At 47.0% G+C, this 56724-nt stretch overlaps 1 protein-coding gene across 1 annotated transcript; it reads right to left on the bottom strand.

The window, feature by feature from the left end:
* Positions 1 to 9360: 9360 nt before the first annotated feature.
* Positions 9361 to 46709, bottom strand: LOC116938621 (myosin light chain kinase, smooth muscle-like). The gene is made up of 16 exons (XM_032945974.2): positions 46491 to 46709; positions 42407 to 42509; positions 34905 to 35114; positions 33169 to 33310; positions 32155 to 32348; positions 30383 to 30535; positions 24722 to 24836; positions 23677 to 23719; positions 20474 to 20585; positions 17719 to 17928; positions 16600 to 16741; positions 15389 to 15588; positions 14831 to 14983; positions 13934 to 14051; positions 12578 to 12614; positions 9361 to 11814 (listed from the first exon to the last, which is right to left on the bottom strand). Exons 1-16 carry the CDS (start codon positions 46495 to 46497, stop codon positions 11768 to 11770), a joined length of 1986 nt encoding a protein of 661 aa, XP_032801865.2. The 5' UTR covers positions 46498 to 46709; the 3' UTR covers positions 9361 to 11767.
* Between the last annotated feature and the right edge of the window lie 10015 nt (positions 46710 to 56724).

Raw genomic sequence — 56724 nt, 5'->3', positions numbered from 1 at the left:
ATAACACTCAACTCGTACTGCCATCACGTAGCTACCTCGCAGCCAGGGTGCGCTTGGGAGTTTCATAAATCTCTGCGCGATCCACCAGCCCTTGCCTCCAAAGGGCTGGATCACAGGAGGGCACCACGCTACCGGCAACTGCGCTATGAACCCGGCCACCTGAGTTCAACTACCGGCCACGGTTAAATGTCAGTGGCGGAGTGATATCTGAACCGGCCTTGCCGCCACCCCCCTTCCTCACCCCTTCACCCACCACTCATCAACTCGCACTGACCGGCGTGGCTAAGTGTGGTCAAACACGCCATATCATTGACACGGGGTGGGGAGGCCTTTGTGTGTGTTGGACTTCTTTCGCGCCGTACGTAGCCAACCGTGCCAATGGGAGGTGCGGGGAAGGGTACCAAACTAAGCAACAAAAATCAGTTCTAAAGAAATGTGTTTTCAAACCTAGATGTTAAAGTGCATAGATGGCACATCTGAAATCGCGATGCAGTGACCGTCTTTGTTCGGTGGTGAGCTAAAAGCCGCTGCGAGGATGAACGGAGTTCACGTCATGATGTATGTCCCTTGACGAGGTCAGCAGGGTATTGTGGTTCACTTGTGGCAAGTACTTTGGATTCGCAAAGGGCTGTGTATGGAGACAAATTAAGTTACCCAGTCTTTGTACGTACGTGTGGAATATTTCTTCGTGGGAAGACGTCAGACCGTATGGCATCGAATTTCCTGGCTTCAAGGCTCTTGTAGCTGGGTACGTCACGTTACGATTCCAAAATGCAGGCCTCGTTACTGGCGATGGTCGTGGATTCAACTTCCCCCCCCCCCCCCAGTTGAACCCAGCGCTCAATTAGTTTCTGCCAGTACAACTATATGTTACACGTTGTCATGCTGAAAAGCGATTAGCCGGTAACACACACTGTTGGCACCGAATGTGTTAAATCGCAAAACCCAACTTGTAACAGGTGCTGGCTACACCGTACAAAGCTCATTCCACTGATGATTCCAAGGACGAGGCTCAGTGAAGGGTGCCATCGCGAAATGAAGACTGTGTTGTAGTGTTTTCAAGTGTTAAATACATATGTAATATATATTATCTCAACATCTGGATGTAATATATCCCAAGAAGAGACTTGTTGAGCAAAAAGTATTGAGACTTGCTGTCATAATTCATGGGTGAATAAATAAGTATACCTTTGTCAAATACTACTTCAGTCTCTGTAATATGTTTCTAATGCCTGTATTTTAGATGACATTGTACATTTATTCTTAGAGATGTTATTCCTAATTTCACGTCTAATATTGTTTCATCTTCGTTGCTTCTTCTGCTCAGATGTACTTAGCTGTTGTTGTTGTTATGATACGTTTCCTTTCATTGTTGTTTTAAGATGTTTTCATCCCAGGTCTCCCTTGATGGAGCCTTTCAGGTTGAATGTAAGACTCATTATTTGAAGGTTACGTTTGTAGTTTTGTAACTACACAGGTTAATAAAATATACCCCCCTCTCCTAATTTATCTCTACATAAAAGTTTTACAAATTTCAGTCCATCAGAAAGTTGGCTTTCACAAATCGACATTAATTGTTAAAACCAAAAAAATCTGGACCGATTTCGATCTTCATATATAATTGGTTATTAATTTTGCTCGTTCTACCCATAATGCTCAACCACAACGCATTTTTTTTTTAAACTAGAATGAAAACCAGAATAAAGCTTTCATGACTGCAGGAATCCATACTCTCTGGTTCTTTCGGTAAAGTCACGTAGATAGAAAACATAATAAAAGAAAGCACAACGTTTCGGTCGCAACACAAGCGACCGTCTGCAGGTGAGAAAAATAATCTGCTGTTGTGGCTCTATATAGGCACGGGAGGGGTGGGGGAAGGAGTTTTGTCGAGTCGTGGTTGTAGGAGTTCACGGGGGAGAGGGGGGTTGTGTCGTGCAGGGACAGGTGGGGGCTGGCAAAGGGGGGAGAGGGGGAACCAGAGAGAATAGAATAAAACCATTCAACGGATTCACTCTTTGAAGTCACAAATAGTTGCTTGCTTCTCTGCTGCTGTGATTGTGCCGTATCCCTCTGTGTGATTGCGGCACTATAAATGTCGCTGTGTTTGTGTGCTTATTAATGTGTGATTGTGTAGTTGCGTTGGCTGTGTGGTTGTGGTTGCGAGGCCAGTCCGCAGAGCATCTACGCGTGATTTATGATGCCACTGGCAGCAGCAGCCACGCACGATTCGCGTCAGAGTCGGCTGAGCGCTAAGAATATCCTGCCCTGGCTTAATTGTAGCAAGCTCTGCCTGGAGCTTTCCATTACAGCATCACTGAATGTAAACAGCTCCTGGCAGCCGAGTTAAACCGTAGTTACACGTGTTGAACACCTAGTCAGCCCTTTTGTCCATCTATTGCTAGACGAGGGCCTGACCAAAGCTCGAATGAGTCGCGGAAGGTTATTTTGACCAAACTTCAGCATAGCCGGTCAGTTGTGCTTGCTGCAGCTGAAGGCGGGAAGCATTGCTGTGGGTTACAAAACTGGACATTGCAGCGCTGCCCTCTACTGCTCAGTACGTCGCTCCGCAGCCGCCTATGGCAACCTGTGTGTGCATGATGGGTGAGCATCCATCCGTCCACCATCTAGGCTCAGCCGTGCTTAGCTTCCATGAGTTTGCGTGTCTCTCTCACCGTGGTGGCGTGGATTTTTCCCCGGGTCCTCCGGTCTTTCTCTCCGCGTTTAGAAACGAGCGTTTGGAGTATTTGGCTGCTGTACATTTCCACACAATAATCCACTTCGGTGAGCTGTCATTTGTGGCCAGGTCGTTTCTGAATAAAAGAGCTCTATAGCTCAGTGGACCTTACCTGGTAAAGTAAAAAAAGGTTTAATAGTTTAGTTTTAATTCATGGTGATATCGGTCAGATGCGTTTAATCGTTACTCAAATACAATACCCCACGTGTGCTCCCGCACTCGCACGCGTGACATAAACTACAAGCGGCAATTCGTCAACGTGCGTCCTCTTCGGAGAACTCCCTCCTAGACCGCTCGACCAATTTAAATGAATTAGATGTCAGTTGAAAGCTTCACAGCTCTTTTTTTTTGCGAATGAGGTAGTAATTGCGAAAGTAATTAATACTGCTCCGTTGCAGTAATGATAGAGAGAGATATCACATTTCCACGCCTCTAGTCAATACGGTTTTGATAAGGCATTTGTTCAATGTTGTGCATCAGTGTGTTTTGTCGCCACGACGTGGTGACGCAACATTCCCCGCGCGCGTTGTAAAATCCTCCTGCACGGTATCCATGCCGCGGCCTGCACCACCCTCCCTCAAAGGCTGTGAGAACTGTTGCATTATTGGATATCGGCGGAAAACTCCCTCGAATTTTTGGGTAATGTCATCACCCGGGAATTCCACGGGCTTCCCTTGCAGGGTGCGGTCACGCACACACAACAGTGCGACCCACGCTCAACAGCAATTGGGCCGAAACAACCCCAGATCCGACGCGAATTTCAGACATAAAATCCGGACGGTACGCGGTTGAGGAGGCTAGCAACAGAGTTAGGCGCGGGCTTCTAAATATAAAGCAGGGGGGGCGACGATGCTGCTGCTGCTTGGCGCGTTAATAGCGGACACTCCACGCACCCACGCAGGCAGTGAATGCGAGGAGCCGGTGTCATTGCGCAAGCATAGGACGCACATGCACGCACGCGGATACAAACATCCCACGACGAATATCCTTACCAGGCTGCTGGGGCAAGTACTCTTAGCGAGCACCGACCGCGCACGAGTGGGTGGGCGACCGGCGTAACGCCTTTGTCTCCCCAGTGCTGATCTTTACGCACCGCACCAGGTGCTCACTGAGGCTGAGTCGAGCGAGGGTAAGTCAAGGACTGTTCCAGATAATTGTCACCGGTGTTGGCCGTTAGCCGGTATCTAACTCGGGTCGCCGGGTTAGCAGCGCAGTGTGCTACTACGATACTACCGCTCCACACACCGCACGCGTACGCACAGCCGCGCATTCGTATGCACGTACACATATATGCGTCCGTTCGGATGCATATACTACAATCAGGGCCGTATTAAGGCACGGGGCTTTAGGGGCTGCAGTCCAGGGGCCTCCGCCAGCTGGAGGGCCTCCAGAGATTAAATGAAAAGTCATTTCATTTGTGAATGCGGACTTTTCATTTGTTGTTAGCCTTGTAAAAATAAATTAACATTTTCTTTAACTTTGTTTTCCTTTCGAAAATATTACTTGGGAGACTCACAGTACCTGTAGCCCAGGGGCCTACAAAATCTTAATCCGGCCCTGACCACAGTACATTCGAACATGAGCATACATGTACACCTACAGGCTTGTAACACACAACATACATGCACACCTACAGGCTTGTAACACACAACATACATGTACACCTACAGGCTTGTAACACACAACATACATGTACACCTACAGGCTTGTAACACAACATGCATGTACACCTACAGGCTTGTAACACAACATACATGTACACCTACAGGCTTGTAACACACAACATACATGTACACCTACAGGCTTGTAACACACAACATACATGTACACCTACAGGCTTGTAACACACAACATACATGTACACCTACAGGCTTGTAACACAACATGCATGTACACCTACAGGCTTGTAACACACAACATACATGTACACCTACAGGCTTGTAACACACAACATGCATGTACACCTACAGGCTTGTAACACACAACATACATGTACACCTACAAGCTTGTAACACACAACATACATGTACACCTACAGGCTTGTAACACACAACATACATGTACACCTACAGGCTTGTAACACACAACATACATGTACACCTACAGGCTTGTAACACACAACATACATGTACACCTACAGGCTTGTAACACAACATGCATGTACACCTACAGGCTTGTAACACAACATACATGTACACCTACAGGCTTGTAACACACAACATACATGTACACCTACAGGCTTGTAACACACAAGATACATGTACACCTACAGGCTTGTAACACACAACATACATGTACACCTACAGGCTTGTAACACACAACATACATGTACACCTACAGGCTTGTAACACAACATGCATGTACACCTACAGGCTTGTAACACACAACATACATGTACACCTACAAGCTTGTAACACACAACATACATGTACACCTACAGGCTTGTAACACTCAACATACATGTACACCTACAGGCTTGTAACACACAACATACATGTACATCTACAGGCTTGTAACACACAACATGCATGTACACCTACAGGCTTGTAACACACAACATACATGTACACCTACAGGCTTGTAACACACAACATACATGTACACCTACAGGCTTGTAACACACAACATGCATGTACACCTACAGGCTTGTAACACACAACATACATGTACACCTACAGGCTTGTAACACACAACATGCATGTACACCTACAGGCTTGTAACACACAACATACATGTACACCTACAAGCTTGTAACACACAACATACATGTACACCTACAGGCTTGTAACACACAACATACATGTACACCTACAGGCTTGTAACACACAACATACATGTACACCTACAGGCTTGTAACACACAACATACATGTACACCTACAGGCTTGTAACACTCAACATACATGTACACCTACAGGCTTGTAACACACAACATACATGTACATCTACAGGCTTGTAACACACAACATGCATGTACACCTACAGGCTTGTAACACACAACATACATGTACACCTACAGGCTTGTAACACACAACATGCATGTACACCTACAGGCTTGTAACACTCAACATACATGTACACCTACAGGCTTGTAACACTCAACATACATGTACACCTACAGGCTTGTAACACACAACATACATGTACACCTACAGGCTTGTAACACACAACAGCCGCCATTGGCCACTGAGCAGTTGTGACGTCACCACAGCGCTTGTTCCAGGCTAGGTGTACTTTGAAGCCACGTAAAATGTCGTGGGCTCGCTGATAGGTCACGGGACAGACCCAGGCGTTATGGGTCGACTGCCTGAGCAGAGTGGCATTTGACATGTACACACGCACACGTATGCAGTATAGGGGCCGTCCATAAATGACGTCACGCGATTTTTGATTATTTTTGACCCCCCCCCCTTCGTCACAGGGTGTCACAGAAAGTCAGATCCCCCTCAAATATGACGTCACAAAGCTCTACCCCCCCCCCCCCCAAAAAAATAAAACATGCATCAAATCGCTTTAAACTATTGTCATTGTAGTGCGTATTTAATGTGGCGCTGGACTCTGATGTTGTAGGAGAAAACATTAAAAAGTCTATTTAATTAAGTAGAACGTGTTGTCTATATTTATTTAAAGTTGCGCATTTTTATGTGACGTCACATTTCTCAAACTCCCCCCCTCGTCACACATCGCCACAAATGTCTGACCCCCCCCCCCTAGGTGCGTGACGTCATTTATGGACGGCTCCATACACATATACGAATAGGCATACAAAGACAAAGGATGTACGGACTACCGTATAGCCTTTAATGACGGGGCAGGTGCTGTTTAGCGAGCACCTATGAATGTTGGCCAGCACCACGCTCGGCCGCCTTTGTCTCCCTAGTTGCGATGTTTACACACTGCACCAGATACTCATTAGTGGCCGAGTCGACCTAGGGGAGGCCCAGGACCGGTTCGGATACTCGTCACCGGTGTCGACCGTGAATGGAACGTGCACAGACACGCGCGGCACACAAGACACGGGGGCTGTTCCGTCGCCGACGTTAAAACGAAACCGGTGAAAACATCACGCCTGAATACGAGCGGCCCTTCACGCAATAACCAAAGCTTTGCGGCAGCATTCGTATCACCGGCAAACACCTGCACCAGTTATCACTTTCTGACGGGGTCGACTGCAGTGCCGGATCAAGCTAATGTGGGGCCTGTAGCAGATGTTATAAAGGGGCCCTAAATTTAACAGATACATACGTACATATTAGAACACAAATTTTTTACTTGCACAGTAAAGTAATTGTATTTTTTTTTCATTTTCTATACAGCCAAATAATACCACAAATCGCTAACCTTAAATACCCAGTCCTTCATAAAAGTTGAAGCCGTTATAGTACTACAGTAATTGAGCAAGTGCAGAATCACTGAACCGTAATTGATAGCTTGAAAGCATTTAGCGCGGGGCCCTTGAAAGTGCGGGGCCCGTAGCTGCTACATAACATATCGCTACTTTTGCTACGAGGATAACGCGGCACTGGTTGGCTGGCTGGCTGGCGTGAAGGTCAAGGCGCTCTCCACGCAAATCGCGAGACCCTTGAAGCGCGGTGGCCCCCTAGCTCGGCTTCGTCCGCTTTATATCGCCTCGAGCGCCACGCTCCACTGGAGGCACATTGCTCGGTCCGCTGATGACAAGGAACGCGCATTTGGTGGTGTTCGGCACGGGACTTCGAGCGGCGTAGACCTTTAGGCTGACCGTGTCCTACATGGGTAAAACCAATCAACGTTCGGACCGTGACTTAGTTTTTTAGCGGACCCAAATTCTAAAGTTGATCTTTTTTGTTGCTCGATATCAGAATCTGAATATGTATGTTTTACTGGAGGAATCCGATGATGTCCAGTATTTTCACAGATGTTCAATGCGATATGAGTGAGCATAGACACGAATGTACAGTAATTGTCCCGAATTTCAACGCAATAATAACTCGGACCACTCAGTTACCATCGTCTGTATCGGATGAGTGTTTGGATGTTGTAGAAAGCCCTTTTGCTCATTGGCGGAGCCAGTGATCCGATCGAAATCCCTAATTCCGATCGGATCATTAGGGTTTATTAGTAATTAATCGGCATTTTACGACCCCCACTGCCACTGTGTAGCATATTATTACGTGCCAGGGAATCTATGAGATGATAGGACAATAGTCCATAATTGGCAATAAGTAACGGCAAGTAACGGCAAAGCAGTTTTAAGTGACTCACAGAATTGTGCGCAGTTGCGTATTCAGTACACGACTTCCCTGAAGGCATTCACCTTCAGCGAGCGCGATCCCAATGACACAACGCGGTTCGAATTCGACCCTCGATCGATGGCTGCGCCATTGCCTCACACGTGACGAATAAAAAGCAAGGGACAAGTCCTTACTAACTAACAACTCCTCCATCATTTTTCATTGCTGGAGGGGTTGTCCCCCTACCTGAAAATCCTGGCTCCGCCATTGCTTTTGCCAATGCACAGTGATTCCCGAGGAGGTGAATGAAGGCGGACACGATAGGCATAGAAGTACAAACAACAATAAATATTGAAAAAGTAAGAATAGGTTTTACCCTTCTTGACACTAAAACAGGCGTTAAGATATATATTCTTGGTTCTTTCGGTAAAGTCACGTAGAAGGGAAACAATATTATTATTATTTTATTGTTTCCCTTCTACGTGACTTTACCGAAAGAACCAAGAATATGAATCCCTGCAGTCACGAAAGCTTCAAAACAGTTGCGTTAAGATGTTCAAACACCACATAGAAACCTTCTGCAAGGAATCATGTCTGCATCAACCATCAGCAGAGTCAGGCTTGATAGACACATTCTGCTGGATTCCTGTACCAGATCTCATTGGCGAGAGCGCAGTGGCGCTCGCTCTTAGTCTGGGTGATTCCGTCAGAGGTCCATGCACGTGTGCGCGGTAGCGCTGGCCACCCACCCCCTCGTGTACCGTGCCGGCGTACACAGGTGCTCGCTAACAACACTTGCCCCAACAGTCTGTTAAGGCTCCACGGTGGCGAGGGAGGGGGGGTCTTTGTCTTTCTAAAGTATCTGCGGGGAGCGGTTGTGCCGTGGTTAGCGCGCTGCGCGACGAACCCGGCCGCCCGAGTTCGATGCCCGCTCAGAGCCAACATTAGTGACGATTATCTGAACCGGCCCCTATATATGTCGACTCAGCCTCAAATGGGTACCTTGTGCGGTGTGTAAACATCTCGCCACCAGGGAGACGAAGGCGTTGCGGGTGTGGTACTGACCAACCAACCAACACCCCCAATGTGCCACAGCGCCGGCCTTCATAGGTGCTACTCGTGCTAACAGCACTTGCCCCAACAATCTGTTAAGGCTACACTTAGGGGGTGGGGGGTGGAGGATCTTTGTCTTTGTAACGTATCTGGGCGGCTGTTCTGTGTTAAGCTCGCCTGCCTCGTGAAAGTGACGTGTCGCGCCGTGCGAGTGCTCAGAATAGTCCCCGCTCGTCTGTGCGCGGTGTCAAACAAAATAAAATAAAACCCAGCGCGTCACCTCGCTGACCGGCCCGCAGGTCACGTCGCTCCGAGATTATGCCGTCGCCTAAAAACAAAAAAGTTGACGGCAACATTTCGGTCGAGTGTTTCATTGCGTTTTATCATTCATAACCGATTTCCACCGAAGCAAAGCGTTACATAACACGTACACATTCGGTTGCCACCTGTCCTGGGTTTTTTCAGGATCGTCCTCTTGTTGTTGTTGAGGTGGGCCGGCCTGGTAAATGTGTGTGTTCCCGGGACATTGTAAGTCTCGTATCCCGTCAGTTGCGCGACAATTGACCACTCGAGACAGTGCCTTCTCACGTAGTTCTCACCTCTTCTCGGTGCGGTGAGATATTCTTCTTCGTCCAATGAAATGTGCCGTTTTTGTGTACCTGATGGGTGGCAACCCCGGGCATACACTGAACTAAGATAGGTGTAAAACAAGCTGCAATTTGTATGTATTAATTAACATTGTGGAGTTTAGAAAGCAGCATTTTCCCTTCACAGGAATAATCGGCACAAGCAGCAAACGCCTCCGCGTCCTGTTAGGACATTACCCCGATCTCTGTTTCCCCTGGCTGTCCCACACGATGTTTGAACGCTCAGTGACGTAATCAGCACCACCAGAATATTTATTTAGACTTGAAGAATCCGATGAGCTATGAAGCTCTTTTCCACAGATGTCCAGTAGGGGGCGGGTCAGAAAGTTACAACGACAAATCAAGCTGGGTGTGACTTATCGGGGGTTTCCTGCCTTCAAGAAGCAGGCGGTAGGGACGGCAGCCATTTTAAAAGTTTCCGACTAATTGACCACTAAAAAGTAGCCCATTACAAATCTTCTTCAATTAAATCGGCTTCATTGATTAAACGTCCAGACTCTTCTTATCACTTGTTTTTACATCGAGTCTCTTCGGCAGGCTGTGTCCGGTTAAGTCAACGCAATGATGTACTCTCAATGTCACTGGCAGAAGCCATGCGTGGTTAATGTGTAACCCAGATAACAGTAAGGGTAGCAAGTTATACGTTACATTTTTGGAGACTTCAGACGTGCAATGTTAATGAACATTGCTAGGTGAGGTGGGAGGGGTTTTTTTGTTGATAATTTTTATTCCAAAAAAATCTGTTACCTAAAGGACAAACATGCTACAAATAGATTTAATACATGTGATTTGATTCTCAAGCCCTCACATGTGACCTGAGCTCCTGAAACCACGTCGCCAAGTCAGTTTAAGTGTGTTTAGAGAACTCCCCCCCCCACCCCCTGTTACATTTTGGTTTATTTCCGTAACATTTTTGGTTAAAACGTGTCGATGTCTCGATCACCAGCAAATGGGGTCAAATATCCAAGTCCGTGTGTTTCAGCTGTTCCATCAAGTCCCTTCAGCACAATGTATCTCGCGGTCACCCCCACTCCACGCCTGTCCCTCACACACGCAGGTAAAATAAAATCTTTGCAAACACAATTAATGAGTGGAGCCTGAACCGTTCTCCGTGAACCCGGGCCTGTTCTATGAAGAAAAACAAAAGTACACACACTGCATGAGCTGTAAACAAGCAGGCCTTTTTAAAACAATTTTACACTGCCCGTTAACATCTGGAATTGGCACAGAGGCTACCCTGCAGGCGTCTCAGTCCTATGAGACCATGGCCTGTGGCATTGAGGTGAGTCTATGGGGCTCTTTGAGCATATGGGTCTCTCTCTATATTAATTATTTGGACCGTCTTGCACTGCATGTGTCCGGAAGTGTCCTGGAGGCTACCGGGGAGGTGTTAGCACACTGACCTCTCAGCCTCACCATGTCGACGCCACTCTCTCAGCCCCTACAGAAGGGCTTTGGGTGGACATGAGAGCCTCTGGGTCACTATGCGAGTCTACTGGTCTGCACAAGTGTTACCACTTGTGTGTTAACGTGTTTAACCTTTGCCGGTGTGAATGTTGAGCCTGCTTCACAAGTGTGCGTGGTCTCTGGCAGACTGGCAGTGTAAATCGGCCTTTTATCAGGGCACACATGGTATTGCTGCTACACACACATGGTATTGCTGCAACACACACATGGTATTGCTGCTACACGTGTAGTATTGCTGCTACACGTGTAGTATTGCTGCTACATGCACATGATTTTGCTGCCACGCACGTGGTATTGCTGCTACGCACGTGGCATTGTTTGTACACACATGGTATTGCTGCCACCCACGTGGTATTGCTACACACGTGGTATTACTGCTACGCACGTGACATTGTTTGTACACACACGTGGTATTGCTGCCACCCACGTGGTATTGCTACACACGTGGTATTGCTGCTACTCACGTGGCATTGTTTGTACACACACGTGATATCGCTTCATGAAGATGTGTGAAGGTAAATCGGGAAAGCGGCGGCCATGGTGTTCCGCGGCATTGCGATGAGCGACAGGAATGGCAGCCCGCCACTCCATCTGAAGCTTTGTCAGGGGGTGGCGTCATGGGTTGGGTGGGAGGAGGGGGCACCTGCACTCCATCTATTTCTTAGCTGCGGATTTCTTGTCATTCTTCTGGCTGGCGCTCCCTGCACACGCGCACGTGAGTAAAACGAATACGGGTGAAATCGCGTTGTATTCACACAAATCAAATGATGGAAGTGGTGGCATTGGCGATGGTGAACAAAAGCAAATTAATACAACAGTTTAATCTCACGCCTTTTGGCGTTCTCTGGTCTAACACCGTTTGAGACGAGGCTCGAAAGAAAGCTGTATCTGGTGTGGACCAATCAGTTTAAAAGACAATGCATATATTATCAGAGTATGTTTTTTGTTTGCATTCTGACCACAAGTATTGTGGTTAATGCAAACATAATTCATTGTAAAAGGTTTCAGTTTGGTGTTTTAACATCTTAACACCTGTTTTGTTGCCAGATAAAAGCGGAAAACCTATTCTCATATTTTGGTACTGGCAAAGGAGGTCCCATGATGAAGCTCAATCTCAATTAAGATTGCTTCATTTGATATAAAAAAAAAACGTCTTGCAGTGGTTCACGCACTACTCTATGAACCTCGCCATCTGAGTGCGATACCCCATTATGGCTAACATCTAACATCGGTGAGGAGTGATATCTGAACACGTACTTGGCTCCCCCCCCCACCTTACTTCACCATGCTGCATGAAGTACGGTCAAACACACCGAACGACTGACACGGTGTGGAGTAGGCCTTCACCCGGCAGTAGAATGCCAATGGGCTGTAAGTCATTATTGCTGTTAGTAATCGCAGTCTTGTCTAGAGAGTCGCAGTGGTCGCGTGTCATCGCAAACGTGCGACGTCGGCAGCACCTACCATGCGATGCCAAGCTCGTGCTTGTGACTGCAGATTTCTGAAAGAACAAACCAGCAAAGAGAAAACTCTGCTTAGTGCCAAACCTACAATGGCAACAAGAACACAAGTCACATCGCAGTTGGTTGAGCCAAATCTGTTCAGCAAATCTTATCTGTGTTTGCTGAAAGCAACGTTCCACTAGATGGCAGTACAGGAAGCAGGTTGTTGATCTATTTGCCCCACAAATATCAAGCATACCTCTGGATGGTGAAACACTGTGTGTCGAAACCGGTCCAGAGTTTGTTTGTCTTCAAACAATGCTGCTGAAATAATGCACTCCCAGAAGGCCGTGCAGCGGATGGATTTCGTAATAAATACTTTTATTTTTTGTATGTGGAGAGATGGATATGTAATGGAGACATTGTCTGCTTATTTATTTTTTAATTTGTGGAGCAGATTTGAAAGGGTTTTTATTGCACTCTCATAAGATGTGACCATGACTGGCACCATCTTTGGTGCATCGCCAAGTCCATTTTTCACTTTCCGTTCACTTTTCACGTTTGGTTTTCGAAGTGCCATTTTACAGGAAGACGTAACAAACAGAGACAAACAGCTCTCATCTCGCAGATAAGTACTGAGGCTGCGTGTCGCAGAGTACGTGCCATAAGTTAGAAGATTCAGTAGTGAGAATAAACAATAGTTTAACACGTAGGCTTTCGCGACCTAACCCAAAAACGTTTATTATGAAGAATTAACAATTATTTAAGGCCTTCGACGTCACAAGGAAAAGTGTGATTTTTACACGTGTTAATAAAAAGTCACCATCACGAGGACACCACCACCAAGGTGTCACACCTTATTGTTACTTTAAAGTATATATATATTTTTTATCATTCACGAAGCTTCTATGGTGCAGACCGGGACATAGCCGAGGTACATATGTTGTAAATATTGCACGTGCCTCGCTGTGTTATCACTGGGCTACGCATCCTCCTATGTTGTGGACACGTACGCATTTCTTGATTCCCTAGATGACAACACCTGCTCACCAATTTGGAGCTCATGCCACAAGCAGCCTCAGGAAATCTACTTCCACGGGTATGTGACTCGTCACACGGCATTGTTGCTGCCCGAACAACTCGAAACTTTTAAATGTTGGTTCAGAGGGCAGCTGCACTCGTTCCTACCACCGCTGAAGGTTTGAAGGACTGACACAGGTTTTCTTCGTGACACGGAAACTGGCCGCGGTGTTTTTTTGTTTGTTTGACTGGATCATTCCGCTCCTCCGTCTGAAGCCGGGAATGATAAGAGCTTTTTTTTTAAAATAGACATTGCATTTTCTTCAAGACGATATATATATACACTCGCGATCGTTACCATCTGCTCCTTCCTGCGCTCCCAGAAGGCGTGGAGCCGCTCCGTGGGGAGTTTAGCGTCTCCCGCGGGGTTCGCCAGCCACGGGTGCTTCAGGGCGTCTGCCACCCCGAGCCGCTTGCTGAGAAAGACAAACGCGGGTGAGAGGTATGCAATTACGCCCGACTGCGGGGAAAGTAATGATACGTTGCTACATTACATGAAGTCCATTCTCTTGCTCGTTTCCCCTCATGTTGTGTAATTTTCAAAGGGCTTTGATGGGGCGTTATTTATTGTCCTGACTATTCTGTTAATGCTGTGTTGTTTGATTGTGCGTTTATGGGCTAGGTTTTAATCTGTGAACCAATTATCGTGTTAATTGCTACCGTTGCATATATATTTTTTTATAAATCAACCGTTAATCTCACCATACATGCACGACATTGCGCACGTAAGTATTGATTATTTACAAGGTATGCAAGTCATATGCAAAATATAAGTTAACGTGACAATCAGGTTTATTAAGCAATCACAACTGTATACATCGAATCCTATCCCCGACAAGTCGCTGACTCTGGGTGCCGGGGGTCAGGATGCAGCCGGTGTTGGCAACTTTATGATTTTGTCGTAAAATCCATCGACTTATTAGATTTTCCCTAGCGAAAAAATGCTGTCCCAGTGACCAGCAACAAATTTAGCGACAAATTTCACCGCAGGTATGTACCAAGGTTCCTGTGTGAGTTTACAATGTGCAATACCTTGTACACTGCCAGGTGATCGTTTTTTTGACGTTTGAAGGTCTATCAAGCGACATCTGGTGACTTTTTGAGCTTATCTTGGCAACTTTCCACTTTAAGGAGCTGGCAACACTGGATGCAGATCCCGGGGATGCAAGAGACGCGGGGGAGGGGGGGGTCTCACGGTGGTGCCTTGACCAGCAGCTTGGAGATGAATTCTCGCGCGGGCCGCGACACGGCCTTGAACTCTTCCTCAGGGAGGCTGTAGGTTGCCGCCACCACCTTCTTCACCGTCTCACTGTCCCACTGGTCCCAGAAGGGCGACACGCCGCTGAGCCTACGCACGTGCACAGAGTGACAGATTGACACAGTCGCAGTGACAGCCACAGTTAGCGCGAGCCAGGGAGGGTGTGTGTGTGTTAAGCCAGTGTGATCATGGCTCGGAGTAGTATTCAGTTGGCTAGTGTGGCCGTAGTTGGTGATAGAAGTAGGACCATTGTTCTCTTGTCGATGCCCCATAATAGTGTACCACCCGATATTCCAATTGTATTTTTAATTAAACTTTTGGTGGCCCATTCACATCTTGATGATACTCAAAACAGAACGCCATTGTGTATTTGGCGACGGAGACCTCGGCACAATTTACAGAAAAATTGGGATGAAAGAATGAACATTCGACAACGCCTGAACGAGGGCCCAGGTTTTTCGCAAACACATGCCGACGAGCGGTGCAGATACGCACATGACGCAGGCAAGCAGCCCCACGGGCCACGCGTCCGTGTTGAACGTCACAACCTCGTTGGCCACGACCTCGGGCGCGGCGAATTCTGGCACGGGGATCTGATGGGGTGCCTTGAGGTTGTCCTGGTAGCGCAGGGCGCAGCCGAGGCCCGCCACCTTCAGCTCGTCCGATTCTCGGCTCGCCAGCCACAGGCACTCGGGCTGCCGGGCGGGAACACAGAGCGCCCGGGGGTTTGTTCTTCAGCACATGAAATAGCTACATTTTTTACGTGAGGGCCCATTGATTTGGATAGAGCGCTTTGGCCAAGAACACCTGACAACCAAGCAGCATTTGTTCAACAAGACTGACTCTTGATTGAAAGCTTTCGTGACTGCAGTGATTCATATTCTTGGTTCTTTCGGTAAAGTCACGTCGGAGGGAAACAATAAAATAATAAAATATATATAAAACAATTAAATTCTCACGACACCTGATGATGACCGCTTGTGTTGCAGTCGAAACGTCGTGAGAATTTTATTGTTTTATATATATTTTATTTTTGTATTGTTTCCCTTCAACGTAACTTTACTCAAAGAACCAAGAATATGAATAAGACTGACTCTGCTGATGAGAATTACGAGGTCGAAACCAGCAGCAAATGCTGTTGGATTATTTTAGACTGAAAAGCCAATCGGAAGCTGGACTAAAAAAAAAAGTACTTGCATGTGGAGACACAGGACGGAGAGATACAATAGAAGCAATTTAATTTGTCTGTGAGTCCGTCAGTCGCGTAAAATATCTGAAGTACCTTTTGTCATACAGAGTTTCATGAGGGTTTCTTTTGGTCAGATGTAACCAGTGACCTATAGTCTGTGGTTAATAATGAGCTATATACGACCTTTGACCTAGGTAAAAAAAAACACTCTCACCTTGCTAATTTTATTGGTTTTCACAGAATTAAATATGATTTTAGTTGGGAGTCTTACAACCTTTTTTGTCAATACACCGCGAGATAAGGACCTCCCCCACGCCATGCGGATTGGGCACTTTATCGGCCATACTTCACCACGCTGATTAATGCAACTTGGTGAAGTGGGGGAAGGCAGGGAGCACAGACGTTTCAGCATTGAAATACAGTGCAACAATGGATTTTGCTACCACTGCCTTCTGCTAAAAACATGAAAACCCCTTGCCGTTTAAACGCAGCTCATTCCTCCGTGAGCCCACCGCACCTTGACGTCCAGGTGCAGCACGTTGAGGCTGTGCAGGTGCTGCAGCGCCAGGCACAGCTGTTTCAGGATGCCCGACACCTTGCGCTCCGTCAACGCGAAGCCCTTGCCGCTGAGGCGCTCAAACAGTTCCCCTCCCTCCACGCTGCGCACAGGTCGGACAAGGGCGGCAAAGCGGCGCTCAGGGGCGGGGGGCACGTGGGGTGGGTCTGCAGGAATACCTTCGGGAGCCCACGACGAAGGGTTTTCCGCGGTTGTGCCGTAGAGCTCCAAGGTTTGTTTTCAGGCTGTACCGTGCGCGCCATTCGGCTTGATAAGCCGTTGGGTGGAATAGTCCCGAGACGTATGGCCAAGAGACGATGTCAGCCGTAGCCGGGAATCGTACTCGGGTCAACCGCTTCATAGCGCGACGTGCTAACCACCGTGCTACTCTTCCCAACTCGACCATCTCAACAGCAACAGCCTCCATTTCACCACTGAGTGGTGGCGATGTCACCGCAGGACTTGTGCCAGGCTAGGAGCACTATGAGGCTATGTCGTGAAATGTTGAAGGTTTATCAGGTAAACAAAACGTGCCAATTCGTTACTACTTCAGCACACCGGTGTGTTGGAGAGTAAACCCACAATATTTTCAATTCGGGTATAGTACGACGTTTCGCTGGTGATTACAACCAGCTTCATCAGGCGATTTGCCAGAATTGTGAGCAAGTCTTCCTGTTTCTGGTCTTTCTAAGTTTACACAGCCACCTGCCAGCCGCACATAGCACAATATATACACAATAATACCCCGCCGTACGTTGTGGGTGTGTTCCTGACAGGTGCGACGAACTTCGAAAGGATGTAAATCAAAGCAATTTACAGGGCAGGTGGAGGCGATGGCCGAGACGACAGATACGAGAAAGGACGGATGATGCTGTCTATGACGTGCGTGTGGAACGAGGCGACGCAAATCGGGTAGTGGTAGTAATAAATAATAAAGTGACGACGCAATTGCGAAACGACTTACAATGGGAAGACGTGAATGGGGGAATTGCTGTATGCAGTGTGGAATTGTGATGCTCTGTCGAGAGGCATGTTGCGTAGCTTTGGGGGTCTAAGTTCTAAAGTTCCCCGGCCACGTACGGCTCCGTGACGAGCACCATCTGCTTGGTGTCGAGCAGGTGGTAGACGTCGAGCAGCTGCAGCACGTTGGGGTGGCTCGCCCCGTACAGCAGCTCCGCCTCGTTGAGGCACTCGGCGCGGTGGCTGTGTCGCTGCGCGTTCACGAAGCGCGCGTGAGCGGCGCGGCCGGACGCCTTCTCGACGGCGCGGAACAGCGTCCCCAGTAGCCCCCTGGGCGCACAGCGAGAGGGGCAGGCAGAGGGCAAGGGTCGGCCTCCGCCGGCGCGGCGTGGCGTGACAGTGTGGTGCGCGCAACGGCGTGCGGTGTGATGGGAAATCGTATCGTAATAAAAATCACGATGGTCATAGTGGATATCACCATCATCATCATCAAAATCATTAGCATTATCAGTCATCTTCTGGTCATCGCTGCATCCGTTGTCGTCATCAACTTAAATAAATTAGACAATAGGATTATTTTGAGGTGATTGTGCTGCGAGTCTGCTCGCTCTGTTAATTGTTTATGTCACATTGCCAACCCTGTTTTGTGCCGGCCCTTGCACAAAAAACACATTCAAAGTAAAGTCGCCTTCAGCAGGGAAAGGTCCGACGTCACTCCTGCAGCCGCTCACACTCTCATTCACGCACACCCACACCTGAAAACGCTCGCTTGCTTCTGTCAGTGGTGAAGGCCTCCCCACGCCTTGTCAATTATGGGGGTTGTTTGACTATACTGTACTTCACCATGCTGGTCAGTGTAGGTTGGTGAAGGCAGAGGGGGGGGGGGGGCGATTTCAGTATCAATCGCGACTGTTGATAGCCGTGGCCGGGAATCGAACTCAGTACGCTAACCACTGTTCCACTGCACATCCCCGTGGTTGAGTGATCCCAAAATAATGCGCCTCCTGGAGATACTCCCCCGCTGATCGACACCGTTTCTCGGGGCAGACGTTGATTAGATGTGGTGGACGACGCTAACGCCTTACAGACGCCAGAGCATGAACCTCAAAGGCGAAAGGTCATCGGGGGAAGCACGTGCAATCTCAAGCTGCCACGTTGGTGGTCAGGCTGCAATAATAATGATGCCCTTTTCTTATCTAGGTGAGCCTCACCAACCTCCAAAACTATTTTTTTAGGGAAGGCCGACACTGGGATGTTTAACCATGGCATGACCTTCATTGATGAGTATTTGTGGTATGTAGGAGAAACCCCACACATAAGAGGGGATAGCACTCAAAGCTTGGCACAGATAGATTCAAGAATCAATTGATGTCATGCCATCTATCCAGCTCACAGATGAATGCAAGAGATTTCTCAATTAAGAGAAAACATAACCCAAAGAACACAGACGACTTTCGTCTTGTCAGGGCACGGTCAAAGCAGTGTGTTCCGAGTTGTCCCACACGATTTTAAAGTTCAGTTAAGGAGAAAAAATACATACGTTAAGAGTTACTTCCTGTACATTCTAACAATATCAATATGGTATGAATGCTGTACTTTTTAAGGTAACAACCACGTTCATATATATTGCAACCGTAAATCATTACATTCTGGTTGTATTGTACTACTAAAATGTTATTCCATTGTAGTTGTATTGTTTTATGCTTGAATCGTGTTTGTTCTGGTTGGATTTTTACGCAATTTGTGAGGCCTTATAGGAAGTCCTGGAAGGAACTATCTAAATGCAATGTTGTTTTTGCCGTTGTTTTTGTTTCTGCTGCGACATAGCTAATAGCTTGCCACTCCTCCCCATTGCCAAGTACTCTTGGTATTTTACTTTTTTGTTAAACTTTCACTTTTGGCATTGCGGCGTTTCAGTACGTATGCATGTTGAACTTATACTGGTAGGAAACGTAGTGGACTGGAAGCCCAACCGGGATTAATTCACAGGAGGCAGGGGATTGTGTATGTCTGTGGATGTCTGTCCACGTGTATCCGGACACCCGGATATATAACAAATGCGCTCCTAGTGGGCATTACTGGTAGGAAACGTAGTGGACTGGAAGCCCAACCGGGATTATCACAGGAGGCAGGGGATTAATTGTGGATGTCTGTGGATGTCTGTCCACGTGTATCCGGACACCTGGATAAAATGGGAGGGGTGGGGCTGGGTGGAGAGGGGAGGGTGGGGAGGGACTGGGTGGGGAGGGGCTGGGGAGGGTGGGGAGGGGCTGGGTGGGGAGGGTGGGGCTGGGTGGGGGGTGCGGAGGGTGGGGCTGGGTGGGGGGTGGGAGGGGTGGGTGGTGGGAGGGGTGGGGCTGGGTGGGGAGGGGCTGGTCACCCCGTGGTGCCCTTATAAATCTCAACGTTTAACCTACTCACGCCGGCTTGTGCCCGCCCTCACAGTCGGGCATATTTGCGGAACACACCACGTGGTGCCGCCGTTGACCCTGGCCATTAACCGAGCAACCAACGTTCCTACCAGCTCCCTCCGCAGGAATGTGTTTTCGGACAGAACGTCGCCAACCGTGCTAATCTGAGGTGCAGGGAAGGACAACAAACTAAACACAAAAATCAGTTCTAAAGAAATGAGTTTGCAATCTAGATCTAAAAGTGCAAAGCTCCAGTGGCTTCCTAACATCGGAAGGTAGAGTGTTCCATACGGCCGCAGAAGCGCATCTGAAAGCGTGCGATGTGGTAACCATCTTTGTTCGGTGGCTTGCCAAAAGCCGCTGCGAGGATGACCGGAGTTCGTGTGATGATGGTTTAAATCTCCTTGATGAGATCAGTAGGTATTGTGGTTCATTTGTGGCTTGTCAAAGGGTAAAAATCCCACCTGCTGATCTCTTCCTTGAGCTCGAAGAAGTCCTCCAGCTTGCGTTCCCTGGGCAGCAGCTCGCCATTGTGCAGGTGGTAGGAGACGCTCACCACGGCCATCGTGGTCACGTCTGTAAACGTCAGCAAGGATCTTCACCATCGCCATTTATCACTTATACCACCGCTCCCATGCAGTACATCTCGAGGTGCCAGGACGAAGGGGCGTTCGAGATAATTGCCAGAGAATCACTCGTCAACGAATCGATTGCAGATCAAATACAATGGGGAAAACAATGGGGTACTGACAATATACGCGGACAACACAGATGTATGTGTTAAGATGTGAATAAAGTGTTGGGGTGATTTATAGATACTATCATAGGAATAATAATTATAGATACTATCATAGGAATAATAATTATAGATACTATCATAGGAATAATAATTATAGATACTATCATAGGAATAATAATTATAGATACTATCATAGGAATAATAATTATAGACGCTATCATAGGAATAATAATTATAGATGCTATCATAGGAATAATAATTATAGATACTATCATAGGAATAATAATTATAGATACTATCATAGGAATACTAATTATAGATACTATCATAGGAATACTAATTATAGATACTATCATAGGAATAATAATTATAGACACTATCATAGGAATAATAATTATAGATACTATCATAGGAATAATAATTAGAGATACTATCATAGGAATAATAATTATAGATACTATCATAGGAATAATAATTAAACAATGCTTTACAGTCCTCAATTAAGCCACTGCTTGATCGAGGCCTTCCCACGCCACGTCGGCCATGGGGGTTGCTTGACCATACTTCACCACGCTCGTCAGTGTGGGTCGGTGAAGGGGACAACCCCAGAATGGCTTTAGATTTCGCTCGCCACTCGTGTTAGCCGTGGTTGCGAATCAAACTCAGTCGGTGGCTGGGTTCAAACTAGATTCGAAGTTTTTAGTGACTGCAAGGAATTACTCTTTGATTCTTTCGGTAAAGTCACGTAGAGAGAAATTAAATTAAATAATAGAATCCGACGTTTCGATTGCAACACAAGCAACAATCGTTTCGATTGCTTGCTTGCAATCGTTTCGATTGCAAGCAATCGAAACGATTGCAAGCAAGATGATGGTTGCTTGTGTTGCAATCGAAACGTCGTATACTATTATTTAATTTAATTTATTTCTACGTGACTACCGAAAGAACCAAAGAGGTGGCTGGGTTCCTTGTCCGACCGCACCCTACCCGGTTGTAATATTTAAATTGTTAATACAGTCGGAGTAAATAACCTACCCTACGCACTTGGCGTTTCCTTCAGAGAAACACAACGTGCGTTGCAAGCCCTGTACACAAGTTTCAAGTTTCACAGCGTCGGACTTATCCCCCTCCACCATCGATCCCGGGCATCGTGACCGCTAGGAGGAGTGAAGGAAAATCGTCTAAAAATAAAGGCTAAAGGGGTCACAGCAGGGAGAGCAGGCCGGCATTGGCGATTCCACGCCCACCCCCCTCCCCCCGAATAAACAACAGTGCCCCCCGTGTGTGACCTCCCGCCCCCCTCCCTATTCAGAGGCAGCTTGAGTCCAAGTGGTGGAGGTTCATCGTGGCCAATATTACTGATGCTACCACCCTGCCATCGCTTCCTTCCTTCTGCCAGATTCCACAGAGATTTGCTCCTTTGCAGTATTCCCACTTAGGGATATCGGTGCCCCCACTCCTCCATATATTAGCTGGTGCCCCCCCCCTTAGTAGCCCCCTATTTACTGTCCTTATATTGCCCCTGTGTGCAAGGGGCAAAGTGTGTGAATACCACCACCTCGCCTGCTCAGGCAGAAACTCCAGAGCCTCGAGTGAAAAAGTGGTTCTGACAATCATAATTGATTCTTGTAGCCCAGGGGGCATGACTGATGGGTATTTTCATGGCCAAGAATGGGGAAAATGGGAGGGCGAATGATAGGATTACCACTTTCAATTGGCTGCAGACATTTTTTTCAGGGCCGCAGTATTTCACACTGCAGAACACGGCCCAAATCGTCGCTGCTGCAGGTTAGCGCGCAACGCGCCATGAAGCCAGCCTCCGATCAGTGGCAAAGTGATATCTGAAACCGTCCTGGGCCTCCCCCACTTCACCAGCCCGCACTCACGCGTGTGCCGAGGTGGGATGTTCAGCAGTGAGTGGAATTGTACCCAACTGCCACATTGCGCAACAATGCAGTCACGGCCATATTCGACGCACTGCAGTGTCAATTCAGCCCCAACTTTGGCCACTTGCATTAACGCACTCATTGCTCTCGTTTGCAAGTAGGCGAAAGGTGCTCAGGGACATGTCAAAGATGCCTTCGCATACGTACAGGACCATATTCGCGTCTTGAATAAATGGCCGAATCGCATCGCCTTGGTGAGTTGTCATCGTTGGTAAATTGGAGGCTGAGGGAATAATTACGGCCAAAAATCGTACGAAACGGAACGTGTTCGTGTTGCGTTATTCATGCATATTGTGCCAAATAAAAGCGTTTTTGACCCTTGCTGTGCTTCAGTTGCTGATAATATATCATACTCTAGATTTGATAAAGTGATGGTGCAATGGATTGCGCACTGCGGTTTGAAATTGGTATGCTGACTAAAAAAGCCCCTGTCTTTTTCCATATATGTATTTTAAATGAAAATATGTTATATAGCTGCACAGACGTATATGGAGTGGAGTAATACAAGTCATGGGCCTCCCCCTTCACCACCTCACACTGACCAGTAGCGTAGTGAAGTATGGTGTAATAACCTCCACGACTGAAACAGTGTGGGGGAAGCGTTCATCCAGCAGTAGATTGACAACGAGCTGTGAATCATCGGTGATTTCCAATGCGATTCTGACAAGGACTAAACAGGCTTCATTGCTGCGTCTTGTTATTGTGACAAACTGTGCACGAAAGTACGCTATAACGTCCTGCCGCTCTCCACGCTATAAATAACACTCATCTCCTTCATCGCCACAACCACCGCCACGGAAAACACGCGCATCTGTACCGAGAGGGGATATGTAAACTAGCCACGCGCGCCCCCCGCAACTTTCCACAGCCCGCTCACTGCACAAGAAGGCATTCCAGTGCTCTCCGGAACACCGGGCGGCTTCTGAGCCTGAGCCTGGCAGCGTGTTTCCGTGCTCCACGCGAGTGAGTTTGCAGCGCATACCGTGCGACGTCTTGCTCACGCTGTGCGTGCCCCTCGTGGTCTTCTGCAAAAGGGAAACAAGCCCACACGCACACACAAAGCTTTGGTGAACTGTGAATGTTGCATAAATGCGCTGAATTCCTCCAAGCAATATGAATGTTATATTTATCTTCAGACGGTCATTATGGAACTGATGAGACGATACTGACAAGTAATTGATCAGTTCTGTACAAGAAAAGGAGGCTTTCACCCACCCACAAAATAATTCCCATATAGCCTCAGAGACTGCGCACACAAATAAGTCTCTGAGTGTTGCTATCTTCAAGACTGAATCAGTCGGATTTAAGAATAGGTCGATTTTTTTTGCTCCATTGTCAGTTCGTGTCTGCATAGTTACGTTGTAATTTGTTGTCATTCAATAATTCCCGCTGATATTTGGCTCACATGTGTAGCGCAATATAAGAATACAGCTCGCATAATTTATTTATATTATACACATTAGGAGCAAGTATTGTTAGCACCTACCAGAGCTAGAATTGTAGACGATGAGGTGGCGTGGCCATCATTGTGCTCAGCCCCCTTTCTCCATATTCCTAAATATTTCTCGATTCTAGTTCAAGTTTATTAGTTCAATAGTTTAACCAGGTGAGAACTCAAAGAGACCAGGATTGGCTCATTTCTTAGTGACCTGGGTATGAAGAGACACCCCTACCAGGTACAGTAAAACCTTGGATTGCGAGCGTAATTCGTTCCGGAAACGTGTTTGTAATCCAAAGCACTCGTATATCGAAGCACTCGTATATCAGTTGTGATCACGTGACGCTCGGCAGTACAAAGCGTATACGCACTACTCGTATTGCAAGACCTCGCTCGTTTATCAAATGAATATTTATTTAAAAAATTTGCTCGTCTTGCAAAACACTCGCAGACCAAGTTGCTCGCAATCCAAGGTTTTACTGTACTCATTTCAGGCTGCGCCAACTAAGGGGAGGCACCACTTGCCCTAGATGCTGTCCACGACCGGGAATCGAACCCAGGTGGGCGGACAATGCTTGCAGGTCATCACCTGGGCCTTCCTGCGCTCCCAGAAGGCGTGGAGCCGCTCCGTTGAGAGTTTAGCGTCTCCCGCGGGGTTCGCCAGCCACGGGTGCTTCAAGGCATCCTCCGCTCCCAGCCGCTTGCTGAGAATAAAAAACAACCACACCCAGGTCCAGCCAATGAAGAACATAACCAAACCATTCTGTGTGTATAGCCAAGGAATAATGCCCCGTAAACAACTCATGTATTGCTAACAATACGCAATGTGACCTATGAAGTGGCCACGCGGTTGATGGGTCAGAGACACTGAGCCACAAACCACTGGGATCCTGGGTTTGAATCTGGGTTCCAGTCACCCATTGTTTAAACCCGGTTTTCAAGGGTAATTTTAGTCATGAGTTGATGGTCTCAACCATGGCTCTGTCTGGTCACCGGTGGCTGCATAGAGAGCTGCTTGGTATTTGTGGAAGTTTAATCATAATGCACAGTACGGAGGAATGTTGGGAACTCTGTGTGTCTTAGCAGACACGGGGGAGCGCTAAACGTGGATTAAATTCGATGGATTCACTCACGATACCCGCATATAATTATGCACGTGAGAATCGATTATTTATATTTTTCTAAAACTTTTCAAGCAAAAAATATGGCGTGAGACGTTGTGGCTCGAGGAGCGAACCAAACCGTATAAACGTGAAGGACCACATTCGAAAAAATACAAACGAGAGAGTAAAATGAAGAAAAAAAAACAATACATTGAAATGTGGAGGCATCAGCTTGGTCATATCCTCCTCCTCTGATGGGCAGCAGAATGAGATTCGTGAGGCATTTTGGCACGATGCACCGATTCATCGATTGCAACTATTCATTTTAAACTCACGATGCACCTATCGAACTGTGCGTGTAGGCATCTTTTTATTTTAGCACCTCCTACTAGCACGGTTGGCTAGGTATGGTGCAAAACAAGTTCAACATACATTAATTTTCAATTCGCACAACATTGTACAGTCTTCGGTTCACGGTGAATATTGCAGCCACTGGATGCACTTCCAATCACTACAATCATAATGCTATTCTTTGGGTCTTTCGGTAAAGTCACGTAGATAGGTTAAAATTAATAAACAAAAATTAAGTAAACAAAAAACTACGACGTTTCGATCACAACACAAGCGATCGTCATCAGGAGGAAAGGGGGGGTTGAACGTTGTCGAAGGCAGTCTGTTTTTAAAGTTTTATAATGGGCGTAGCCCAAGGGTCATAAACGAAGTGGGCGGGGCTAGTTATGTTAATGTGACGACGAGCGCGCGGAGGTGGCGCTCTTCGTGGAGGTCGCTCTCCGATCTCACATTAACATCGCGAGCCCCGCCCACTTCGTAGGAAAATCACACCCGTCTCTTATTTTCCCTTAGAGAGCAATGCGTTCTCTGCTAGTGTTTATTACAAATTTATTATTCCACCGAATCGTGACCCCAAAATGGGTAAATTTATCAGATTTCCGAGTGTGTACATTATGACAAGCCTGGATAGGGAACGGGGCAGGGGGGGTGGGGCTCTGTTAGACCCCTCCGCCCACCCATGCACGACCCCACCAGTACAGGGCCCCCTCCTTTCAGTCAAAGGCCCCCCAGCAGCTCCACCAACTGCTTCGTTATCACCGTGTCCTCCAGGTGCAAGTTGAGTGTGGGGTGCGTCCTATAACCCGGTAGGGGTGGGTGTGTGCCCCTGTGACCACATTTGTGTAACATTTTGTGACACCGAACAACAAGCGACTTTCCAGAGCGTCTTATAATGCGGAGAATACGGTAGATCACTCCACCTACCCACCCATGCGTGGCCCAACCAGACACGGGCTCCAACAACAACAACAACGACAGCGTTGTGAGCATTGGCCATGCAGCGTACATCACTCGCAATGCACTCGCTCCACGGCCTCACTGCAGGGGCGAGGTGGTGACAATGGAATTGGATGGGCGCTCTCCCCAGCGGGTATCGCGTTGGCTTGAAGAGGCATGCGACCTCTCTGACCGGCCTGAGTTGAGCTATTTTAGGTGAGGTATGCCACGCCAAGCTCCGGCCACCTCACATGCCGGCTTTGATTGCGATCTGCGGAGACTTTTAAAAGCCAGCGTCCCTCCTGTCCGTCACCCACCGCCGTCTCAGACCGGCGACTCAAAACGCATGGACTCCGCTCCTCGCGGATTGCGCAATTGGAAACAACGCTGGAACGCGGCCTTATTGAGTTTATGTTTTGTGCGAATGGAGTTGGGATGGGAGCGCTGAGTACATCACAGGGAACATCCTCTTTGGGTGCATCGTGGATTGCGGCGCGCGCATTTGGAGCCACTGTGCACAACACGTGTCCAGCAGAGGGCCTCTCCTGCTGCGCATCAGCTTCAGTGTCACACTCCACAAGTCTGGCATGAAAATGTTTGGTTCAATGATGATGGCGTCGTATGATAAGTAACAATCGACTTAAGTGTTTAGCGCAAGGCTTAATGCAACAGAAAACTTTAGTCATAATAAAGGTTTTTGGGTTAGATCGCGTTTATTTATAAATGTGTCGTAACCCTCCACCACCCGACACGGCCAATCAGCAAAGAAAAGTGTCACGTTGACAAAAGACAAATAATTCACTACTTCAGCCCACCGGTGTGTTGAAGAGTTAATCCACATTTACAGTTTGAGTACGACGTTTCGCTGGTAAATACTTCCAGCATCATCGGGCAATTCGCCAGAATGGTAAAGCCCTCGCTTGCTCCCGGTTTTATATAGAGCAGAAGAGTGACGTCATCACTTAACTCATCAGGTGCAGTGATTAGAGGCGGAGGGGGGGGTAATGTAATTATATAATCGATTAGTAATCAGTCATTGGTTATGATTAGTAATGAGTTGTAGATTAGTAATTCTTTAAATCAAAATGTAATGTGTATTATTTAATAATACGCTTCCAGGCCGCACTGAGCCGGTAGCTGTCAGAGCGATTAAAGTTATTCTTGTTCCTCTCAATTTCAATGGATTCTCTAATTAGTCTTTGCCAGTAATAATTAGTTTTACACACCACTGCAACATTGTCAAAATCAATTGAGTGTCCTTGTTGACAAGCATGTTCTGCCACTGCCGACAGTTGTGTTTGAGATAATTTAATATTTCTCTGATGTTCTTTTAGTCTTACGCTGATGTTACGTCCCGTCTGCCCAATGTAGCAGCTGCCACATGAACAATTAATCCGATATACACCTTCTGTTGATAGTTTAGGTAATGCGTCTTTAGTGCAAGATACTAGTTTTTGAATTTTGTGTACTGTACCAAATCTTACTGTAATGTTTTGCTTTTGCAAAACGCGGGCTAATTTGTCAGTTACTCCTGAGATATATGGAATTTTTATTGTTTTAACAATCTGGTCGCTTTCAGTAGTATTGCTTTGCGATCGTGATTTGGCATTCAGTGCTCTGTTAATTTGAGCATTATTGTAGCCATTCTGTCGTAGTGCGTCTTTAACGTGTTTAATCTCTCTCACTAGACTCTCACCATCTGACACTGTTTTCGCCCGATGCACGAGCGTCTTAATAAGAGAGGATTTTTGAGCTGGATGATGATGTGATTCTGCATTCAGATAGGCATCAGTGTGCGTTTGCTTTCTGTAAACGCTGTGTGTTATTTTACCGTTTAGGCCATGTCCAAGCAAAATATCTAGGAATGGGAGTGTATTATTCACCTCCATTTCCATGGTGAACTGGATGGCCGGGTTTTGTGCATTGAGATGATTTAGAAAATCATTAAGTGTATCTTTACCATGTGGCCAGACAACCAAAGTGTCATCCACATACCTAAACCAAAAGGATGGTTTTAATGTGCTCGAGGCAAGTGCTCTTATTTCAAAGTTTTCCATGTACAAATTTGCTATAGCAGGGGATAAAGGAGAACCCATTGCTGCTCCTTCCTTTTGTTTAAAGAAATCCCCTCTCCATAAGAAGTAAGTGTTATTTAAGCAATGGCCAGCAAGTTTCGGAATATCTTTTTGTAAACCGGTATTCTTTACTAGTGTATCAAGTAATTTAAGCGATTCGTCCACTGGAACCTTAGTGAATAGAGAAATCACATCAAAGCTTACCAGAATATCATCAGGAGTAAGTTTAATATCTTTAATCACATTCACAAGATGTTCTGAATTTTTTATGAATGAAGATGTCTTACCGATGTAGGGCTGTATTTGTTTGGTTATATATTTTGCCAATTGATATGTGGCAGAGCCAATTGTACTGACTATGGGTCGTAATGGGATGCCGATTTTATGAATCTTTGGTAGCCCATAGAGTCTAGGTGGTTTTGAGGCCCTTGGCTTAATTAGGTATTGCTCATTTTTAGGGATTAATGAATTTGCAATTATTGCAGTGGTCTTACGTTCTAAAGTATTAGTTGGATCTCGTTTAATTTTAATGTAGGTACTTTCCTCTAGTAAATTTCTAATTTTATTATCATAATCGGCTCGTGACATCAGTACAGTAGTGCGGCCTTTATCAGCTGCTAGGATTTGGATATCCTTATTTACACGCAGCTCTCTTAAGGCTTTTGCCTCGTTAGAGCTAATATTTACTTTTGGAACTTTGCTATTCTCAATTATTTTAGCAACCTCATGTCTAGTCATTATTATTAAATAATACACATTACATTTTGATTTAAAGAATTACTAATCTACAACTCATTACTAATCATAACCAATGACTGATTACTAATCGATTATATAATTACATTACCCCCCCCTCCGCCTCTAATCACTGCACCTGATGAGTTAAGTGATGACGTCACTCTTCTGCTCTATATAAAACCGGGAGCAAGCGAGGGCTTTACCATTCTGGCGAATTGCCCGATGATGCTGGAAGTATTTACCAGCGAAACGTCGTACTCAAACTGTAAATGTGGATTAACTCTTCAACACACCGGTGGGCTGAAGTAGTGAATTATTTGTCTTTTGTCAACGTGACACTTTTCTTTGCTGATTGGCCGTGTCGGGTGGTGGAGGGTTACGACACATTTATAAATAAACGCGATCTAACCCAAAAACCTTTATTATGAATAATATTGGTCGCGAAAGCCTACGTGTTAAACAGAAAACTTTAGGCTGACTTTGTTCGATAAGTAAAGCCGATCAAACTCCAGCCCGTGATTTTTGGGGATCTAAATTTGCAAAAAAAATCATTATAGACATACACTCAACTTGGTATGTGAAATTTTCATCTTCATAGCTTTTACAGCACATTATTAGCATTTACATTAGTCACTCAATCACTGACTTATCACAATCATCTGTGTCAGGTATGAATTATATTATTAACAAATTAGATGATCACAAACTAGTTACATTGTGTGCGAGTGGTGCAATGTTTAGCACACTGTGCTATGAACCAAGTGACCTGAGTTCAATTTCCAGCCACGGCTAACATCGATGGTGGGTGATACGTAAATCGGTACTGGGCCCCTACCCCTACTTCACCAATGTGTGCTGCTGAGTGTGGTGAAGTATGGTCAAATTCTCGAGACCGACACAGCGTGGGGAAAATCTTCATCCATCAACAGAATGACAAAGAGCTATACATGTGTGCACACGTGTATGTGTGTACACATACACACATACACGTGTACATCGACTACTGTGACATGCGATATAGCAGGGTCTGGAGATGCGGGGTCTCACGGTGGTGCCTTGACCAGCAGCTTGGAGATGAATTCTCGCGCGGGCTGCGACACGGCCTTGAACCCTTCCTCGGGGAAGCTGTAGGTTGCCGCCACCACCTTCTTCACCGTCACGTCATCTGACGCGGCCCAGAAGGGCGACACGCCGCTGAGCCTGCACACGCGCACGCATACACACACGGTGACAGTGAGAGTCACGGTCCAAATCACCGAGATCATCAGAATCACGCCCGGACAATATGACAGAACACATCATCACGCCGATTTGCCCTATTGTTGGTGATGGAGACGTCAGAACATTTTTGACAATGAAAATTAGCCAATCTCAATGGATCTCACAACTGACGTTCAATCTCAATTAATCGCATAAAGTGTCACCACGCCAACACGAGCAATGCACTGCTCATTTCTCGACACAATTCTGAGCCAGTGGGTGAAATGTCACACAACCGTGACAGGCCTCAGTAACTCCACGATAATTGGTGGATGAATTGCAATACCACGTGATATTGTTAAATTCCACAAATTGAGACTTGAATATAATTATTTGGTTTAATAAAGAATTAAAGCTTTCGTGACTGCATAAAATTACTCATTGTTTTTTTCGGTAAAGTCACGTATGTAGAAATACAATAAAATTATATTAAAACAATATAATTTAATTCTTTATTAACACACTTCTACGGGGAAGCTACCTTTGCAATTCTGTCCTAAATGTGCACCCCAAGCCTGCTCCTACCCCCCCTCCCCCCCGCTTCTGTTGATGTGCAGGATGTGCTTATTTCAGCTGCCGCACCCTCTCTCAAGCCTGCTCTTACCCCCCCCCCCCCCCGCTTCTGTTGATGTGCAGGATGTACTTATTTCAGCTGCCGCACCCTCTCTCAAGCCTGCTCTTACACCCCCCCGCCCCGCTTCTGTTGATGTGCAGGATGTACTGCCGCACCCTCTCTGTCCGGCCCCTCCCCCTCCCCTCAACTTTATTTCCTATTTAAGGCTTCTGTTCATCCCCCCCCTCTCTCTCCTTGCTTCTCTGTCCGTCTTTCCTCCCTCCTTGCCTCTTGGTGGGCCTGTATATGTATTTCTGCTGACTTTGTACCTCGTATTTGTTCACTCTGTCTATGCTGGTATGTGCAATCCAGAGGTTGAACACGAAATTTACACTCTTCTGAAATTCGTGGTCCGCCAGGAAGTGTCTAACTGTGTTATTGGCCTGACTGGTTGTGCTTCACATAATGTTTTTTCAGTGTTGTTGAATTCTCGTCTCTCATCTTTTTGTTGTATTTACCTCCATGATTTGTTCTTGACACCTGATGAAGATCGCTTGTGTTGTGATCGAAACGTCGTGATTGTTTTGTTTTAATATTATTGTATTTCTACATACGTGACTTTACCGAAAAAAACAATGAGTAATTATTTGGTTTGTCATCGACCAGACTAAGACTATGACGAACATGAAAAGGTGAATAAATTAACAATGCTCACAAAACAAAACTCAATGTCACAACTTCCGTTCCATCTCAATGACATTTACAACGCATGCTCAATCTAAAAAATAACGGCACATAATATCCTCAAAATGTACTCGATCTCCAAAGAACCCAACGCACACTCTACCTCAACGGATCTCACACCTGACCCCCATTGTCATCTCAAACCGAAGACGTATGCATGTCGAACTACTTTCGCACCGTACGTAGCCAATCGTGCCAATCGGAGGTGGGGGGGGAAGGACAAAGAAACTGAACGCAGCAATGTCACGTGGTGCCGTCGTACATGACGTAGGCGAGGAGCCCCACGCCCCACATGTCGGTGCTGCACGCGATGGCCTCGTTGGTGAGCATCTCGGGCGCGGCGAACTCCGCGGCACTCTGCGACACCTTCAGGTTGTCCGTGTAGCGCTGGGCGCAACCGAACTGCATCAGCTTCAGCTGCTCGGAGTCACGGCTCGCCAGCCACAGGCACTCGGGCTGCCGGGGTGGGGAGAAGCTCGCGTTAAGAAAACGTGGCCACGCACCGCTCACGCACATTCTATTGGCCAAGGTTGCAGGTTCATGTCCTCCCACGATTGCCTTACGGTTGTCACCGTGATCTCGATACAGCTGGGGCCACCGGTGTAACGGTTGCGCACCGAATTGAGGCTAACGTGGCACACAGCAGGGCCAGTCAAGGACCTCAGGCCATTGATGGCCCACGTGATAACATTATCTTCGAACACATTACTCATGTAATACAGTTTTATATATTTACGTCTCATGTAATAATAATTGGGTTGAAATAGTCCATAGGGATCCCATCTGGCCAACTGAAGGACACTTCATACATAAAAGTTAGTCTGAGTTGTGATTATGTATTTTGTATTATCTGAAACTGGATTGCAGTTTAAGGAGCGGTAACGCATTCTAAACCAAATACATATGCATAACACACAATAAACTAACTATATGTACATATAAAATCGGCGACATTTAGAACAATCTTCATTCATATGCCATTAAAAAGGGTGATTGTCCGAAACGTCGCCGATTATATTTGTTTTTCTGTTAAGGCGGTGTTGTTGAGGCTCAGACCTGCTTAGCTTTTAAGATCTGACGAGATCATACGCATTGCAGGTGATTTGGACACTGGCCGACTGGAGTATAATTGGAAGAAAAACATAATCACTGGTAAAATTTTGACGTGTCCAACAAACGTCGCCAAAACTGCTCCCGGCTCCTCAGCCACAGCGTGGGTTTGTGTCATCATCCAGCCACGTGGCCAAGTGCAATGCCGGGGTGGAGCCCACCGCACCTTGACGTCCAGGTGTAGCACGTTGAGGCTGTGCAGGTGCTGCAGGGCCAGGCACAGCTGCTTGACGAAGCCGGACACCTTGCGCTCTGTCAGCGCGTAGCCCTTGCCGCTGAGCCGCTCAAACAGCGGCCCCCCATCCACGCTGCGCACAGGGGCAACGGCGGCAATCGCGGCTCTCAGGGTCGGGCGAGGCACGGGGGGCGATGGGGGTGGGTGGGGGTTAAGGGGTTCTTAGAGAGGGGTCGCGGTGGCGAGATGGTAACTCCCTCGCCTGGTATGCAGGAGGTCGTGGGTTGGATCCCGACGCTGATGCCTGCTGTATATTTGGAGTTTGCGTGCTCTCTCTCCCCGTGGCCGTGTGGCTTTGTCTCCGGGTCCTCCGATCTTTCCCTCCACATTTAGAAACACGACTTTAAAGGCTGCTATACATTTCCGACGTGATAAGCCGCTCCGTTGACCAATCATTTGTGGCCAGGTGGCCTCCGCAAAAGAGCGAAATAGCTCAATGGGCTCGGCCTGGTAACATTAAAACAAAAAAAGTGTATTTCAGCTTTCAGCGCTCCCACTCTGTGAAACATCTCTAGGAGCCCCTTCCTCAGACTGGCGCACTAGCCTGCTCCACGACACGAAGGGAAGCCTCGCGTTGGGATTTGTCCCTCCACCGCGCGCGCACCGTTCCACGCGAGGTGCAGTGCCGCACTCTGTCCACCAGGGGACGCCCCCGCTCATTGTGAACAGCCCCCGCACCAGTCGACGATTCGATGCATGCATGGACCGTGATGCATTAGAACAAGGCCATAATTATAATATATATGGGGGGGGGGGGACACACATCCCCCCCCCAACACATCCCCCCCCCCAATATTCAAATATGCTCAAAATGTCCCCCCCCAATATATTGCTATAAAATAGATTTCTGTTTTTATGATTGTGGTTATGGTTGTACTTGATTAATCCCTAATCTCTGCCATTACATACAATTAAACAAGAAAAGGTAAAAAAGAAAAAAAAGAGAAATGTAATACAATACACTATTAAACATTATTGTAAAAAATAAAAGTCCATCCTATGTGTTATAGGCAGGAAATTCGTTTTCAAATTTAGATTTGTTTTCTTCTGGGGGAGGACCTCCAGACCCCCTGGAAGATTTGTTCCCCCCCAATATTGACTCCATGGCTACGGCCTTGCATTAGAATACTTTTGAGAGATCGGTCATCGATGCATTGCGACATGCTCAGCAATGACCTATACCTAGGATGTAATATTAGCCGGTTACGTCTGGATACGTAACCCGAATAATTAGTTCCTGGCCCGGTACACCACATCCAGTATACTGCTCGAATTATGACTGTGCCTAACTGGCTACGTGACTTTTAATCGACCAGCGTGACGGGTATTTTACAATATACAAGTCCACAGTAATATCCCGATTTACGTTGGGGGTGCGTTCCTGAAAGGTGAAAGGACCATCGACATGGCATGAATCAAATAAATGTAGAGGGCCGGTGGAGGCGAAGGCTGAGAGGCGACGGATACGAGAAAGGACGGACGACGCTGTCAGCGACGCAAGTGTGGGTTGAGGCGATGCAAATCGCGTAGCGGTGTTGCCAAAGTGACGACGTAATTGCGAAGTGATGCAAAATGTGCAGTATTGCTGTATACGGTGCGGAATTGTGGTGCCCCTGCCGAGAGGCGTGTCGCCGAGCTTTGGGGGTGTACGTTCCCCGGCCACGTACGGCTCCGTGACGAGCACCATCTGCTTGGTGTCGAGCAGGTGGTAGACGTCGAGCAGCTGCAGCACGTTGGGGTGGCTCGCCCCGTACAGCAGCTCCGCCTCGTTGAGGCACTCGGCGCGGTGGCTGTGTCGCTGCGCGTTCACGAAGCGCGCGTGAGCGGCGCGGCCGGACGCCTTCTCGACGGCGCGGAACAGCGTCCCCAGTAGCCCCCTGCAACAACAACAACAACAAAAAGACAAAGAACACGATTTGTTAATTTTACCCGGAAAGGCCCACTGAGATGTACAGGGCGCTTAAAAAAAATATGTTATCACTTCTGAGAATTTTCAACAATAACCACGAGAAATGTCCCTCCGTTCTCTGGAGACCACCTGGAAAAGATTCCAGGCCACGTGTTGACAACGATGGCAAACAAGTGGGAGACTCTTTGACTTTTTGAAGCTATTAACATTACATTTGTTATCATGTTACGATGTATTATCCGTTCTTTTTTACATTAAAAACGATAGTCCCATACAGTGAGGGAAAAAAGTATTTGATCCCCTGCTCATTTTGTACGTTTGCCCACTGACAAAGAAATGATCAGTCTATAATTTTAATGGTAGGTTTATTTGAACAGTGAGAGACAGAATAACAACAAAAAAAATCCAGAAAAACGCATGTCAAAAATGTTATAGAGTGATTTGCATTTTAATGAGGGAAATAAGTATTTGACCCCTCTGCAAAACATGACTTAGTACTTGGTGGCAAAACCCTTGTTGGCAATCACAGAGGTCAGACGTTTCTTGTAGTTGGCCACCAGGTTTGCACACATCTCAGGAGGGATTTTGTCCCACTCCTCTTTGCAGATCTTCTCCAAGTCATTAAGGTTTCGAGGCTGACGTTTGACAACTCGAACCTTCAGCTCCCTCCACAGATTTTCTATGGGATTAAGGTCTGGAGACTGGCTAGGCCACTCCAGGACCTTAATGTGCTTCTTCTTGAGCTACTCCTTTGTTGCCTTGGCCGTGTGTTTTGGGTCATTGTCATGCTGGAATACCCATCCACGACCCATTTTCAATGCCCTGGCTGAGGGAAGGAGGTTGTCACCCAAGATTTGACGGTACATGGCCCCGTCCATCGTCCCTTAGATGCGGTGAAGTTGTCCTGTCCCCTTAGCAGAAAAACACCCCCAAAGAATAATGTTTCCACCTCCATGTTTGACGGTGGGGATGGTGTTCTTGGGGTCAAAGGCAGCATTCCTCCTCCTCCAAACACGGCGAGTTGAGTTGATGCCAAATTGCTCAATTTTGGTCTCATCTGACCACAACACTTTCATCCAGTTGTCCTCTGAATCATTCAGATGTTCATTGGCAAACTTCAGACGGGCATGTATATGTGCTTTCTTGAGCAGGGGGACATTACGGGCGCTGCAGGATTTCAGTCCTTTACGGCGTAGTGTGTTACCAATTGTTTTCTTGGTGACTATGGTCCCAGCTGCCTTGAGATCATTGACAAGATCCTCCCTTGCAGTTCTGGGCTGATTCCTCACCGTTCTTATGATCATTGCAACTCCACGAGGTGAGATCTTGCACGGAGCCCCAGGCCGAGGGAGATTGACAGTTATTTTGTGTTTCTTCCATTTGCGAATAATCGCACCAACTGTTGTCACCTTCTCACCAAGCTGCTTGGCAATGGTTTTGTAGCCCATTCCAGCCTTATGTAGGTCTACAATCTTGTCCCTGACATTCTTGGAGCGCTCTTTGGTCTTGGCCATGGTGGAGAGTTTGGAATCTGATTGATTGATTGCTTCTGTGGACAGGTGTCTTTTATACAGGTAACAAGCTGAGATTAGGAGCACTCCCTTAAGAGTGTGCTCCTAATCTCAGCTCGTTACCTGTATAAAAGACACCTGTGAGACAGAAATCCTTCTGATTGAGAGGGGGTCAAATACTTATTTCCTTCATTAAAATGCAAATCAATTTATAACATTTTTGACATGCGTTTTTCTGGATTTTGTTGTTGTTATTCTGTCTCTCACTGTTCAAATAAACCTACCATTAAAATTATAGACTGATCATTTCTTTGTCAGTGGGCAAACGTATAAAATCAGCAGGGGATCAAATACTTTTTTCCTCCACTGTAGGGTAAAATCACGTAGATAGAAAACTAAAGCAAATTTTTTAAAATATATTTATTTTTTATTTATCGCAACACAAGCGGTCTTCATAATCTCTCCGTCCGATGAAGACCGCTTGTGTTGCGATCGAAACGTCGTGGGTTTTTTGCTTTTATTATATTAAATTTATTTTTAATTTTATTTTACTATTTTTTATTGTGTTTTTTTTGCTTTTATTATTTTCACTTTTTTAATATACGTGATTTTACCGAAAGAACCAAGAATATTAATTCCCATATAAGTGATGTGACCAACACCACGCCCGGCCGCCTTTGTCTCGCCAGTGCTGCTATTTGCTACGCACCGCACCAAGTTACTCGTTTAAGGCCAAGTCGACCGACCGGATGCCCAGGACCGTTTCATGAAGTCGCCACTGTTAAAGGTCGCGAGCGGGCATCGAACTGTCTGTGTATGACGATATTGCCTGCTGTGTGTGTATGACTACAATGCCTGCTGTGTGTGTATGACGATATTGCCTGCTGTGTGTGTATGACGATATTGCCTGCTGTGTGTATGACGATATTGCCTGCTGTGTGTGTATGACTATATTGCCAGCTGTGTGTGTATGACTACATTGCCTGCTGTGTGTGTATGACTATATTGCCAGCTGTGTATGACGATATTGCCTGCTGTGTGTGTATGACTACAATGCCTGCTGTGTGTGTATGACGATATTGCCTGCTGTGTGTGTATGACGATATTGCCTGCTGTGTGTGTATGACTACATTGCCAGCTGTGTGTGTATGACGATATTGCCTGCTGTGTGTGTATGACGATATTGCCTGCTGTGTGTGTATGACGATATTGCCTGCTGTGTGTGTATGACTACAATGCCTGCTGTGTGTGTATGACTACAATGCCTGCTGTGTGTGTATGACTACATTGCCTGCTGTCTGTGTATGACTACATTGCCAGCTGTGTGTGTATGCCTACATTGCCTGCTGTGTGTGTATATGACGATATTGCCAGCTGTGTGTGTATGACGATATTGCCTGCTGTCTGTGTATGACGATATTGCCAGCTGTGTGTGTATGACTACATTGCCAGCTGTCTGTGTATGACTACATTGCCAGCTGTGTGTGTATGACGATATTGCCTGCTGTGTGTATGACGATATTTCCTGCTGTGTGTGTATGACTATATTGCCAGCTGTGTGTGTATGACTACATTGCCTGCTGTGTGTGTATGACTATATTGCCAGCTGTGTATGACGATATTGCCTGCTGTGTGTGTATGACTACAATGCCTGCTGTGTGTGTATGACGATATTGCCTGCTGTGTGTGTATGACGATATTGCCTGCTGTGTGTGTATGACTACATTGCCAGCTGTGTGTGTATGACGATATTGCCTGCTGTGTGTGTATGACGATATTGCCTGCTGTGTGTGTATGACGATATTGCCTGCTGTGTGTGTATGACTACAATGCCTGCTGTGTGTGTATGACTACAATGCCTGCTGTGTGTGTATGACTACATTGCCTGCTGTCTGTGTATGACTACATTGCCAGCTGTGTGTGTATGCCTACATTGCCTGCTGTGTGTGTATATGACGATATTGCCAGCTGTGTGTGTATGACGATATTGCCTGCTGTCTGTGTATGACGATATTGCCAGCTGTGTGTGTATGACTACATTGCCAGCTGTCTGTGTATGACTACATTGCCAGCTGTGTGTGTATGACGATATTGCCTGCTGTGTGTATGACGATATTGCCTGCTGTGTGTGTATGACTATATTGCCAGCTGTGTGTGTATGACTACATTGCCTGCTGTGTGTGTATGACTATATTGCCAGCTGTGTATGATGATATTGCCTGCTGTGTGTGTATGACTACAATGCCTGCTGTGTGTGTATGACGATATTGCCTGCTGTGTGTGTATGACGATATTGCCTGCTGTGTGTGTATGACTACATTGCCAGCTGTGTGTGTATGACGATATTGCCTGCTGTGTGTGTATGACGATATTGCCTGCTGTGTGTGTATGACGATATTGCCTGCTGTGTGTGTATGACTACAATGCCTGCTGTGTGTGTATGACTACATTGCCTGCTGTCTGTGTATGACTACATTGCCAGCTGTGTGTGTATGCCTACATTGCCTGCTGTGTGTGTATATGACGATATTGCCAGCTGTGTGTGTATGACGATATTGCCTGCTGTCTGTGTATGACGATATTGCCAGCTGTGTGTGTATGACTACATTGCCAGCTGTCTGTGTATGACTACATTGCCAGCTGTGTGTGTATGACTACAATGCCTGCTGTGTGTGTATGACTACAATGCCAGCTGTCTGTGTATGACTACATTGCCAGCTGTGTGTGTATGACTACAATGCCTTCTGTGTGTGTATGACTACAATGCCAGCTGTGTGTGTATGACTACAATGCCAGCTGTGTGTGTATGACTACAATGCCTGCTGTGTGTGTATGACTACAATGCCAGCTGTGTGTGTATGACTACAATGCCAGCTGTGTGTATGACTACAATGCCTGCTGTGTGTGTATGACTACATTGGCAGCTGTGTGTGTATGACTACAATGCCTACTGTGTGTGTATGACGATATTGCCAGCTGTGTGTGTATGACGATATTGCCTGCTGTGTGTGTATGACTATATTGCCAGCTGTGTGTGTATGACGATATTGCCAGCTGTGTATGACTATATTGCCAGCTGTGTATGACTACAATGCCAGCTGTGTGTGTATGCACGCACACACCGACAACAGCAGTTCGGCGGCTGTGCAAAAAGTGTAGTCTTATGGAACAGTCGTTATGTTCACCATCACCATCATGAAGGACATCATCACCATAATCACCATCATCATATGTCCAAGCACAGACACATTGCATATATAAACTGTATGTTGAACTTTTTTTCGCACTGTACGTATCCAACCGATTTCATATGAGGTTCGAGAGAAGGACAATAAACTAAACACACACAAAACAGTTCTAAAGAAATTAGTTTTCAATTTAATAAATACGTTTTAAAATTTACATCGCCTGAAACAGGCTTCTCACACGAGCACCGTACAACAGCGCAACAGATTTAAAAGTATAAACCTGGCCGAGATCTTTCTCGCCAACAATTAACTTACCTGGAGCCAGAGGCGAACTCAATCGCGCATTCTGATCAACACTGCCCCCTGAAGGTGAGCGAGTGCCCAGCGCGGCTCTACGCGTTGGCTGCCACGTGAGACGGCGTCGCGCACTTTCAAATACTCGCTTATCCGAGTGCCATAATTACCCTACTCGTGCTCCTACGCTCTGGCACACAAACTCCCCAGCCTCCATAAAAGTGCGGTGCTATTTGCAGCCCCGTCCGCTGCAGTGTGAGGCTGGATAAGCATTCTACAAATGTCCCAAATGCAAGACCCGCTTTTACAGAGTTTTGGCATTTACCTGAGTAAAGAACACTACCTTCTTCATATATATATTTTTGATACGTGATTCTAGCTACTGATACGTTCCTTCTCGCTGGTAGATCCTGACTGGAGGACGGGTATGGACTTGAGCTGCAGAGCTCCGTGCCCCCAAGACTGGTCCGCACAGATGGAGGCTCCCAAACAATGGGGTTGAGAGTGACTGACCTACCTGGTGCCTCGGCACTCCACAACCACACCCCGTCTCACCAGCAGTCGATCTACATTCTCTCCACTTTCAGATCCTACCACTCACGCATTTACTGCCTCACTCCACCACCAAGTCACCTATCCACGCAATCACTTACTCAACCACTGACTCGTCCATTAACTCGTATCCGAGCTCACCCGTCCACCCACTCAACTAATTGTTGACTCACCCAACCTCTGACCTATCAACTCACCCATTCACCCACTAAACCATCTAATCCAGGGGTGGGGAACCTTTTTTCTGCCTAGGGCCATTTGGATATTTATAACATAATTCGCGGGCCATACAAAATGATCACCTTAAAAATTAGCCCGTTATATTTGGTCAAACATTTAATTAACTCACCCCTAATGCGATGGCTGGAACTGCTTCTCTTTGGCGAGGCGTGTGCTGGTAGCTGGTATTGATGATGTTGCTACTCGCAACTGCTTTTCCAGGTTTGCTCCTAGATTTATTGAATTTCGAGTCCCGCCTCCGGTAGCCTTGGCAGGGCCAGACCAAATAATTTTGCGGGCCTTATACGGCCCGGGGGCCGGACGTTCCCCACCCCTGATCTAATCACTCATTCACCCATGCATCACCCACTCACTAACCCGTCCGCTCATTCACTCACTCACCCACCCAATTGCCCAATTCAGCTATCAACTTACTCATTCGCCCCCACACTCACTCAGTCACCCAAACCCTCTCATTCACTCATCTACCAACTCACCCATCCATCCACCCACTCACACATCTGAACCACCCTCTCAGTCTCTCTCACTCACGTAAACCCTCGCAGTCACCACCTATCGCAATCTTGGGAGCTAATCGTGGAGTGAGAAATACAGCCCAGGAGGTGACAGGTGACAGATGATCACCGAGGGTTCCCACCTGGCACGCCATCTCTCCCTTGCACGGTCTCTTTCTCAAACAATAACGCAAAGATCCTCGCACCCCGTATAGCCTTGACAAGCTGTTGGGGCAAGTGTCGTTAGTCAGCAACTATGAAGGCTGGCAACGGAACACGAGGGGGTGGGTGGCCAACACCACGCCCGGCCGCCTTTGTCTCCCCAGTGGCGATGTTTACACACCGCACCAGGTACCCATTTGAGGCTGAGTCGACCTAGACTCGCAAAGCGGGTCTTATGCCGTCATCTGGCTTTCACGGGAACATCACCCCCGTCTTCCTCATCCTCATCAGCAGCAATAGTGGTAGCATCAATATTATTATTATCATCATCATCATCACAAACCATCTTTATCGTCGTCATCATCATATGCGTCACCTCCGTCTCCATCTTCATAACTTCTGGTCTGCAAACGGGCATTAGTCTGCCAGAAGCGGGGGGCGATGGTTGCAACGTATAATCTCAATTGAGTAAGAGTGTGTGTACGACCACGTTTTTTCTGGTCTAAATTTAGCAACATCGTCTCGAAATGGAGGCAACACACACAGAAAGAAATCCCCCTTATAGCCTTAACAGACTGTTGGGGCAAGTGCTGTTAGCGAGCAACTATGAAGGTCAGCACGGCACACGAAGGGGTGGGTGGCCCGCACCACGCCCGGCCTCACCAGGTACTATTTTGAGGCTGAGTCGACCTATGGGAGGCCCAGGACCGGTTCAGATAATCGTCACTGGTGTTGGCCGTGAGCGCAGCAAGCTAACCGCTGCACTACCGCTCTCACTCACGCACACTCACAGACAGAGGCGACCGAGTCTCATCCCACCTGCTGATCTCCTCCTTGAGTTCGAAGAAGTCCTCCAGCTTGCGCTCCCTGGGCAGCAGCTCCCCGTTGTGCAGGTGGTAGGAGATGCTCTTAACGGTCGCTTCTAGACAATAGACACACAGGGGTTGCTTTTGACCATACCAATATCTCGAAGGTCAGTGCGTGTTGGTGGAGGGGAAGGGGTGGTTGGTGGCCAGTCCCGGTTCAGTTATCACTGGCCCAGTGATGTTCGCCGTGGCCGGGAATCGAGCTCAGGTCGCCGGGTTCAAGAGAAGCGCTCGAATAGCTACTGGTGGTTTAGTGGTGATTTGATTGGTTATTTGGGTTTGATTGGAATCTGATTGGTGGATTATTTGTTTTTGATGGATGGTAATTGGTAACTGAATAAGGAACTTATCATTGATCGATTGTGAAGCAAAAGACTGACAATTGATTGGCAAATTGCTGACCGGCAACGTCTGTTCACCCAGCAGTATATATGGGTACACCAGAGTCGATCGGCAGGTCGCATTTGGTGGGGTCAAGTGTGGGTACTCCCATCTCGTCAAAAGTTTGGCCAACGCGGAAAAATAGGCCAAAATGTCATCTCGTGCGTCTCTCTAGAGCTCAGCCGAGTGGAGGCCCGTCCACCAGCAGAGGCGTGAGCAAGACATCGAAGGGCTGCACGCATCGCGTTACAAATGATTGACTGCGGTGGCGCACACCTGCGATTTAACGCGTTTGGTGGCAGGGGTTGTGCGAGGTGGCATAAGAGATGGGAATACAGCAAGGGGGTTCACGAATCCGGGCCGTCAAGTGATACCCCGAGTGTCCCTGGTGGCTTATCGCTGGAGGAATTGCCTGTCAAAATCGGTCCAGAGATTGTATTGTACTGAATAAATATTGCTGAAAATATTCACTCCCAGAAGGCCCTGGGTCCGCTGTAGATATTACTCTTATTTTTTTGTGGAGAGACGGATATTGTATATAATTTATATTCGTGGTTATTTTGTGTTTACTAATCACACCGTGATTCGAGGATCAGTTATTTTTTTCACTGAGATTTACAACGCACCTAGTGGCTACAGGGTGACGCGCACCCATATAAAACATCACAAACGACTCAAAACACATCGACTCGGAACAAGCCATTCGATGCGAGGATACTGTGCTTAACAATTGCTAAAACGCAATGCCTCGTCCCAGTCCTCTGGCGTTAACGCCGGCTCCATCTCGCCACTGTGACAGCCGTGACCACACTTAGACCATGGCCTGCTCAGGGATGGTTTTAGAATTTAGACCACCACCCATTGACCTGAGTGCGATTCCCGGCCACGGTTAACATCAGTCGCGAGTGATATCTGGACCGGTCCTGGGCACCCCCTTCACAATTCGGCAGCGTGGTGAAGTATGTTCAAACAACCCCAATTTCTCACAAGGGGTGAGGAGGCGTTCATCCAGCAGTGGATTGACAACGGGCTGTACAATGTTATGATTACATTCGCGAGCGCTTGCCGCGGCTACGACAATTGCAGGAGCTACTCGTGTGTCGCCTACACCGCGCGCGTTTACGGAAGCACCCAGAGGCGTAGCCATTGTGTGTGCAGGCGGTGCAATTGCACCGGGTCTTCACTGGCCGCAGAGACCCAGGCTCCGCGTTACGAAGAGGGGAGACCGCGGGCAGGAGGGTTCCGATTTCGCTCCTTGTCCGAGGCCCCGTGCCACCCGCGCCTGGCATGCGCGCTACAGAGGTAACGTCGCGTTCGCTCTCTCTGAATGTCGCGTGGCCGGTATCGAACTCTCTTAAGTCGCCCACGAGCCATCGTTTTCTGACGCAGTATCGGGGGTTCTGGTTAATAACGCTCAAGGGACGCATGGCTGAAACACGCATTCAAACCCAGGCCCAGGCGGTATGGGCTCATTGCTCTGACCCCTAAGCCACCCGGCCACATTTCTTATTTTTAGAAACACGTCAGTTGGTTTGCTGGACACGCAGAATTGTGTGGGTCATGTTGGCAATTGCTTTCTCGTTTGCTGATTTTTTTTCCGCTTGTTTAGCATTGTCAATACCATCGGCTTATTTCAGTACAAACGTATTTGTGTACGCTTTGAGACGCGGCTGCATAAGTGGGGTAGCTTTGTTTGGCATGAGCTGCGTGTGCAAGGAATTACATGGGACTCCCCCTGTTCAATGTATCTGCCTCCTCCACCCAATCCCCTGCCTCTTCGTTATTTGGCGCCTGGTCGCCTCCAGCCCATGGGGCCCGGTGCATTTGCAACGCCTGAACACTCCACAGCTACAACAACGCATCGCGAAGGCTGCGGGGCAAGTCAGGACTGTGCGAGCCGCGCGTCTCCCCGTTCAAATCCCCGACGCAAAATCGCCGTTTCTATTTTTGGGAATGCGCTCGCCAGCAAATGTTTATATCGAGCGGGAATGCGCAGTCGTGCAGCTGCCCTGCGTCAGATTAGCGTCGAGTGCAATAGGGTCGTAATAATAGCATGGCGAGGCGTGCGAATTTCAACTGCACTCATGCAAATGCAACGCGCTGAATGACAGCTAGATCGGTGTATTAACTAGTGCACGGAAACAGTGTATATAGGTGAGTGGGAGCGAACGGAGTCATTAACAAAAAGCCATTGCGACTGACAAAAGCCATTGCGCATGAAAGCATTGCCAATGTATCTGTCGTCGCTATGACCAGCGTGCGGCCTGTAACGATCAGCTTGGTGCCTCCTGAAACTCGCTGGGCCCTCCGGTTGCGTCGTTCACATTTGCTTGGCCTCGTTGGTCCAGGGCCGTGCCACGCGGTGGGGAGGGGGGGGGGTTGCCCCTTCCCCTGTGTGTGCCTGCACCCCCCCGCCAGCCCGCACCACTCCTTCCCGTTTTGCCATCGTTGCTCATGTTGCACATAATTTAAAGCGTTTTAAGATGCGGCAGAATTTGGAATCTCTATTCAAAATGATCGTTGAACAAGATTAGTTTGGTTTGTACGAATTCACGTTAATTGCAATATCGATGAGACCGACATAAATGCATGCGCGGTATAAAACAAACCAAAAACTCATCCTACTCACGGGCACGTTGTATTGCACGCATCGTTTATATTTTGTCTACGAAATACATTTTAGGGGTGCAGTTTTCTTCTTTCGTATGGCTGATGTAGATGCAGAGCAACCACTACATGTCACATTCAGGTGGTCAAGCCAGACAACCTCGTCAAAAGCAGCGGAGTGTATGGCTGTGATGTCTCCTTCGTATTTGTGAATCGGGAATTACGCCGTTACGTGTTGTATGGTCTGTTTGGGGGTGCAGTGAATAATCTCTAATCTGTCTGAAAGATTGCATCCAGTCACGGGCAGTTTGAAGCAGGACTGCATCCGTAACAGCAACGCGACAATCACAGCACACGACGCCATCAGTGGCTGATGCAGAGCAATAATTCCGCATTGAAAACCGGTCAAAGTTACTCAACGTAAACCAACGGAACGCGATTCTAATGATCTAAGTTATTCTTCATGGAGACCCAGTGGCTGTCTTGCCTGTTGCATGTCGTGTCCATAAAATGCTTTACGTGTCATCGCCTAAATCTGGTTAGCGTAACCAATCGAGTCCAAAAATAAACTGTCCTCGTCGAGATGAGTTAAACATTTGTAAAGTTTTGAGAAAGCAGTCTTCATAACCCGGTATAAAGTATAAGCCGGTAAACCCGGCAACCTGAGTTTGATTCCCAGCCACGGTGAACATTGGTGCCTAGTGATATCTGAACTGGCACCGAACACCCCCACCCTCTTTATCAACCCGCATTGACCAGCGTGGTGAAGTATGGTGAAACAATCCCAGTGACCAACACAGCATGTAGAATATTTAATCCGACATGTAATTATTATTAGTTGACTTCAACTCTAAACTGTTACAGTTAATGACGAAGGCAGTTTATTACTATTTTTGCAAAGTTCAATTATTTAAAGCCTCAAGTTGCAACTCATTAAGACTCAATTTCACGTCATTTTATAATTCAAGTAACTGGGATGGATGGGTTGGATGGTGTGGATGAGATGAATGGGTTATAGCGGAGAGATGGGATGGGTGAAAAACACTCACCAGCCATTGTCCCCGGCGCTCAGAGAACAATCGTGAAAGGGATGGAAATGTTCACTCGGGGCTCGCTGTTCCCCAGGGTCCAGCCGTGATCACTGCCTTTGGCCGTGATGCCCAGGCGCTCTGCTGCTGCAGCAGAGAGGCACGGCGAGAGAGAGAGGCACAGGGGGGGGAGAGAGGGGCACGGGGAGAGAGAGGCACGGGCAGAGGGAGGCTTAAAGGGCACCTCTCGAGGGCGTGTCTCTGTCGCTAAATAAATAGAGCAGCACGCCTACAAGGCTACAGTTCGCGTTGGGTCATCCGAGCCCCTTGCCGAAGGCAGGGGTGTCTGTGGAAGAGCTGTGATCGAGGGATTACGTGGGCAATGCGGTGGTGGCAAGGCCGGGTTTCCCTCGCGCCGTCTCAAGTTTTCCGGTGGCACGGTCCAGCGGTAGCGCGTTCGTCTCTTGTTGTCGAGGTTCACGGTTCGATTTCCAGCGGCCGCCCTGGTTATTACTGCGGGTGTAAAAAAAACCCCGTGGTAATGCAACGCGCTGTCTGTTTTCCAGTGGACGTTGAAAAGATCCCCTGACGTCATTTGCAAGAGTAGGCCATTTACACCGCTAAATTACGGTACTCAATTGGGATTATACACAGAGCGATAATAATCGCCCCTACTGGCAGACTAATGCCCAAGGACACCATTACAAATTAGGCTCATCCTGCTCTCCTGAATTCTCCCCCCCCCCCCCCCCCGTCTACTTAAACAAAACTAACCTGAACCTTCACTCCGTTAGATTACAAATCAAGTCGCAACGGACTGCACGCGCCTGATTATGACCCAACACGTCGCAAGCACACACAAACAAGATTTCAATGTTTTCAGAGTCCACCACGTCACACGGGGTTTCTAGACTAATTATAATCAGGGCCGTCGACGTCACATGGTACACACGCAAATCACAAACACAAAATCTCCCGTGTAGCCTCCACAGGCTGTGAGGGCAAGTGGTGTGAGAATACGCACGAACACATACAATGTTTCCAAGCCCCCCCCCCCGCCCCTCTGCATAAAACTGAACAGACTACATGTGGCAAGTGCTGTTATCGAGTAGCACCAATGAAAGCCGGCACGGTACACGAGGGGGGTGGGTGGCCAGCATCACGCCTTCCCTTTCCCAGTGGCGATGTTTACACGCCGCGCCGGGTACTCATTTGAGGCTGAGTCGACCTAGGGGAGGCCAAGGACCGTCACGGGGTGTTGGCCGTGAGCCCAACATGCACACACATAACTAATTCACAGCACGGTATGAATCCACCGCTGGATGAATGCCTTCCTTGCCGTGTTGGACACTGGGGGTGTGTTTGGCCACCCTTCATCACGCTGGTCAGTGTGGGTTTGGTGGAGGAGGCACATGGGGGGGGGTTGCACACTGCACGCACAGTTCAACCATCACTTGCGACTGATGTTAACTGTGACATAAGGGGCCGTCCATAAATGACGTCACGCACCTAGGGGAGGGGGGGGGGGTCAGACATTTGTGAAGATGTGTGACGAGGGGGAGGGGAGGGGGGTTGAGAAATGTGACGTCACGTAAAAATGCGCAACTTAAAATAAAAATAGAATTGTTATAACAACACTCCTACAACATCAAAGTGCAGCGCCACATTAAATACGCACTACAATGACAATAGTTTAAAGCGATTTGAAGCATGTTTTATTTTCAAAATGGAAATATGGTTTTGGGGGGGGGGGGCAGAGCTTTGTGACGTCATATTTGAGGGGGGGTCTGACTTTTTGTGACGCCGTGTGACGAGAAGGGTGGGGGGGGGGGGGTCAAAAATCGTCCAAAATCGCGTGACGTCATTTATGGTCGGCCCCTTGCACACTGCACGCACAGTTCACCCATCACTTGCGCCTGATGTTAGCTGTGACATCATTTGAATGAGAGCCCTCTATCTAATGAAACTCGGGATTGCCGGGTTCACAGCAGTGCGCAATAGCACCGCGCCGCCGCTCCCCCCTAAACATTTAACACAATATTAAACATCGCAATTTGAAACAGCGATATCTATGTCACGTACGGCGTAATTAGCAATCACGCGGCGCGTACAGCGTGTGTCGACTTCGCATGGCAACGGAGAAGATCGGTAACCAGGGCAAGGCAGGCAGACCGCGTTGAATCGCGAGAAGCGGAGCAACTGTTTACAAAACTGTTTACACTCCCACCATCCTCATGGTGCTCCTCAAGGTCGACTCAGCCTAAAATCAGTATTTGGTGCGGCGTGTACACATTGTCACTGGAACGATAGAGACAGCCCGGCCTTAATAGGTGCTTGCTAACAACCCCCAACAGTCTATGTCGACTATATGGGAGGGTGGAGGGTGTCTTTGTGTAGATATATATTCCTGTGGTCGAGGGCTGTCATCTGATCGCACAGATAATTCCAGTGAGAATTCTGTCTGCCACGGCTAATGTTAGACTTGCTACGCACTGCATGGGCCCAGCAGTGGATGGGATGCGAACCCACTGCTGGAGAAATTATATGGTGATATTTTTCGATTTAAAGCTTTCGTGACTGCAATGATTCATCTTCTTTGGTTCTTTCGGTAAAGTCACGTAGAATGATAATAAAATAATACATTTATTATTTTATTATCATTTTATTATCATTCTACGTGACTTTACCGAAAGAACCAAAGAAGATATATGGTGATACTTCGTTGGCAGTGGTGCACAAGCGCATGTAACAAAAAAACGTTTCGGACAACGGTTCTTTTTCAAAGCACATAAATAGAGACCAGAGAGACGATTATTCTATTATTAACGCTATCTTCTTAGCCTATCTATGTGCTATGAAGAACGGCCTTTGCCCGAAACGTTACCTATTATATATTTGTCTTTATAAGGCAGCGTTATTGAGAATGTTTTGGAGTTTTTTTTTGTACTACTAAAGGGCTGCATTGCCAATCGTCTAAAGGCATCGTCCTATTGCCTCTCCAGACCAGTAGCATCCAGCAGCGCTTGCTGAAGAAATCAACTTTCAATCGGTTTCGACCTTCTGGGTCTTAATCAAACGCTGTTGTCCAATTAGATTGGAGCGGTTGGCTACGCACTGTGCGAAAGGAGTTTATTCATACGTACGTGATGAGAGCACTCAACGTAAATAATATTGCAAAATAAACACCGTTGCCATACAGCTCCGCTTAACAAACCAGAAATAGCAATAGGATGACATCCATCAAAACCCACGAAATATGCGCGTGCGTTCTGCGTTGCTCCATTGCCTCTAATTATAATTAACCATAATAACAACGGCCATTACCAGGAACACCCCTTTATGACTCCGAGGCCACACTGGTGAAGTTCGCAATGTCCACGATGGTACACGTGAGGTGTATAATTTCATTCTAGGGGCACGCCTCGGGCTATAATAAACCGCGTTGACACGATTCCTGGCTTATCGCAACGACCCAGCGTCGCGCCTTCTATAGCACACGGGGCGGTGGCGAAAACGTGACACGGAACCATCCCGAAATCTTGAATTTACTTCAGAAAGCCAACTGCGCATTCTCGCACGAAGGCGAATCTTGAAGCGCGCCAAGTTAAATGTTCGTCGCTTTTGTACGCATGTGTGTAGAACTTCTTTTGCATCGCACATAGCCATCTGTGCTAGTCGTAGGTACGGTTTTGTGGTGAAAAAGGGATTTAATCATATATCACGGCACAAACTCGGCCGACGTTTTGATTGTGTTGTCATACCTGGCTGAGATACCAGAGTTCCTACCTCACTGTTCCTTTGTAGACTTCATCGCAGTCACGCTGATTTATGAGCTAGCGCTCACCGATTAATCCAATCAATCGCTCACTCACGGTCAATCATCGCCTTAGCAAAATTCTATCGCTGCAACCATGGTTATTGTTCCCGTAAACTGAATTAATGGATTTCCTCCGTCCATGTTGAGGACTTGGCTGTTTTGTCCCTATCCAGTCCGTGTTCAACCACCATGAAATGTGCAGGTGAAAACTCGCATTTCTCCACTTTGAAATTCACTTTCAACGTTTATTTTCCCACGTTCATATAACCTGGCTCAATTAAACAGCGTCATCAACTATTCTGTATAAGACGTTCAAACCCTGCTGTTTGTTACTGGCCATTTGGCCAGAGCCTTTGGACCTGTGGTCGGCAACAGTGATACAAAAAGACTCGTATGACTGCAATCCAACGCTTTGAAGGCAGCGGTTGCTGGGTCACTCAGAGAAGCGTGTGCTGGGTCACTCAGAGAAGCGTGTGCTGGGTCACTCAGAGAAGCGTGTGCTGGGTCACTCTGAGAAGCGTGTGCTGGGTCACTCAGAGAAGCGTGTGCTGGGTCACTCTGAGAAGCGTGTGCTGGGTCACTCACAGAAGCGTGTGCTGGGTCACTCAGAGAAGCGTGTGCTGGGTCACTCTGAGAAGCGTGTGCTGGATCACTCAGAGAAGGGTGTGCTGGGTCACTCTGAGAAGCGTGTGCTGCAAGGCTTCCAAACAAACGTGCTGAGCTGAAGTAGCTAGAGAGTGACAGTGAAGAAAGTGTGTTCGTGAACTTGTCTGTGCAGACCTATTCAAATCAAGACCAGACCTATTATTGTGTTGCCCTCACACGCGTTATGGGTTTTCTCTGGGTGTTCCGGTTCCCCTAACCACGTGCGCCTCACGGGTCAGGCTGAACGGTGGCACCGCTTAGACCAGGGGTTACAATCACAGGTTCATGGTATAATCCCAGTCACCAACGGCAGTACAACATGGAGTCATGGGAAACATATTTTTTTCCCTTAACTAGCAATGCATTTGAGAATTTAAAAAAATTAAGGTTTTCCCTCTGCCTCGTAACATGTTGGAATAAAGTAGCGAGATATTTTTATTTAAAGCTTTCGTGACTGCAGTAATTCATATTCTTAGTTTTTTCGGTAAAGTCACGTTGAAGAGAAACAACAAAATAATAAAATATATTTTTATTGTTTCTATATATTTTATTATTTTGTTGTTTCTCTTCAACGTGACTTTACCGAAAAAACTAAGAATATAGCGAGATATTGTTTTACAATTTACTGGGTGGAAATCCGAAGATTTTATCGAAAGAATTCAGCCTAGACTTGGACTTATTCATGAATTTAAGCAGAATTTGCGGCAGTGACAATGATGAAAATGACAATTGTGATGACAACGATCAAGCTGCTGCTACTGCAGTCGATGATGATGATAATGGTAACACCGTCGTAGTGGATTGCTCCTGCGGTTTCGTCGCAGCAGCAGGCACAGGAAGTGACGGATTGTACCGGCTGCTGCTGCTGTTGCTATTAGCAGAGTTTGGCACCAGGGTACGGGTCCCTCTCCCAAGCCCAGTATGGGCAGTGTTTGCCCCGTGTTGTCGCTACGGCTCAGTGCACTGGACCCTACCAGGGTGAGGCGCGTGCGACCCCTCCACACACTCCCTAACCACCACCACCCCTCCCCTACACCTTACAGAGATCATGATGTTCTTGAGATAACTCCAAACATCTCAACAGGGGACCCTCTCCGTTAAGCGTCTCGAGATGCAGTCGTATTTTCCTCCACCAATATTTCTCTTCTCTGGTGTTTATTATATGTTTTCAGTCACTTGAACTCGGCCACCCGAGTTAGAATCCAGGACACGGTGAAAACCAGTGGCGAGTGATGTTTGAACCTGCCCTGCACTACGCACCGCCCTTCACCAACTCACGCCGAATATCGTGAAGTGTGGTCAAACAACCCCCATAGGCGACGTGACGGAAGGTGGCCTTCACCCAACAGTAGATTTACAAAGTTTGTAAATCAGTTATTTTTGTTTGTTATTATCAAGTGGTTTGCCTTCTGCACGCACACACCATTACATACGCACAATGACGACACTGGCCACCAGCGTGGAGTAAGATGACGTTGTCGCTGATGGCAGTACAGGAATACCACGATTTACATCTCCCCCTTTTACGCCGTTTCGCAAATATTAGCACCGCTACCTGATTTGGGTTATCCCAACCCACGCTTACGTCGCTGACAGCATCGTCCGTCCTTTCTCGTATCCGTTGCCTCTCAGCCGTCGCCTCCACCTACTCAGTACACGAACTACTATGCATCGTGCATAAAGATACGTACTGCACTGTAGAGTACAATATATTATTCGTGTACGGTATTTTGGTGATTTGGAAAAAAAATTGATTTGATTTACGCCGTTTCTATATTCGTCGCACATTTCAGGAACGCGCCCCCGACGTAAACCGGGGTATTACGGTACTTTATCTCTTATTGCGTCACTGTAAAGTCACTTAGGGGCCGTCCATAAATGACGCCACGCACCTAGGGGGGGAGTCAGACATTTGTGACGATGTGAGACGAGGGCGGGGGGGGATTGAGAAATGTGACGTCACATCAAAATGCTAAACTTTAAATAAATGTAGACAACACGTTATACTGAATTAAATCGACTTTTAAATAAATATATTCTCCTACAACATCAGAGTGCAGCGCCACATTAAATACGCACTACAATGACAATAGTTTAAAGCGATTTGAAGCATGTTTTATTTTGCAAAATGGAAATATGGTTTTGGCGGGGGGGGGGGGGGGGGGCAGAGCTTTGTGACGTCATATTTGAGGGGGGGGGTCTGACTTTTTGTGACGCCGTGTGACGAGGCGGGGGGGTCAAAAATCGTCCAAAATCGCGTGACGTCATTTATGGACGGCCCCACATGCAAACGAGGTCAAATTATGAGAAACATTAACCTTTGAGCAGATCATTGAGCGAATTCGGCTTATCAGCCCTGGTGCTGCTTATACCTTCTACGATTTTAAATATCCAGGTGTATACATGTTGAACTTTCTTTTGCACCGTACGTAGCCAACCGTGCTCATCGGAGATGCTAATCTCCACAAGGGATAGAGAGGCGTGTGCCACTTGGGACAGCAGTGTGCGGGAGGAGCCATTGCATCGTTAACGCGTTCTTCTCAAGTACTGCAACAATGGAATACACATGCAAGTCCTCTACATTTACAAATAACATGTTTTAGTCTATCGCTTTAAGAACCGAACGAACAATTGTTTGTTCGAACAGCATAGATTATTTCATCAGCAGGCTTTGACTATGCTGACGAGACTCAAGGATGTTGACAATGATCCACATTTCCTGATTAAATGCCGATAGGACACTGGCGCAAAATGGTCCATATATATCAAGTTCGTGGGCTAAAGATGCTATTTTATCTTTAATGGCAACTTTTGTTTGTTAACGAATGCGACACTCATAAACCTGCATAACGACGCATATAATGTGTTTCCCACATTGTATGTATGGCTTTCGAATGCAGCAAACAATAATACAGTAGTGTAATCAAGTTTTAGTTTGAGTGCAATTTCTGTTTGATGTTTCTCAGGCTGTGTCGTCAACTGTATGACGTGGAAAGTCGCCAGTTGAATATCTAAAAGTAAGCAGATCTTTTAAAATTCGTCAAAAATGTCACGAGACAATTGATCAAGTACTGTATTACATATTCTTGGTTCTTTCGGTAAAGTCACGTAGAAAGGGAAACAATACAATAATAAAATATAAAACAATAAAATTCTCACGACGTTTCGACTGCAACACAAGCAATCATCATCGTGAGAATGTTATTGTACCGAAAGAACCAAGAATATGAATCCCTGCAGTCACGAAAGCTTTAAATCAAAATGTACTGTATTACACTTGAATAAACTGAAAACGCATCCTTAATATATATGAAATCATTTGTAAATATGCACAACAACAAAACAATCATGAGCGTCGTTGTGGAAAATATAAGCAACCAAATCCATGCAATGTTGCACTCCGAGGCGACCGTGCGGCTGATGGGGTGTGTAAATAAACATAGTTTTTTACCTGAAGGGTCATATTTGTGAAGGAGGCTTCTTGGCCTCTTATTATTGTTGAGTCGGTATACACAGTCTTGATTTGAAGCTTTCGTGACTGCAGGAATCCATACTCTCTGGTTCTTTCGGTAAAGTCACGTAGTTAGAAAAAAAAATTACAAAAGAAAACACGACGTTTCGGTCGCAACACAAGCGCCCGGTATACCTTTGTCGACAATGAAAGTCGCTAGATGTGACGCGAGTCGCGGTGACAGAAAATTGTCACGAGGGGAACACACAAAGTCGCCTTCGTATATCCAGAGCGACTCCGGTACATTCGTAATCGGAAACGCCCCTCCCGCGAGAGAAGAGAGTTGTTACTATATTCTTGGTTCTTTCGGTAAGGTCACGCAGATAGAAAATAAAAATAAAAAATAAAAATTTAAAAATGAATTGACAAAAAATATTTTCAAAAGAACCAAGAATATGAATTCCTGCAGTCACGAGTTTTAATTTAGAATTTAAGATAAGTTATTATTTTGAGTGCAGTTAAACGTTGGTGCCACCTGATGGCCACAGTAAGCGGTGTTTCTACAAGGGCGTCCTATTGTGGAGTATTTTGCTTCTAAACGGATGTAACACGTCAACAGAATTTGCCAAATGACTTTCTGGTCCAAGCACTGAAACATGATTTCAGATGTGGCGAGGCCTTCACAAGTAAACGATTACACGGGGTTTCATTTTACGCGGATCCATCCTGATCGGCGACCCAGAAATATATTAACATGCCCTACACACCATACCTCTCGCTCGCCATGACCGTGCCTACTCTCGTCTCAGAGCGACTCTGAGCGTATCCAGTGAGAGTTTAGCTCTACAAATACGGCACACTATTCTAATTACGGTATGTTTTGTGGTGAATTACGTGGCATCACGAAGCGCCTTACAAAGGCAAAACCATGAGAAAATGACATCATGGAGGAAGACAATGGAAAGCTAGAGAGGGAGGGAATAAGAGACTGGAACGAAAACGATGAACCCACGTGCACACAACTGCGGGCACAACGGCCATCGCACTCCTAAGAACAAGGTCAAAGCAATAACCCGTATACGAGGCAGGACAGTACGTCCCATCAACCACATGCCATCCCTAAGCAGCCACACCACACGACGCTCTCCGCAAATGCAGTCGCGGTCGGCCGCCTCAATCACAAAATCGTCGTCAGCCATGGTCAATCCACTGCTGTATGGATGAAGGTCTCTCCATGGTCAATCCACTGCTGTATGGATGAAGGTCTCTCCATGGTCAATCCACTGCTGTATGGATGAAGGTCTCTCCATGGTCAATCCACTGCTGTATGGATGAAGGTCTCTCCATGGTCAATCCACTGCTGTATGGATGAAGGTCTCTCCATGGTCAATCCACTGCTGTATGGATGAAGGTTTCTCCATGGCCAATCCACTGCTGTATGGATGAAGGTCTCTCCATGGTCAATCCACTGCTGTATGGATGAAGGTCTCTCCAGTTAAGATGAGACGAAGAGAGAGTACCAGACGAGGTGACACGCTTTTTTTTTGCCAAAGTCATTAACAACGATATTACAAAATATTTTCCAAAAATTGGTTTGGAGACCAGTGGTGGCTCGTGTCATTTCCACGAAGCGGGGCTGTTGTGAGTGACCTCTGAATATATGATGTTCTAATTAAGAAACACCTCGTCATCTTTTTGGCCTTCCCGTGAAAGTGATATAACTGTCTCATCTATCAACGGTAGGCATTTACAAACAATACGAAACAAAACGACGCACTCAAATGCTGTCTCCATGACCCTCAAGTCCACACGACACAACTTCCTTGACACTGCCAAAAGCTGTGACCTACTATATTTGCACAACGCACCCTAGCGTCGTGATATCGTCTCATTACAGCCACGGGAAGCTTTTCCACCGCCCTGAATGGGTCTCAAACGGCGTGGCTAAAAGGCGAAGCTGCTAATCGCAATGAACGAAGGGGGAATCTCTCACTCGGACGCCTTCACAGCCACCCTGAGACCTCCCCGAGGCACAAATCAGACGGTGGCGTTGCAGCCGTTTCTAATGTGAACAACTTAAAATGTTATCTTCGTTAGACAATTTACGTTGAAAGATCCATTATATTGTAATTTTATTTAACACAATTAAAACAATTAACATAATAGTATATTTTTTTTACTAGAAAATGTATTTCTCATCTCTAGCTGCTTGGTGTGGTGGCGACCAATAGCCCCGAGTGGACGGACCGCGCCTGTTGGAGACACAAATTCGTACATTTCATGGAGAAACCGTTCAAACCAACGCAGAATTTCTGACAAGATGGACATTATAGCGCCTCACC

Source organism: Petromyzon marinus, chromosome 4 (genome assembly GCF_048934315.1).
Source record: "Petromyzon marinus isolate PM22_M1 ecotype Great Lakes invasive population chromosome 4, UKy_Petmar_22M1.pri1.0, whole genome shotgun sequence".
NCBI lineage: Eukaryota > Metazoa > Chordata > Hyperoartia > Petromyzontiformes > Petromyzontidae > Petromyzon > Petromyzon marinus.
The sequence above is the reverse complement of the archived record's forward strand: the minus strand, read 5'-3'. Positions and strand labels throughout refer to the sequence as shown.

Excerpts from the sequence above, each read along its gene's own strand:
- LOC116938621 (XM_032945974.2), bottom strand. Across the intron at positions 20,586-23,676 it reads CGTGAGCAAGACGTCGCACG|ACGTGACCACGATGGCCGTG; the intron begins GTATGCGCTGCA and ends TGACGTTTACAG. Across the intron at positions 11,815-12,577 it reads CACGAGCTTGGCATCGCATG|GGAGCGCCAGCCAGAAGAAT; the intron begins GTAGGTGCTGCC and ends GCGCGTGTGCAG.